Source organism: Ruditapes philippinarum, unplaced genomic scaffold, assembly GCF_026571515.1.
Source record: "Ruditapes philippinarum isolate M1 unplaced genomic scaffold, ASM2657151v2 ctg8687_1_1_1_1, whole genome shotgun sequence".
Taxonomy (NCBI): Eukaryota; Metazoa; Mollusca; class Bivalvia; order Venerida; family Veneridae; genus Ruditapes; species Ruditapes philippinarum.
In genome coordinates this window covers 1-71804 of record NW_026862450.1, presented here as the reverse complement: position 1 = coordinate 71804, position 71804 = coordinate 1, and the positions used below count along the sequence as shown (strand labels likewise).

At 33.3% G+C, this 71804-nt stretch overlaps 3 protein-coding genes and 2 long non-coding RNA genes across 5 annotated transcripts; 2 read left to right on the top strand and 3 right to left on the bottom strand.

Annotated features, from left to right (window-relative positions):
* Window positions 1–12776: 12776 nt before the first annotated feature.
* Window positions 12777–38345, bottom strand: LOC132719139 (uncharacterized). Its single transcript, XM_060702880.1, has 14 exons — window positions 38226–38345; window positions 31484–31673; window positions 30484–30572; window positions 29572–29678; window positions 26692–26888; window positions 25680–25857; window positions 24987–25112; window positions 24170–24302; window positions 19989–20116; window positions 19533–19649; window positions 18299–18410; window positions 17500–17666; window positions 16776–16877; window positions 12777–15809 (listed from the first exon to the last, which is right to left on the bottom strand). The coding sequence occupies exons 1-14, from the start codon at window positions 38281–38283 to the stop codon at window positions 15390–15392; spliced, it is 2124 nt and encodes a 707-aa protein (XP_060558863.1). The 5' UTR covers window positions 38284–38345; the 3' UTR covers window positions 12777–15389.
* On the top strand, window positions 32878–33979 carry LOC132719137 (uncharacterized). The gene is made up of 2 exons (XR_009624176.1): window positions 32878–33197; window positions 33607–33979. It is a non-coding gene; the product is annotated as an uncharacterized LOC132719137 (long non-coding RNA).
* LOC132719136 (uncharacterized) lies at window positions 35202–36730 on the bottom strand. Its single transcript, XR_009624175.1, has 3 exons — window positions 36594–36730; window positions 36127–36236; window positions 35202–35802 (listed from the first exon to the last, which is right to left on the bottom strand). It is a non-coding gene; the product is annotated as an uncharacterized LOC132719136 (long non-coding RNA).
* LOC132719135 (coiled-coil domain-containing protein R3HCC1L-like) lies at window positions 38337–52822 on the top strand. The gene is made up of 14 exons (XM_060702878.1): window positions 38337–38479; window positions 40919–41033; window positions 41418–41564; window positions 42016–42125; window positions 42997–43237; window positions 44286–44432; window positions 45900–46247; window positions 46549–46804; window positions 47320–47416; window positions 48040–48121; window positions 50059–50129; window positions 50795–50890; window positions 51769–51909; window positions 52327–52822. The coding sequence occupies exons 4-14, from the start codon at window positions 42056–42058 to the stop codon at window positions 52401–52403; spliced, it is 1626 nt and encodes a 541-aa protein (XP_060558861.1). The 5' UTR covers window positions 38337–38479; window positions 40919–41033; window positions 41418–41564; window positions 42016–42055; the 3' UTR covers window positions 52404–52822.
* Window positions 52823–57878: 5056 nt separating this feature from the next.
* On the bottom strand, window positions 57879–69998 carry LOC132719138 (histone-lysine N-methyltransferase NSD2-like; the record flags this gene model as incomplete). The annotated part of the gene is made up of 12 exons (XM_060702879.1): window positions 57879–61278; window positions 61689–61698; window positions 61928–62135; window positions 62608–62714; window positions 63510–63625; window positions 64630–64751; window positions 65230–65499; window positions 66196–66308; window positions 67119–67198; window positions 68358–68486; window positions 69129–69285; window positions 69806–69998. Coding segments are annotated over 12 exons (2022 nt in total), but the record flags the coding sequence as incomplete, so codon positions are not given.
* Between the last annotated feature and the right edge of the window lie 1806 nt (window positions 69999–71804).

Genomic DNA, 71804 nt, shown 5'->3' with positions numbered 1-71804 from the left:
GGAGTTTTAAATTGTTGCTTCGAATTAAGTAAAGTGACGTTTCAATAGCTAGAATGCAAAACTGTTAAAAGAAATATGTCACTGTGTAATGTAATTTCAAAATTACCAATAATCCTGCCGGGTTGAGAAACGGAGCGAAGAAAATGCTCTGGTTTTAATGATTGATGTCCATCCAAATCAACAAATACAAATAAGAGTATAAAAAATAATTCTACTTTTTGCCATAATTACGTTGGGACAGAGGTGACGTGTGTGTGTGTGTGTGTGTGTGTGTGTGTGCGTGCGTGCGTGCGTGCGTGCGAGTGAGTGAGTGAGTGAGTGAGTGAGTGAGTGAGTGAGTGAGTGAGTGAGTGAGTGAGTGAGTGAGTGAGTGAGTGCGTGAGTGCGTGAGTGAGTGAAGTAGGTAGGTTCCCTGGTGCTTAAGTTACTAGGAATATACAAGAGAGACTGATCCGTAGTGTCAAAATCTAATCTTGGACAAAAGAGCTTAACTTTAAAATAATTTAATTAATCAAAATCAAATAGTTCCGCTTTTATCAAATAATAATTTATTCAAACAACAATAATTATAAGCAAAGAAGCTATATCTTTTCATATTGTAAAGTACAACTACTCATAAATATTGTTTTTAAAGGCATATTCGGTTTATGTTGTGACATACTTTACAATGCTATATATGTCTCGTCCAAGGTTTATGTGATTAGAAGAATCTTACATGCCGCACAGCCTTTGGATTTTTTCACTTAATTTCAAACTCGTTTAATAAATTCAACATGTTAGATTTTATAAATAATGGTTCCAGTCCTTCCTTGACATGATAATCAATGATCATTGAAACACAACCAATAGTCGTGACTTAAAACGAAGCTGTTCTTATGGAAGCCTTGGCTTCCATATGTTTTTCATACACTGAATCTTTCCACGTTTTTCTTCATAATTGGTATGTGTGTTATCTCGTAATTCGCACTTATACATGTACATGTATTGAATATGTTTTTTGCCGTTGAATAGCTGACGAATATATTGTCCGGCATTATAATATTTTTTCTATGTAAATTCTAGTCATTATCAACATTGGATACTCAATTTCTATATGAATGACCAAACAAATGGCATAGGAACCCTATAATACTGACGGTTGCAAGAAAGGAGCAGATACTTTAAACCCATTCGTTATACCACTAGTTCAACCACCGATTGAAAAGCATAAATGGTAAGAGGATCCGAGTGGACAAAATAGGTTATTCATTTACTGTCGCTTCCCCTGACTAGCGACAGTAACCAGGTAAATATATAAGACAGCAATTCATCACTGTATATAGCATTATTGCAATTTGATTCAAAATGGCTGAATCCAATGTGGGGAAAATTGTGAAAGTGTCGGGGCGAACAACAGAATTTCTGTGCAAACCCATTACGATAAGGATAAACCAAAACGAACTACAAGCGCTTGAAAGTTGTTTAAGTTGTAAAGATCAATGTTGGATGTTCTAACGTTCACATGGAACGCCAATTCTGCCATAACACTGCAATTTTATGAAATGACATTTTGCCAATGATAAATGCGAAATCCAATTTTGCGAACATGTACATTCTCGCTAATGATTATTGCGAATGAACAAACATGCGAAATGTATTGGCTATTAGCGGCCTTCTAATTTCCTTACTCTCTCTGGGACCGGGATCTGAATAGATACCAGCACATGACGAATTTAATCTTTAATTCTTTGATAAACGGCACATAACCAATTAAACGTCTGCTGTCTCTTCATTCCATTCTACAGCTTAACCTGTTACGTCTATTAATAGCGGCACTATACATTCTAAGATTCGGCTATAATATTTATCAGTAATCCCCAACCTGGTTTGCTAAGTCAACTGTAAAGGACGTAATACATGCTAGAATCTGTCGACGATCCGACAAAGATCTTCATCACCATTACAGCACGAGTTAAGGTTCAAACAACTCTGGCCATACTAGATGAAGACAAATTAAATAGCTTTAAGGATTTGTAATTCCCTGCAGGCAAAAGATGGTTGAGCAGAAGGTTTGAATGGCTTAAAGCAACGAAAACAAACAAAAATCCCATGTTTGATCCTGCCACCTACTTTTTTAAAGTCAACTTCGCTGAGCTTTAAACTGTTCCGTTCCCCTATGGACTTCGGCTAACATAATACTAAATATCCTGCTGATGTCAAACTCTTTCTTCTTTCACTCACAATGATTGTTTACAAGATGTGCTGTAATGGATAGATCATCGAATCAACAACCGAAGATCGAATGTTTTCGGCAATATCCTGAGATAATCCCTATACAACTGCAGTGGCTATTGAGTGGTGTTTTTGCAAACAGACAATCGTTTCATATATCACTTCGCTTGCGAAATTCTGTTTCAATTCTCGCATTTCGTAACAGAAACTTCAACATCAATGCCACACCATTGGATAAGCATCGTGTGCGAAGATGAAGAAGGTAAGTATCTCTTTCTGAAATACCACACCAACGATGTACGCACAACTACTGTTAATTGTATGCGTACCTGAGCTATGCAAAGCCGCTGATCGAAGTGGAACGTTCGACATGGCTTGCAAATCAAAAACTGTAAGACGTAATCCAGCATGCTGTCCACAAAAATGTTTCCCCGACTGGCCTTCGTCATTGAACAATACAGATGGAGCACTGCAACATCTCGATAAAGCATTTACTGTTTCAAATTTTGAATCATCCGGATAGTTGATGCAAGTAGAAAAGACTTTTGCGAATACCATGTAAATAATAATCATGGTGTCTTAGTAAAATTAAAGACATAAATTATAGCTGTACATATTTAACCATATAATACTCCCGCAAAAGAAGTTGAGAAAAATTTTATTGAGTCGGTTGGCGTGGCTCGGTGGTGCGTATCATAAATACCTTATTCTTTGTGGCCACTTCTTTCACCAAATTCTTTAGGATCAATCTTCACACTTACAATAATTCATCAAATCATGAAAAGTGAAGACATCACATTTTAACAAAAGTCAGTTAGGCACATCCAGCCATTGCAGATGCCCTGAATAAGACATCAACATATTATTATTTGAACATAAAGAAATTGCTGGGCAACTGCTTCACATTTCTTAAGTGAAATTGCTCATCTTGAATTATATCATAATCATAATAATCTGAGCATTGACTGGCAATTCAGCATTGCAGAGTTATGTGCCCTTGAACTTAACATTTATATGTATAAAATGAAATAATAGTGTGTTGTGGCGGGGTTTATTATCGCATCTGGACAAATTTATGATTGACATAGTAAATTCATTAAAATTTATTATGTTATGGTTATCGAGGACATTATATGTACCGTCCATAAACAACTGCGAAGTCGCAATAATTATAAGAACTGTTACATCAAGCGACAATGCCTGAACAGTATCAAATTAATTGTATCCTCTCCAGATGTCATTCTCATGTTGAATCATGTTAGGGGTTTTTGGTCAAATAATGCAAAATACTAAACAAGTTCCAAAGAACAATAAGGCTATCCAAAAATGAGAAGAAGTTGGTCCACTGGTAGGACCTCGAATTGAATGCGATAAGTTCCAAGTTCATCCTCGACGCGGACCTATTGGTGTTTCTTCGAGAATAGAAATAGCTGTAACAAGTTTCCGTATCCAATGAATGAATTGTTGGTTCAGAAGTGCTATGTTGCCTTGCACAATTCCATCTGAACTCCTATTCTCTCTCTATCCGGTAAAACAGCGACGAACTGTACTTGTCCCTCGAGAGAGATAACAGTAATGGTAGATAAGATATCTTGAGAAAAAATCAACAAATTGTAAAAATCCATGTGTCTAATTTAGTTATGCCAAAAACAAGAACAAAAATTAAAGGAAGACGAACACAATCAGATTCACAATTCAAGTGAACAGAAACACGTTCAATTAATTCACTACAGAATTAACAAGCTGAACTTACAAATTTCTCCCCATCATCATCAACAACAGCAGCAAAGCTTCTGACCACAAGATGTGCGTATGACACAACTCTTTTCTTCTTTCTGTAAATTAAGAAACTGCAATGTTATAGATACAACAGAGATACAAAATCATCCAAAGAAGGCAAAAAGAAATACACGTTTAATCTTAAAAAACTATTAGCATATTGAAAAATTAGTATCTCCAAGCAGAGTTTTAAATTTTAATGGTAACACTATATATGAATTGGGGAAAAAATTTGCTTTAAAAATACGATATTATATCAAAAGATAAACCATTGATAAGCAAATGCTAGATTGAATATACCATATAAAATATACAGCGTAAATATAAGTTTATATTATTTAAAGAAGTTTTTTACAATTGATCTCAAACTCAAACTTAAACTGACGGGTCCTTTCGGAAACGGAATAGCTAATGTCTCGCCCTCATATATTACAGAGAGGAAAGGTTCTTAAACATGAAGCCCAATGTCACGCTTAATATTTTTTTAACAAGGGCTGCCTGTTGCAAAAGTGTCCATCTTTTCTGCGTATTTCGAATGAGGACTTATTGACATATCCTGAGATATGGCCCGACATGTAAGCTAAACTATGAAATTTAAAAGGGTAATAACTCTTACATCCTATCGAAAATAGAGTATATGGTTTTTGTGTAATTACACTCACATATATTCAATAATCTACCTACAAAAGTTTCATAAATTGATATCTATTATACTTTTTGATATAGCCCTGGACAAGGAATTTAGTATAGAAATTTACAAAGGGCAATAGCTCATAAAACTATGAAAAGAAAGAGTTATGGTTCTTTTGCACTGCACTTTTTCAAATGTGATAGTAGCTTCCTATCAAGTTTCAAGTGAATACCTCTATAGTAGAGTTGTGGAGCGGACACAAAAGTGTGCACGGACAGACAAATGGACGGACAGACAGACGGACAACGAAGTTGAACCCTGTACTTATTCGCACTCATTCAAGGGAAAACATACGTGTAGCATCATATTGTTGTTTTGGCATCACATGAACTGCACATTAGAATAAATAAAATACACAGCAAGGACTGAAATAATAATACAAGCAGAAATCAACCCACACATAAATTCTGTAAATTGTACCATAACTAATAAAGATGATAAATGTCCCATACAATACTGAAAAAAACAACTTCATTTCTTTTTCGTTTATTCAAAAGTTTCATTCATAAAAGTCAATATTCTGTCCATCAGGTTGCAAGTTCACTTTATCTAGTTTATACGATAAACGTGTAATAATTCTTACATATTTCAAAACCTGAGTAATAATAAAAGCCAGATAATCAGACAACTTCATTAATTGAAAAAAATCCAGGTACACAACAATTCATTCTAGTATAGGGAAACTCCACACCATTACCATTTCGGTACATAAAATAAGAGGTGAAGTACATACATGTACTAGTAATAGGAAGTATATATTATAAATTCTTGTTATATGAATACCCAAAAATTTAAACAATATATTTTTCGTCTAACAAAATGTCTTGAAAGAAAGGACTATGAAAGCGTTCATTTCCTTGCATATTCATTTAAATATGACACTAAACTATTCAAGCATGTATATTAAATAAAAAAGAAAACTAGATATGAAAGGGACCTTAATAGGGCAGTGCAAAACTGATTTTTCTGAAAGAAAAAAAAATAAAGCAAACTTTTGAAATAATTTCTTTTGTATTATTGACAGAATTAAAACAAGAGTTGGTCGTTTTACAACCAAAGCTCTGTATCAAAGTTGTCATTATATAAGAGATTTTGACAGAGATACAATCAAAATTTACAATACTCATATAAAAAAGTTTACAATATTTAGAAAGAAGGAAAAATGCTCCATTACTTTAATGACCATCATTTATTTAAGTCCTGGCATAACGAATTCCAGCAAGACACATCACACCTCATCTAATTACAGTAACAGACTAAATTTTTGGACGGTGTCATATAACCTGGACTGAAATTTAATAGCATCAGACGTAACGATTAGCTGAATCCTAAATATAAAATCTTAACTTTTCAAGTCCTTGAATCCTCTTGACATACAAGGCTTTTCTCCGTTTGGCGCATTTGCTGAGCCACTTTGCCCTCGATGGACCATAGCTCAAACCTAACATTTCCCGGTTGCTTTGTTTTGCTGCATTTCGCGGACACGACTTTTCCGCAGAGGTCACTGAATACATCAGGGTTTGTTTTGCTATCCCCTGTATAATCTTGTGGCTCCAACATTTATGTTGAATGTATTAAAACAGAAAAATATCTTCATCAAAAAATCCGTCCAAACCATAACTTAAAAGGATTTATAACCCCACTAACATTCATCATGAATAATAAAGATCTAACATCCAGCAGTCTGTTTCTCTCCACACAGCCTGCATAGTCACATACAGACTCTGAATAAGGGCGGCCTCAACTACTAGGAGTATCTTTTATAACGCGAGCGCATCAACTTAAGCCCACTCATCTCCTTCACCTCACAGGGTAGTCAAAAGTACTCCTCAGCCCTGCAATACGAAACAATAACAGTTAATTATTTATAGTTACTTGCTACAGGCATGCATGTTCATTAATTGAAAGGTCAATCACTATCAAATCAAAACCCATCCTCCTATCTTCATTTTTGGTTAGGTTAAAATTTCTTTTTGGGGGTTTCGGGGGGGTGATGATTTTATCTAAGAACTTACTGCTAAATTCTTACTCATCAAACAATTAGGAACGCATATTTACATGAATGGCTTTCATAAAGACTTGGTCAAAAATTAAACCTTTATCTACAATAACAGCTGCTGCTGTCATAAATAATTATTAAAAATGATCTAACTTGTGACAATGCTACTGTCTTGCCCCGCAAAACCCATAACCAAAGCTGTGAAGCTGCACGCAATTGCTGAACCAGGGGAGTACAATATCTTAATATTCTTGGAGCTGAAAATCATACCTATATTTTCTGTTTTGTTGCAAACAAACTAGATACACTTGTTGGCATCTTTCTTGATGCTTTAAGGACAGTGAGTTTCCATTTAATTCTTCTAAAAGTACGGAGCACTACCTATAAAATGTTTTGAAAAAGTATTATTATTTATATTAGCAAGCAAGCAAATAAGAAAGCAAATGTTTCCTTAAAATGGAGCGTCCTCGTGGAATTTTTAACAATATGTGACATTTTGGTCATTTGAGATGATTAAATAGTCACAAAGCACAATCTAATTACAGACATTTTCATATCAAAAGTATTTAAAACTGTAGGCTTTGGATATTATTAATTTTAATAACTATTTACACTATATACAAGCGAAATACCGGAATGACTTAAAAATTGATAAAAAAAGTTAAAAACATATATAAATGATCATTTACTGCTAATGATACTAAAGTTCTATTCAATATTAATCATACAGTAAAAGGATAAACATTTGATAAGCATTGGCACACACATTTAAAATGTCATGTTGGGTCCAAATCGTTAACAAAACCACTGGTTACATTTATGTGAATATGGTTAATAAAACTTTAATTTTCCTCAAAATATGTCATATACTTTGTATAAAATTAATATAGGAAAAACACTGCATACAAAAGGAATTTCTTATGTAATATTATTATGTAATATTATTTGTAATATCTGGTCATTCCTGGTACAGAAGTACTCCTGCTTAAGTACTTGAGCGATAGTGTAGATCTTATCCTGCACACACGCTCCTTAATTGAAGCTTAAAAACCCAACATTAAAAATATTGCTTTATTACGTTTATGCCTGTTTTAAACTTCGCAAATATCCTGTTACTAACCTACCTCCTGAAGACAGCGCCCTGAAATAATGGAGGAAATGATCGAAAATAACCTGACCAATAACATGCATTTTATCATTGGCAAATATCATTCGCATTTTGTATTTCAAATAGCAATTCGCAAATACCAAAATTGTGTGTAAACATTGTTCATATTAAAATCAAGTAATGACAAAGCATTCATGTATCCATTTTAAAGACTGGCTGTAACCATAAATCACTTTATAGACCTTCATCAACTTCGTAGAGATACTACATAAACCCAGAACAGTTCTGAGCACAATAAGCTGTATGCTGTCGTTTATAAACAGTATCAGTATTGAAACTCATGTGAATATTAGTCAACATATGAAGTTGTGTACATTTGGTTTCGTTGTGGATTTCCCGCATTTATGCCAAAGTTATTGTCCATTACTTAGTCAAAATCAGCAATTTTCAACTTTTCATACATATTGTTGTAAAAAAAACAATAAGAGCTAGGATCATGAATGTTTTTATCAATGTTCATAAGCAAACGGTATTGTGAAAAACGAGCTTATTCGAGTAAAAATACATGTGACGAATACATTGAAATTTTCATTTTTATGTGCATTTTTTTTGTAAATGGTGAGCATAGAAAAACTAAACGACCCAATACGTCACACTTGTGACAAATTCGAACCGTGTGACCTTTCAATCGATGACTTTCATTTCCAGATTTTCAGATCACTTTGTTTCCAGATTTTCATGTGCTATATTTTTTCTGGATTGAAGTAGTGTGTAAAATCTCTTACTGTTTGGCTGTATGAGTTGTCTTGACGTATTGTTGTTATAATATAAAGTAAATAGTAAAAGTTGTAAATAGCTTGTTTTTCTTCTCCCAGATGTAATAAACTTTTTTCGTTCGTCTTATGTTATTCCTGCTACATGTATAACGTACATATTCAAATCGTTAAATGTAACTGTTCAATGCACTGGACAAGTTACTATTTTGCCCAACAACTTTGAAATGCTGTGGTGTTGGCAGTTCGGAAATGCCATCTTGAAATAATTTATATAAATCCTTGATTCTTGAAAACAGTCACAATTACTTTAACACTGAAATCATTATCAACAAGAACACTAGAATTAATTAAACTAGTGAAAACTATTATCCAATCATCCTCTTCGACAATGTAATGTCTGCTATATAATAGTTGCTGGGCAGCATGGGTAGAGAGAGTAAACTTTGCAAATGACCCTACAGAGAGGTGATACCAGGTGAATTTAGACGGGGCTTATCATCTAGTGACTTATACTCTGAGCTGACTAATAGCGAGTCAATGTCTCTGTTTATTTATTGAATATTGCATGGAATCAGAATAAAATGTCCCAGAACAAAATATATTTTCTCTTTAAAGTGGAATTTAACCATTTAGAAATGATTTTGTGCATGATTCATTCACTCTTAAAATATACCAGAATTTTTGTCTTTCATACACAATCATATTTTTTCAGTCTATTTTTTGAATTCAATAAAAAAATATGTAAACAACAGGAATCAGCAATACACTTTAATATTGACAATTCATTGACTGTACTAATAAATCATAGAATACACGTATCAGTCACCTGACTACATTGAAAAGCTGGATGGCAGAAAACTAGACTCGTTTTGTAATATTCACCTGTTTTTTTTTAAATGTGTTTATTGAAACCAGCTGTGCTCAGGAGTTTTCATTGGTAACAAAACAAACAACAAAATTTAAACTCTTTTCACTGTATGTATTCAGCATGAATTAAATGCATTGAAAAGATGAAACTTGTTATCATCTTTAAAAGATATAATTTATTTTAAGCTTAAAAGATACAATTTATCTTTTAAAGATACAATTTAAAAATACAATTTGTTTTAAGTTTTAAAGATACAATTTATCTTTAATATTCCTCTTTTTTTTAGAATTAAACACAATAAACAATCACAATGCTCTTACAAACTAAATCTGAGCTGTTTATGCTTAAATAAGCTTAGTATATTAAAGGACTAAACAAATACGTATATGCTAAATCCGTACAAACATGTATTGAAAATAGCAAAGAAAACAGCTCATAGACTCTCAAGAAAATCAAATATAAAGACAGCATAATATACAGCACAGCTGTTAAAAAGTTGAAATATAAAAAAAACATCAGCAGAAATACACTTGTAATATCTAACAGCAGCAATAAAGTATTAGACAGTAGAAAAATAATTATTATATTTAACAGCAGAAATATAAGTATTATATCTAACAGCAGAAATATAGTAACAATATCAAACAGCAGAAATATAGTAACAATATCTAACAGCAGAAATATATTTATTATATCTAACAGCAGAAATATACTATTAACCCATTACTTCATGAGCATTTGGTGAAAAATGGCTGTTTTCATTGAAAAGTCTCCCGTTACAAGTTCAAATTGCTATAATACTATAAAAACTGCTTCAACACTAATCAAACTTGGCACAAATGTTGACTGGACCATTGCCCTTGCAACAACATGCTCAGGCTTAAATTTTCTGTTACCATGGCAACGAGGGGACATCTCAAAATTGCCAAAAAATCACTATTTTGCGTTGATTTTTTCCATCAAAATTGATTTCAAAGTGCTGCAACTTCTCAATGGATTGAGATAGAGTCAAATGCTTTTCAGCGTTGGTTACACGTTACCTTATGATCAATCTGAGGTCATTTATAGCCTCTCACAAGTCCAAAATTTTCTTGGCGATGAGGGCTTTATAATTCAGTCAAAATCCATGTCAAACTTTCAGTCAAGGGTAGTAACCTCAAATTATGATCCTGAAGACATGAATACATTTTCAAGTGAATATATTCACTTATTTTGAAGATTTATGTTGCATCAAGAATATCTAGTGTTAACAAAAGGACAATAATTTTGTTCAAAAACAAGCTAAAGTTATGGGCCTTATGTCAAATAATCCTATTATGATCTCAAAACAATGTGTGAAGTAAGGAGCAAATACCTTTAGTGGCTGGCAAGGTATGATGTTATGCAAAAAGTTGCACATGCAACTTTGAAGTAGGGAGTAGGACAGCCCCACTTTTCATTAAAAAGTCAAACTAAAAATATCCACGCATGATCTGTCAATCAATGTAAATGCACAGGATTTCAAATTTTGCCATATAATCAAAGGTAAACATATAAAATAAACACAAATATATATTAAAGTCTATAAGCTATACGTCTGAGGCAAACGTTACTGAATTTTAAAAAATAATACTTCCAAAATGCTGGTATAAAATAAATATGGTAGCAAATTGCCTTAAAGCGAATGGCACATAATATGAAATCATTGCAAATGTGGATAAAATATTTCTTAAAATATCGGATTAATATTTTGTTGCGGGACATTTTATTCTGTTTACATACAATTTTCATGAGTAATAATAGAAACAATCTACATGTATGTTGCAACTCTTTCAAGAATCAACCATACGATTATGGAACCAATAGAATTTTAATGTTGATTAAATTTTATAAAAAAATATGTCTTAAGATATAGCTTTATATCTTTAAATTGCCTTTAGTTTTTCTAAAAGTTAAATATGTTTTTTTTTAGATAAATTGTTTTATATGTCAAATCAAAATAATTAAAGTCGAAATGAAATATGCCAACAATAAAATACATAAATGATGCGGAAATGCCTCGATACCTCTAATCTACCAGTCCGCTTCCTGTATGTAAATTAGTAAAGTGGATGATTGGTTTCCTGATCTGCTATTTTTAGAAACAAAACATCACTGTTGCGTTATAATATAGCTCTCGGGACACTGTTTTGAATGAAGAAGGCTTAACAGTGATATGACACACCTTTCCAAGATAGAAATACTTAGTTTGAAACAACACAAAATTGTTTTTCAAACAGAAAATAAAAGCTAAAGGCCACTTTAAGATATATGATGTGATGAGAACAATGAAAATTCACAGGGAGTCCATTATGAAGCTTCTGAAGCTTAAAAATTGATGAAATTATAAGGTAAACAGAAAACAAACAAACACATCAATAAAACAAGAGGGCCATGATGGCCCTGGGGTCGCTCACCTGACATAGGCCCCCAGAGCCTGGCCAGTTTAAACCAAAGGGCTTTTATTTGAACAAACTTGGAAGACACCCATTAGAAGATATTTCATGATGTAAAGTTTTTACTATACACAAATAATGAATAACAATGACTCTTGCCCCCCCCTCCCCCTGGCAAGGCCAATTTTAACCCAAGGGCTTTTATTTGAACAAACTTGGTAGACATCCATTAGAACATGTTTCATGCTAAATATCTCAGCTCTAGCTCTTTGGGTTCTTTAATAGAAGATTTTAACTTTTTACTCTATGTATATAGGGAAAATCAATGACCCCTGGGACGGGGCCAATTTTGACTCCAGGGCTTTTATTTGAACAAATTTTGTAGACACCCATTAGAACATGTTTTATGCTAAATATCTTAGCTCTAGCTCTTTGGGTTCTTTAATAGAAGATTTTTAACTTTTTACTCTATGTATATAGGGAAAATCAATGACCCCTGGGACGGGGCCAATTTTGACCCCAGGGCTTTTATTTGAACAAATTTTGTAGACACCCATTAGAACATGTTTTATGCTAAATATCTTAGCTCTAGCTCTTTTGGTTCTTTAATAGAAGATTTTTAACTTTTTACTCTATGTATATAGGGAAAATCAATGACCCCCTGGGGCGGGGCCAATTTTGACCCCAGGGCTTTTATTTGAACAAACTTGGTAGACACTGATAAGAAGATGTTTCATGCTTAATATCTTAGCTCTAGCTCTTTGAGTTCTTTAAGAGAAGATTTTTTTAAGTTTTTACTATATGCATATAGGGAAAATCAATGACCCCCTGGGGCGGGGCCAATTTTGACCCCAGGGCTTTTATTTGAACAAACTTGGTAGACATCCATTAGAACATGTTTTACACCTAATATCTTAGCTCTAGCTCTTTGGGTTTTTTAGAAGAAGTTTTTTAAAGTTTTTACTATATGCATATAGGGAAAATCAATGACCCCCTGGGGCGGGCCAATTTTGACCCCAGGGCTTTTATTTGAACAATCTTGGTAGACACTTATTTGAAGATGTTTCATGCTTAATATCTTACGTCTAGCTCTTTGGGTTCTTTAATAGAAGATTTTTTTAAGTTTTTACTATATGCATATAGGGAAAATCAATGACCCCCTGGGGCGGGGCCAATTTTGACCCCAGGGCTTTTATTTGAACAAACTTGGTAGACATCCATTAGAAGATGTTTAATGCCAAATATCTAAGCTCTAGCTCTTTGGGTTTTTTAGAAGTAGATTTTTTAAAGTTTTTACTATATGCATATAAGGAAAATCAATGACCCCCCGGGGCGGGGCCAATTTTGACCCCAGGGCTTTTATTTGAACAATCTTGGTAGACACTTATTAGAAGATGTTTCATGCTTAATATCTTAGGTCTAGCTCTTTGGGTTCTTTAAAAGAAGATTTTTTTAAGTTTTTACTATATGCATATAGGGAAAATCAATGACCCCCTGGGGCGGGGCCAATTTTGACCCCAGGGCTTTTATTTGAACAATCTTGGTAGACACTCATTAGAAGATGTTTCATGCTTAATATCTTAGGTCTAGCTCTTTGGGTTCTTTAAAAGAAGATTTTTTTAAGTTTTTACTATATGCCTATAGGGAAAATCAATGACCCCCTGGGGCGGGGCCAATTTTGACCCCAGGGCTTTTATTTGAACAATCTTGGTAGACACTCACTAGAAGATGTTTCATGCCAAATATCTAAGCTCTAGCTCTTTGGGTTATCTAGAAGAAGATGTTTAAAGTTTTTTCTTTTGGTTGCCATGGCAACCAGAGTTCTGCATGGAATGGAATTCTTTGAACAACTTTGTTAAGGCTTCACACAAGGAACATCCCTGTGAAGTTTCATTATGATCTGCCTTATGGTTTCAGAGGAGATGTCGTTTGAAAAGTGTGAACGGACAACGGACAACGTACGACGGACAACAGACGACGGACAAAGAGTGATCCTAATAGCTCACCCTGAGCATATGCTCAGGTGAGCTAAAAACTGAAAGTGAATATTTTATACATGAAATAGTTTCTAAATTAAAACACTTAACAACTTAAATACATTATTACATAGTATAAGTGTAAAATAGCTGCCTTTTAACAATACAAACATGGCACAAAATGGAATGTTCTGTATGGAAACATTACAGTTTTATTGTTGGAGTAAGACATTGGTTGCCTCCCTATTTGTTATTCATGACATAAAGAAGCATCCAAGTTAAGAGCCACTGAGATTTCTTCAGCTATTGGGATGGAATGTTTCACAAAACAATCTTCAAACACTTGTCATGAATAACTTATTCTAAGGTCGTAAACAGTCAAGCTGACATGAGGAGGTGTGCAATGATTTCCACAAAAATGTTAGCCAGGAAAATCATTACCGAGGGGATCCAAATGCAATACCAACCTGGGTCTTTACATATCAAGACCGACAGACAAGCTGACTCCTCTGTACCCTACTTAACTTCATTTGTGGGGATAAAATAATAGTAATCCATGTGACCAATTAAAATTTCTATAAATTTAGAATGAATCGGTTACATTCATTTCTTAAAAAGAGTGGGGTAGTTTTTATAATTTACATAATTTTCATATTGTATCATACATATTTTTCATTATCAATTATTTGTCAATCACCATTATTATAGTCAATATTCAATTTTTTTTTACTAATTCAACTGACTTGATGGCAAACAAGAGCTGTCGGTAGGACAGCAACGCTCGACTATTCTTAGTGCTTGATAGTAAAAAAAATGCTTGATACAGTTACCTCCTCCTGTTTACAGGTTGGGGTCATGATGGTGAACAAGTGTGCAAAGTTTCAAAGCCATATGTCAATGGACTTTGAAAATATTTGAACTATTACAAAAACTTTAACGTAAATTCTAAGTCGAAAAAGGGGCTTAATTCTGTCAAAATGCTTGATAGAGTTACCTCCTCCTGTCTACAGGTTGGGGTCATGATGGTGAACAAGTGTGCAAAGTTTGAAAGCCATATGTCAATGGACTTTGAAAATATTTGAACTATTACAAAAACTTTAACGAAAATTCTAAGTCGAAAAAGGGGCATAATTCTGTCAAAATGCTTGATAGAGTTACCTCCTCCTGTCTACAGGTTGGGGTCATGATGGTGAACAAGTGTGCAAAGTTTCAAAGCCATATGTCAATGGACTTATTTGAACTATTACAAAAACTTTAACATAAGTGGTTACGCCGACGCCGACGCTCGGGTGACTGCAATAGCTCTACTTATTCTTATCGAATAGTCGAGCTAGAAATTGAGCATAGCATCACTTGTAGTGTCACCTTATTGTTAGTATCAGTACTAATGTATTGGAAGACTTCAGATGCTCTATCCAATGACCGTCATAGTATAATATGATATACAATACTCAAGATCAATGCAATAACAATATAAATGTAAATTTTATGGAAAATAATATGCGTTTTTCATATAGACAGTTTTATTATCTAATGTAAGCTCTGCCAAACTAGGTAATAACATACATTACAATATAATGGTCTTCATTGAGCTAAGACTGGGCCGATCATCCATTACATCATCAACATCTTCAATGGTCTCGGAGCTTGAGCTTACATCAGAACTATGTTTCACATTTTCGAGATCATAATCGTTTAAATCAAGCTTCTTTTTCGAGCTTAACGTCCCATTTTTCCTGCCAGTCCTGGAAATAGAACTCTCACTTGTGGCAAAAACAGGGTGTACCAGTTCAGACTGTGGACTAAATGTCTCTGAGCTTTGTCTTTCCAGTGTGCTTAAAATATTACCATCAACTTGTCCTGAACCATTCATTCTTGCGCGTAAATTATTTCTCATTGAGCGTGGACTGCTGGAATGTAATGTCTCGTTGATTGTCGCCTTGACTCGTCTTATCAGAATCTCCATAAAATCTTCATCACTTCTCATCTGAAATAAGGCATACACTCAATCTTTACCAAAAAAAAAATAATTTTCACATCAACACTACTAGATTTTAACTATAAGACAAGGTTCCAATAATTTTCAAGTGGAGAAAGACACCTCTGATTCATTTCCATGCATACTTTCAGACACAAGCTAACAACTACGGTAAATACATCAACCTTTAACAAACATGCTGGATACCTATAGCTTCCCTACATGAAACAATCTGGCGTTTTTGCCAAGATCTAACATAAAAGCATAGGTCACAGCACAGAATTTCAGAGTATAATTTCAATAGGTTGCAAATAAATGGAGATTATCAGGTCTTAAAAATGAAATGTATAAAGATTACATTATTTTTACAAATTGTCATTAAAAAAATTGAATTATTTCCTTTCTTTTTTAAAATTCTGTTATTTATATCGTGTTTACACACCTGATATTCATAAAAAAAACAATGCTGAAAGACATGTAGTTAAAGCAGCACACCTCCAGATTCATCCTAATTTTCATGAAAATTTTGAAAATGTATTTCAAAGTAAAATATTGTAAAGTGAACAAAGAAAGGAATTGACACATTGCAATCAGCACTTATAATCTACGTTTGTTTGTTTGTTTCATTTAAGCCTTTTCCCAACAGCATTTCAGTCATATAGGCGGGTAGTTTCCTAAACATTGTTCCTGGAGAGTTACACCAGAACTAGACTACCTTCCTCCGCGCTAAACTACCAAATCATCTCCCGGGGATCGAAATATGCAAAAATAGCCCCTACTGTATTAGTAACGCAGTAGAAATATGGTGATAAATACTGCAAAAATTGGTCATTAATTGCACACAAGATATAAATTATCACTTGAATCTTAAATACTTTTACTTTTTCTTAAAATCTTAGTACATTTTTCCCCAAGTTCAATTTTCTTGAAATATTTTGGCTCAACTGGAAGCATGCAGCTTAAAATATAGCATACCTCAAAACCATGAGACCCAACTAACATTGACATCCAGTCAGGCATCTTGAAATCTTCAAATAATATAGGTATAACATGTTTCCTGTGCTCACAGTAAAACACCTGAAATTATCAATACATATAAAATATTATAATACAAATATTTATCAACCTCTGCTAAGCAATTACATCTATACAACAGGCATTTTTTTTCCAAAGCAAGACTTCAAAATTAATCTAACCTCTTCAGAGCAACATCTCTCTGCAAGAACTAAATGGCGTTATTTATTGAAAATTCTTTTAAGCAATAACATCTTTATTACAGGCATTTCTTTCCAAAGCTAGACTTCATGATTAATGTAACTTTTTTTCGAGCAATGTTTTTCTGCAAGATCTAAGGGGGGTTGCTCTGCAGGGCTTTCACTATGTATTATTATATTGTTCATGGTTCCAAGTTGACACTTATATAGTTATGCTACAATGCTTCTGATCTACACATAATCTGTCCATCAGTACCCGTATATTATTACAGGCACAAAAGAACACCAGGGTAGAGCAACAAAACTTTAGCATGCCAATTTGACATATTTATCTTACGGTAAATTTATAAAAAGACTGTATAGCAATTATCAAAATTTTCTAAAATCAAATTAGAGCACAGAAGGTATAAAAAAAATCTAAGTGAGATAAGGTGATCAATGTAAATAAATAAATTCAGCAGAGAAAATAGAAAATAAAACATCACCTGTTGTTGACAGACTCTAGACATGGAGAAATCATTAGATAGTACAAACAGTACTAAACTGGCATCATCAGCCTTTTCTTGGAAGAGCTCAATATTTCTAGCTATACTGTCACCTGGACAACCTGCAAACTTATCATTGCCTTTGTTTAACACTGAATATGTTATGTCTGAAAAGAAAAGAAAATATTTTGTTATAAAAGAAAAGAAAAACAACAACCATGCTCAAGTCATTGCACCAATTTTTATTATTAATACAAAAAACTTTAACAAAATATGAAAATATCACAATCTTCTAACTTGAACAGGACTTTAAACCCATTATTTGTTACTTTTCACAACTAAGTAATATTTTATCATTGACTTAAGCTGTAAACAAATTGTTATTTCTTTCTCAGTAAGAAAATAAGTGTGCAATGCAAATGACAAACACAGTTTAACAAATTTAAGCAGAACTAAAATATTTTACTTCACAGTATGTCCCCATTAAAGCCCACTTTAGCCTATTTGTTGAAACTAAATTACAAATTGTGAACATTCAAAAAATGTTTATGATATTTTTTTCAAAGGATTAAACCAACGATGCTATGGTCAATTTGAGACTTTCCATATACAATGGTTTAGGAAGACCTCTGTTAGGGGATTCTTTAGAACACACAAGAGTAGAACCCCCTAACTAACAAATGCCTGTGAGAAAGATTCATAACATACAATACAACAGACCTACAGAGTTTGCAAGCAAAAGATTTGTACCAAATTCAAAATAATCATATGGTATCACAGTAAAGGGCTATTTCATTACCATCCTGACTGCTGGCTAAACCATCTATATGGTTCACATGCTCCCTGTCTAGTTCAGTAGTACACCACACCTCAAACCCTTCCTCTTCTAGCAGTGTCTTCAATTCACCACCCTGTCAATCATATAGTTCATTTTTTTATTTAAATATTGTATTGTATTTAAGATATCTTTATCCCTATGGTGATCACTTCAAACAGTTAACGATTCAAGCAGTTGCCTTCAAACAGTTAACGATTCAAGCAGTTGCCTTCAAACAGTTAACGATTCAAGCAGTTGCCTTCAAACAGTTAACGATTCAAGCAGTTGCCTTCAAACAGTTAACGATTCAACCAGTTGCCTTCAAACAGCTAACTATGCAACTGGTTGACTTCAAACAGCTAACTTTGCAACTGGTTCACTTTGACACAGATAATTATGCAACTGGTTCACTTTGACACAGATAATTATGCAACTGGATCACTTCAAACAGCTAACTAACATTTAACTAAACAATTGGTTCACTTTCACACATATAACTATGCAGCTGTATCACTTCAAACATTTAAAACACATAACAATGCAATTTGTTCACTTCAAACAGACAACTATTGAACTCAGGTTCACTATAAACTGCTAACTTTGCAACTGGTTCACTTTCACACAGATAACTATGCAAATAGTTACTTTAAACAGCTAACTAAGCAATTATCAAACTGAGTCATCTATTGCCTTTTGATACAATTTGTGAAGTTTTGTTCAAACATATTCAAGATAATACAAATTCTCACTTAAATTCTTCAATTTCAATATAAACTGAACCAAGAAAGAAACTTTCGCAAAGTATGTGCCAGTTGTTCAAGGGTACCACTTAGAAGTACACACTTATATACATGTAGTAGCTTGTAAAACTCGTTTTGTTTGCAAAATCGGTCAGCTAATCCCCGTATAAAAGCCTGATATGTTTATTCAACGTAAAAATCGAGTTTCAAAAGGATTGAAAAACTGTACTAACATATCTACATTCAAACTTGGAGAAAGTTTCTTTTTTGTTTCAGTATATCTCACAGTCCCAAATTTGAAAAATAATTTAAAAATTTATTCTTTGAGCTTCAGGTATGGAGTTGCCTGACAGGAATTCCACAGACAAATGTATTGGTCCACAGTTATAAAATACATGTGATATACACCAAAGATCCAATATTCTGATCAAGACATCATGGCTGTATCATTCTTTGCCCTATGGTGCAACACTTACATAAACTTCTTGTGTGTAATGTACACAGATCATGATAAGTGGTTTTCCCTCCCTGCCGGATGTTATAGCCATCATATTGTCTTCAGTCACACATGCGCAACTCTTTACTATTGTTGCCTACAGAAAATAAATACAACATACATACATAACTTTGATAAATAGTATTCCTTATCAAATTTTTTTTCTATCTTCTAAAACCTTTATTAAGATTTTTTTTTACAAAACTGATTTAATATGTTTTTATATCTTAAGAAAAAAAAAATTCTTTCTTTTTTTATTTCCAAGCTTACAGTCGTAGTATATAAACATATGTTTCATAAATATTTAGAAAATGTACTCGTAGAGACAACCCCTCAGCCACAAGGGGAAAAATATTAAGCTCAACTTGACAATGAAAAACTGTGCATAATGTTTCTTTAACAAGTCATATTATGTATATAACAGTAACACCCTTACCCTCTTCACAAGAGATGGTACAGATCTCAAATTAAGTCCTCTAACCCTATCAACAATCTTCTGAGATACTACTTTAATATCATCTAATGTCCAGTCAACTTTACCACCACCTTCCCTCTCAGTTCTATCTGTAAATGAACAATTAGAAATATGATCTCATATGATTTAACCTTTTAACCACACTAGATATCTTAAAAGGACTCGTCCATCAGTCAGATTGGACAGAACCATTCATCATTTTAGGGAACATTTCCAAAATGATTGAACAGCACACAGTGCAAACAATGATCGGATAGCATGGTGTCCCCAACAGGCTCAGGCTTTTATTGAACTAATAAATTTTCCTCGACTTCTGGATAGAGAAAAGACAATTGTTATACACCAATCTAACTGAAAGAAAAATATGATGTGTCCTGTGCTGCTGAAAATAACGCTTGCCGATAGAATCGGTGTTAGATTCCAAATAGATGTACATCGTGCCACATAATTTCAAAATTCATGACGGAAAAGACAAGATCATAACTTACATATTAATCATAGTTTGGAAAGAAATAATGCAAATTAATATCTTTATTCAGCACATTTTTTCTTATAGTAGTGTATGCATTTGCAAGTTGATAACAACTAAACAACTTCATTATACGCACTTTAATCATTCATAAAGGCAGTTGAATGTCATCATTTTTAAGCCATGGGAAAATTTTCTAGCACCAAAGTAAACACTAGATTGTCCAGTCTGATATCATTTTTTTAGGTAATTATGCATACAATTAAAACTTGGTAAAACAAGCAATTATCATAGTATTGCAAGCAATCCATAAGTCCCCTACCGGTTAGAACCTCATCAACATTCTGAAGGGCCATTGGCCATTCACTATGTTTCAATTTTTCTCTATTTTAAGTAAATTTGTTGGAAAAGTTCTTTAAAAGTGATCACAGGAAACAGTTTTTATGAACAGACAGACGGACTGAAGGACACTCTAAAGTTAATATTTGAAACATCCCTGTTACCAAAATATAACATTTTAAAAGCAAAATTCTTAAAGAGGAGATAACTCTTGAATTAAAGATGCAATTTCATAAACATTTCAGCTCTTTTTGACTAATCACAAATATTGTTCTATTTGCCATGTTTTAAGCCTATTTGTTGCCAAGGCAACAGATATTTTTTCAAAATAGGTAGAACATATAAGACATGCATAATGTCAAGACTGCTATCTACCCATACATGTATGTCAAGTTTCATAAAAATATTTCCAGTACCTTTTGAGTTATCACTGGATTCAGTTTATGTGTAAAATTTGCCATATTTTCAGTCTATGTGTTGCAATAGCAACCAGAATTTTCAACATAGGAAGAAAAGAACTAGAAATGTGTCATCATGCCACGGATGCCCCCGCATGCAGCCAAAATTTCAAATGTTATAATATTTAGTTCCAAATTTGTTTGCACAAATTATTTTTATCATTCTAAGTTCAAAGCCCTTAAAACTTTTCAATGTTAACACAAACCATTTTTATACAATGTTCAAGGCACTGAAATTATTCAGTCTTAACCTTTTAAAAATAGCATATTGCATATTTGTAGCCAACATAATGGCTATATACATTTCCACAAAAGTATGAGTGCTGAAAGTGAAAGTTCAAAATTTTTCCAACATTCAGGAAAGATAAGTTTGTCTAAAATCATTGAACCACGACCAAATTCAAACTTAAACTGCTTATTCCTAATATGTATCTATATTATTTTCAAAGTGAAAGGGACATAGCTCTGCCAAAAAAATCATCGAACCATGACCAAATTCCAACTTGACCTGCGCATTCCTTTGACATATCCATATGTCAATTTTGAGTTGAATATGTAACACTGTTGGGTTGATAATGAACAGAAACTGTAAATTTCATATCATTTTCAAAGTGAAAGGGGCATTACTCTGCCAAAAATCATTGAACCATGACCAGATTCGAACTTGGTCTGCGCATTCCAAAAACATATCCATATGTCAAATTTGAGTTGAATGTGTAATATTGTTGGGGAGATAATAAATGGAAACTGAAAATTTCATACATGTATTATTTTTAAAGTGAAAGGGGCATAACTCTGCCAAAAATCATCGAACCATGACCAAATTTGAAATTGACCTGCGCATTCCTTTGATGTATCAATATGTCAAATTTGAGTTGAATGTTTAATACTGTTGGGGAGATAATAAACAGAAACTGAAAATTTCATATTATTTTCAAAGTAAAAGGGGAATAACTCTGCCAAAAATCATCGAACCATGACCAAATTTGAACTTGACCTGCGCATTCCTTTGACGTATCGATATGTCAAGTTTGAGCTAAATGTGTTGTACGATTGGGGAGATAATGAATGGAAACTGAAAATTTCATATTATTTTCAAAGTGAAAGGGGCATAACTCTGCCAAAAATCATTCAACCAGGACCAAATTTGAACTTGACCTGCGCATTCCTTTGACGTATCCATATGTCAAGTTTGAGTTGAATGTGTTTTACCATTGGGGAGTTAATGAATGGAAACTGAAAATTTCATATTATTTTCAAAGTAAAAGGGGCATAACTCTGCCAAAAATCATCGAACCATGACCAAATTTGAACTTGACCTGTATTTTCTCATGACATATCAATATGTCAAGTTTGAGTTGAATGTGTTGTACCGTTGGGGAGATAATGAACGGAAACTGAAAATTTCATATTATTTTCAAAGTAAAAGGGGCATAACTCTGCCAAAAATCATCGAACCATGACCAATTTCGAACTTGACCTGTATTTTCTCATGACATATCCATATGTCAATTTTGAATTGAATGTTTTGAACCGTTTGGGAGATAATGAACGGAAACTGAAAATTTCATATTATTTTCAATGTAAAAGGGGCATAACTCTGCCAAAAATCATCGAACCATGACCAAATTTGAACTTGACCTGTATTTTCTCATGACATATCAATATGTCAAGTTTGAGTTGAATGTGTTGTACCGTTGGGGAGATAATGAACGGAAACTGAAAATTTCATATTATTTTCAAAGTAAAAGGGGCATAACTCTGCCAAAAATCATCGAACCATGACCAATTTCGAACTTGACCTGTATTTTCTCATGACATATCCATATGTCAATTTTGAATTGAATGTTTTGAACCGTTTGGGAGATAATGAACGGAAACTGAAAATTTCATATTATTTTCAATGTAAAAGGGGCATAACTCTGCCAAAAATCATCGAACCATGACCAATTTTAAACTTGACCTGTATTTTCTCATGACATATCCATATGTCAAATTTGAGTTCAATATGTGCAAGGGTTATTAAGATAATGAACGGAAACTGATGATGACGGAAGGACGGAAGGACGGAATGACAGAATGACGGAATGACGGAATGACGGAACAGGGTAACACTATATGCCCCTGCCATTATATGGCGGGGGCATAAAAAGACGTGCATAATCTCAAGACTGCCATCTACCCATATGTCAAGTTTCATAAAAATATTTCCAGTACTTTTTGTGTTATCACTGGATCCAGTTTATCTATAAAATTTGACATGTTTTCAGCCTATTTGTTGCCATAGCAACCAGAATTTTCAACATAGGAAGAAAATAAAAAGACGTGCATAATCTCCATACTGCCATCTATCCATATACCAAGTTTCATAAAAATATTTTCATTACTTTTCAAGTTATCGCGGGATCCAGTTTTGTGGACGGTCGGACTGACGGACTGACAGACGGACGTACTTAGCAGACGTGTTTGTGGGGTTATTCCTTTGATCTCTTAACCCCACAAGAGCAATTTTTTTTAACCCCATAAGAGCATTTTTAACCACATAATACATGTCTCTACGGAATGAACCCCATACAGAGTGCCTGTACATAAACCTAAACCTCATAATGTAGCTCTTGTCTGCTCGGACTGACAGACAGATGGACGGACAGACGGACGGAGGGTAAACCTAAAGTCCCCTCCGGTAAACCGGTAGGGGACTAAAAACCAATCAAATGTCAAAACTCATGTATGAAAGATGTGAAAAATAAGGAATTTTACATATGGTCAAATTTTTTTTCTGACACAAAATGCAAGTTTGCCTATGTATATGTCAAAAAAGTTTTTCAAAGTCTAAATATATGTACAAATGTTGTTGCAACAACTATATACATTACCTGTGAGTTGTGTGGGAGGTATCCAGGGTATAAATTGTGTTGTCGCAAACTGTATCGCCAAACATCTCGGAGGCCAGTCAGGTAAGAAATTTACAGGTAATATATATTTCCCTAACACATCAGCTAACTTCACCTGAAAATAATTACAGCCCAATGATCAGTTGCTTTTAAATATATGGAACAAATTTATACAAATTAAAGAAGCCTTAATTAAAAATATTTATACTTTAAAAGTCCACTGAGGTCTGAAAGCCTTAAACCATAAAATTTGACATTCTTACATAGATCAGCTGGGGTACCCTAAACAGACCAAAAAATTATACCTTTCTTGAAAATTGACTTTTTGTGTTTTTTGCAGATTGAGTAAAAACTGTTTAAATGCTTTTCCTTCTTGGGTCAGTTTGCACAATGAAGTCATTTGACTTTCACTGCTGTTTTAGATATTATGTGGGATAAATAGTCAGTCATACAGGGTGACATGGGTAATTACTGTTAAGTTATCCAGGAAAACCAGGATATGTGCCAAAACGAACTTAAAACCAGAAAAAAGAACAAACAGCTCAACACAATCTATGATATAAGTGAGGAAACTTTTGAAGCTGGTTACCTGGCAATGAATGACAATTTTATGTACTACTAGTATTTTCTACATCTATGGTTAGATGCAATCAAGAAAGTACACCGCACAATATCTATGGGACTACCTTCCTATTTCTGATTTTTGTTTTCCACCATCATGCTAAATATCTAAGCATTCAGGACAATACAGCCTGTAATATGGTGTTCCTTGTTGGTAAACAATTAAAACTTTTCCTACCTCCCTATTAGTCCACTGCGTTTCCCCATATTTCTGTGTTACCAATGGTACAAACACTTCACAACCACTGACAGCAAAGTTGAGAGAATCCTGCCAATCGACACCAGTCTGAATTTCATGTACATCCTGTAATGGTGGTCAGTTAAATGTTCATTACAATCAAATACAATTTTAGAATTTGTTTCTACTATCAGAAAAATACTATTTAAAATTTGCATATCTAATTTATCTTATTAATACAAATTAACTTTTGAAGCTGGAAATAAAAAAAATGTTACAATGTTTTTTTGTTTTCTTTTTTGTCTATAATAAGATTGCCATGATTTTACTTTCACATTCTAGTATAATTGCACCAGTAACTGTTTCCTTTCAAATTAGGCTAGGAGTAGGTAGATCATTACTTTTGCACACAGGAATATTGGGAAATATAATAAAGTAATCTAATAGAAAACAACAATGCAGTTTTCATGAAATGGTTAAACATTGTACAAGAAGGTATTTTCTAAGTTAAGAAAGGGAGACAAATTCAGTAAAACTCAATGCTAGAGTTTTAGGTGTTGGTCAATAACCTGAACTTATGATCCGTAGACATGTGTTTAATTCAAGAAAATACAATAATCTACACTAATGACCCTGAAGACATGACTTGTGTGTATTCTTTGAATAATCCAGTGGCAAAAATTCCAATATTACCAAGTACACGGAAAGACCAAGTGTTGTAAGTTGTTGTTTCAGCCTCAGGGCATGATCCGCAGCCTCTGATCTTACATAACTGATAAGAACTTGTTTATATGTAGAACCAGCTTCGTTTGTGTCGGAGCTGAGTTGTCGAAAAACATCTTTCCCTGAACGAAATGACAACTCATTTATGCTGAAATAACAACATTACTTATTAAATTTTGACATCTAAAATACTTAAAGCCCCCCCCCCTTCCCCATATTCTCTTGTTTCCATTTGTCAAAAGATTTAAATTTATTGTTTGATGTTCTTTCACATTTTCCTTAATTAACCATATCAATGAAATTCTTTTGCTTTTTGGCCAATTTGCCTATACAAAAAGTTATAGAAAATATAGTATTTTGTATGGGAGACAAAGAACAACTTTGTCTTTGTTTTACTACTTTTAGAACAAACTGTGCCTTTTAACAAAATTATGATAAAGAAATATATAAGAAACAGATGTAGACTAGAGGTAAACACAGTTTGACCACAAATTACAGATTATTAACTCCAATGCCAGAAATTTGAAGTTAAATGTTATATGAAGTTAGTGTTTTGTACATGATCAAGATGTTTTGTAATGTTAACACAAACTGCTATGGTTCATCTTAAAAGTGAATATTGACCACTAGTTGCTCTTGTAAATAAATATACATATATGTTATGTGTATACTGTAAAATTTTAATTTTCATATGAGAGATCAGATCAATTTCACATATCACAAACAAGAGATGCAAGGAATGAAATTACAATTTTACCCCCTGAACACTAGCAGATAAAATAAAAATCCCAAAATATCAGAACTCAACCAGGCTAGCCTGCATATCCACATAGCCTGGTATGGCTCTATACCATTAGCTTCTTGGTAAATTGTATTAAAACCCCTTCAAATAATAATGGACAGTTCCAAAATCAAAGCTGGGCCAGTTCATTAAGGAAATTTAGCAGTGAGAAAGAAAAAACACAAGCCTGCATAAAATCACCTTTTAAATTTTTTCAAAGGAGGCTCTTTCGGTGGTGGAGAATAGGCTTTTGATTTGTTGTTGCTATTAATATCTGTGAAGACACATTGACCAATGAGAATGTCATATACAGTCATGTGTTGCTCTTGTAGAATACTGATTGGCCAAGAATTCCCGTCTAAGAATTGAAATATATTTGAAATGTCTTGATTTAGTACCTGAAAGAAATAAGAGATTTTTTTAAAACTTTTTTTGCTTTAATTTTGTTTTTCTCAAGAAATCATCAATCATTTACAAATGATATAAAGATTGATACATCATTGATTTTTTTTAAATTACATTTATATGGAGACATAAAATTGCAACAAGTTTTTATGAGCAAAATTAAAAAAAAACACAAAGAAACCTTTATTTCCAATTTCATTTGTATTCATACTATAATCCAAAATTAGTCCATGTACAATTTACATTAACCTATAGCTCTTCAGCGCTTCTTATGTAAAATTCTTCCAAGTATAATTTCCAATAACCGTAAATTATACCATACCCAGACTATGGTATAATTTTCAGTTTTGAAGATCGAAGGAGTAAGTGTTTCTGGGCGGAGCTATAGGTTAAAACAGATGCACCATTGGTGCGTTGACGATTTCTGGGTTTGCGTAAATTATACCATAATCACGTGACCTTTCTTATGCCTTAACCTCACGAGACAAAGTCGAGTGAGATTGCATAAGAAAGGTCACGTGATTATGGTATAATTTACGCAAACCCAGAAATCGTCAACGCACCAATGGTATATCTATTACTTATTTACAAAAGAATTAATACAAAGCAATATAAAATTTCGCCCGTTTCTGTCTCCATGTGAACATTTTTTATTCTATAAATTGCAAGCAAACATGCAAAAACATTATTGCTCCAATGCATGTTATGGTAAGAGAAGTTTTTCCTACAATACAGAATGTTAATGTGTTTATCTCAGGCACACAATACAGTTCTAATTTTAGACTGCAGATATCAAATTTCAATTATAACATTCTTTTCTACCAGAAAGAAAAAAACAAAACAAGAGGGCCATGATGGCCCTGAGGTCGCTCACCTGTATATAGCCCCATCCCCCCGGGCCAATTTTTACCCAAGGGCTTTTATTTGAACAGACTTGGTAGACACCCATAAGAAGATGTTTCATGCTAAACATTTAAGTTCTAGCTCATTGGGTTTTTTAAAAGAAGATTTTTTAAGTTTTTACTATACACATATAGTTAAAAACAATGACACCCCTGGGGCAGGGAAGTTTAGACCCCCAGGCTTTTATTTGAACAAACTTTGTAGATTTTTACTTAAAGATGTTTCATGTATAATATCTAAACTCAAGCTATTTGGGTTTTTTCAAAGAAGGTTTTTAAGTTTTTGCTATACACATATAAGGAAAATCAATGACCCCCGGGGCGGGGCCAGTTTTGACCCCAGGGCTTTTATTTGAACATACTTGGTAGACACCCATTAGAACATGTTTCATGCTAAATATCTTAGCTCTAGCTCTTTGAGTTCTTTAAAAGAAGATTTTTTAAGTTTTTACTATATGCATATAGGAGAATCAATGACCCCCTGGGGCGGGGCCAATTTTGACCCCAGGGCTTTTATTTGAACAATCTTGGTAGACACTCATTAGAAGATGTTTCATGCTGAATATCTTAGCTCTAGCTCTTTGGGTTCTTTAAAAGAAGATTTTTTTAAGTTTTTACTATATGCATGTATGGAAAATCTATGACCCCCTGGGACGGGGCCAATTTTGACCCCAGGGCTTTTATTTGAACAAACTTGGTAGACATTCACTAGAAGATGTTTCATGCCAAATATCTAAGCTCTAGCTCTTACGGTTCTTTAAAAGAAGATTTTTTAAGTTTTTACTATATATGCATATAGGGAAAATCAATGACACCCTGGGCGGGGCCAATTTTGACCCCCAGGCTTTTATTTGAACAAACTTGGTAGACACTCACTAGAAGATATTTCATGTCAAATATCTTAGCTCTAGCTCTTTGGGTTCTTTAAAAGAAGATTTTTTAAGTTTTTACTATATGCATATAGGGAAAATCAATGACCCCCTGGGGCGGGCCAATTTTGACCCCAGGGCTTTTATTTGAACAAAACTTGGTAGACACTCATTAGAAGATGTTTCATGACAAATATCTAAGCTCTAGCTTTTACAGTTCTTTAAAAGAAGATTTTTTAAGTTTTTACTATATGCATATAGGGAAAATCAATGACCCCCCGGGCCGGGGCCAATTTTGACCCCAGGGCTCTTATTTGAACAAACTTGGTAGACACTCACTAGAAGATGTTTCATGCCAAATATCTTAGCTCTAGCTCTTTGGGTTCTTTAAAAGAAGATTTTTTAAGTTTTTACTGTATGCATATAGGGAAAATCAATGACCCCCTGGGGCGGGGCCAATTTTGACCCTAGGGCTTTTATTTGAACAAACTTGTTAGACACTCATTAGAAGATGTTTCATGCCAAATATCTAAGCTCAAGCTCTTTGGGTTCTTTAAAAGAAGATATTTAAAGATTTTTCTTTCGATTGCCATGGCAACCAGAGTTCTGCATGAAATGGAATTCTTTGAACAATCTTGATAGAGCTTCATACAAAGAGTATTCCTGCCAAGTTTCATTAACATTGGCCTTGCGGTATCAAAGAAGACGTCCTTAGAATATTTAAAATGTGGACAGACGACTGACGACGGACGCCATTTGGTTGGCCATACTAAAAGCTCACCTGCACTTTGTGCAAGGTGAGCTAAAAAACAAACAAAGGATAATTTACAAATTTTCAATTTTTTTTTTTTAATTCAAGCTAATGTCTTGTTTTGAAAACAAAACCTGTTTCCATAGTAACGTACCTGAGATTGTATAAGATTTTTCATGTCTGTAAGGGAAGCTGAATAGTTGACATGAACAAATCCTATCATGTTGCCTTGCTTGTCCTTTACCCCACATTTTGGTTTGTCTACAAAATAAAAAGTGCATGACTTTTGTGTATATAGTTACGAAAAACTGTGTTAGAACCATGATAAAAACATAATGACAATAATGAAGCTGAATTCAGGTGAATGACTTTTGTGTCTGAAGTTACAAAACAATGAAAGAATAATTTAACATGATGAAAACCATCATGAATCATGATTAAAACTTTAGACAATCTTAAAAGCTGAATTCAGACCACCCAAGGTGGAAATATCAGATTTCAGCTTTCACATTATTTTCATTCTTTCTCAAACCATTTAAAGGAGTGTAAAAATGGGTGAGGTTTCAATGACAATATTCCATAAGATCATGTTTTTAATGACTTTTTTTTATAAAATTTGTAAATGATACAATTTTCTTGTAACAAAGAATGTCTCTGTAATTCAACACACATGAATATTGTATATAAACAGAATAAACTATTCTAGAACAAATTATTATGTTGCTATTTTATGTAGGGTTTTAACTCTTCAGCTATGATATCCTGTAAGTCTATTAGCTCTGAAGGAAATACACAAACATTTTTCATTCATATCTATAGGTTCGGAATAATCCTTTTTTTTTTCAAAGTTCAAACATAAACTTTGTATAATATAGGTAGCAGATATACCAGTATAGCTTTTTACACTTAAATTTTTCAGTCAGTATTCAAGATTTTGAAAGTACTTGTTGGCAAAAATAAGAAAAATTTGTCAGACAATACTAGAAACAAGGCATCAATAAATACTATGAAATAGCCATAAAGATCAATAACATTTGACTATGTTATAAAGAACAAACAGGCTTACCATGCTTGATTTTTATAAGAACCTCTTGTTTATCATTTATAATTTGATTAACGAGTATATCTGTCTCCTGTTTGCCAGTGAGAGGCCATCTGTAAGATAAAGTAAGAGCACTGCATGTGGTGTTAATGCTGGTCTGTTAAAAATTCTGTGGTGTTAACGCTGGTCTGTTAAAAATTCTGTGGTGTTAACGCTGGTCTGTTAAAAATTCTGTGGTGTTAATGCTGTCTGTTAAAAATTATATGGTGTTAACGCTGGTCTGTTAAAAATTCTGTGGTGTTAACGCTGGTCTGTTAAAAATTCTGTGGTGTTAATGCTGGTCTGTTAAAAATTATATGGTGTTAACGCTGGTCTGTTAAAAATTCTGTGGTGTTAACGCTGGTCTGTTAAAAATTCTGTGGTGTTAATGCTGGTCTGTTAAAAATTATATGGTGTTAACGCTGGTCTGTTAAGAATTCTGTGGTGTTGACGCTGGTCTGTTAAAAATTATGTGGTGTTAATGCTGGTCTGTTAAAAATTCATTGGTGTTAACGCTGGTCTGTTAATAATTCTGTCGTGTTAACCCTGGTCTGTTAAAAATTCTGTTGTGCTAAGGCTGGTTTGTATACATTCTAAAAAAGGGGCATAATTAAAAAATATGGCTTTCAGGATTATGTCCCTTGCTAAACAACTGCATCTCAGTATTATAAGGCTGTTTCTTATTTTAAAGGTTTTTATCACTGTATCTATAAAAAGCTTTACAGCTAAAAATCTTGAGATCTTGCTTAATATCTGAAATGGATTTGGCCATTTTTATCTAGACAAAACCATTAATCATGTTATAAGGGAAAATTTCAAAATTGGCACTGATCAAATAGCAAACAGAGAAGACCATGATCAAAATGGCACAGGTAGATACAGTCCTTGCCAGCAAGATAATGGTTATACATCAAATAATGATCAACTGAAAATATCTACAATAATAGTCAGTTGCAAATAATAGACAAAATATGAACATGATTACCCTTGTTTTGTGCAAATCAGGAAATTGGACGGACAAGCCAATACTTCTTTCTTGATCACATCTCTCAACTCTGAAACCTTGCAGGAAATCAGCTGCTCTTTTGATATCAAACATACTCCAATATTAGTTGAACTTCGACCTTCACAATCACTTATAAGGCTCACACCAATGATATCTTTGTTACTACCATCTGAAGTCGATGAAAAATATTAGTTTAAGTCATTTCAATCTTTAATTTTGAGCAGTCCAACAGTCATCAAATTTAGCCCATGGCCAGTAAAAATTAGTTTGGTCCAGTGTAAATTAAATTTGAGCAGTCCACTGTTTTAGTCATTTCAAAATGTTATTATGAGCTATCCACTAGCTGTTTTATGTCATGTCAAATGCTAAAGGTGTGGTCAGACTGCCCTTATGACATAACATAATGAATAAATGGCCAAATATTAAAATAGTCTGAAGTGGACATCTTTGATAGTTTGAGGAAATTGATCTTCATTTAAGGTTATGAATGTTAAGTAATAACAACAACCAGTAGTCATTAAATTTAAGCACCAATTTTTTTTCTTCACTGAAAAAAACTTTTTTGCCTGCAGTTTGGATATTTGTTATTATTATATTGTCTGTATCTACATTTGTAAATCTGGTACAAACTTACAACAGTCTGCATTATACGGAGCCAAAAACCAGTCCAGAATAATTCAAAAGGATTACTACTTTTTGAAATGATAATAATTTAGGGTGTTTTTAAAACCTTAACTACATGTAATAAATCAATTACACAATAACATTTTTTTTACAAAGTAGGACAAGTATCAGTCTGCAATCAGGTCTTAATTATTTGCAAAGAAAAATTAAATGTTTAACTTTGACTTTGATGTATGCAGAGAAATACAAGTATAACATAGAGCCCAATTATATATGAAGCCAGCAGTGACAGAAATTGGACTGACTTGTCAAGTAGTCCAACTAATTGTACTGTGCGACAAGATATTGTGCTATAGGGTATGTAAGTCTCGTCATGTGACTTGCGAGATTTCATGATATTTTGCACTTCCGGGTACAAACAAATATCAACAACATTGCTTATCTATATTGGGTAATACTTGTATGCCGGTGGGAAAGTAAAACTTACATGGAAAAGCAAATGATATGTGGAAATTGGCAGAGTTTTTGTTTATTGTAACGAAATGCAAATGGTCTCATCTTGTGAACAAGTATCAATGAAAGACAACTTCGTATAATCTTCAGGTGGGTGTGTCATTTTCAAATTCAGTTTATCCCAATAAATGTTGTAATTTTTCATTTCCATGTAAATCTAAATAAATTTGTTTTTTGATACAACATCATTCGCGTCTGACACCAGACTGGTGAATTTGATTTTATCAATATTCTGTAGCGCTACCTGATTATCTCTCAGAAGTATATAATGTTTAGAAATTTCGGACAGCGCATATTTCGGATAAACATTTCAATATGATTATCAGTGTGTTTTAGTTGAATATATTTTCTTCCAACTGAAAATATCATTTATTTATAATTATTATCTTTATAAAGCACAAACAGTCAAGCTGTATAGAACCAATTTAAATTGTCATAAAATTCAATGAAATATTTTGCTCCTGTAGAATTTAGACTGAGGAAAGTGGTGAGATGAAAGACGTCAACTGGTATCCGATGTAAATACACATGCATGTTCTGCTGTAAAATCGTTTTGGTAAAAAATTATATACTTAAAGCTACTTAAACTACATTAATGAAAAATAAATATTATTGTATAACATATAATGTTCTCGTTTTTGTAAATAATTACAGTGTAGCTAAATAAACAAACAGTATGGCATATGTAGTTCATTCATGTTAAATACTGTTTAAAGTATTTTTCTCAAGTAAGTGGATCATATTTTTAGTTAAATCATGTTCAGTTAAAATGTTAAAAGCACTTAGTCACTATCACATTTTTTAAAGATGAGTTGTCAAAGCAAATCTACAAAAACTAGGACACCAAGAAGTGTTTCTTCCTTTTCAACATTATTTTCTATTGATGACAATATGAAAATGATTGAAATTTATAGCTGACCAATTATTATTGCTTTCAACTCATGATAAATTTTCTTTATATGCAGGTATGTGATTTCATGGTTGGATCTTGAGTACTTGTCATGGCTCTTGATTTATTTTGGAGTGTTCACCATCAGATTAGAAATCAAATAGTGATACGTACCACCAGGCATAGTTGAAAGGAAATGTCCATACACAGTCTTGGAGTACATAGTGGTAGAGACATGGCAGTCCATTACAGATTTTAACTGAATTAAAGCTTCTTAAAGCTCCATGTCTTGTGTAAACTGTCTGACTGAATGTTTGTATTCTAATAAAAACTAAAGTTGAAGACACTTCAAAGATATATGTCAGTGTAAAAATGTTAAACAAAATATCTGTCTTTGTAAGAAATAAATAACCTGTCTTTGTTAGAAATAAATAACCTGTCATTTGTAACTTTGTATTAACTTAATTATTCAAAGATAATTTATCTTCTGCAAATGGCTGCCCAAAACAGTTTCAACCAGGCATCATGTAGTTTTTCAAAACAATTAAGATAAATTTGTTATAAATAGAACTTGTAAAGTAACAGGAATGGTAAAAAAGATTAATGTTCAGCATTAAAATGTTTCTATCTTGATTGAGTTTCATTTCATATTATCACCACGATCACTGCAATTGTAAAGTAATGTAATCTTTAACCATTATTTTAATATCATAAAAATCATCTCAAAGAAAAACTTGTTTCTGAGACGAGATGTGTGTAAAATTTCTTCCAGTTATAGCCTTTCACTGCTCTTAGAAAAGCCATGATTTGCATTGTACATGGCAGGTAGTAATACCAGAGTAAACAATATTAATGCAATTCATCTGTGTTGAGTATTCTGTAGCAAAACACTAGCTTGCTAGCCTTTGTAAGCCCAAGTCTCTCTCTTAATTGGAGAAGACTTGCAATGCTGCATTCCTTGAAGATTTTAGTATCAGAGGGTAGTTATTACATACCATATACTTCTTTGGATTTCAAATTACCTGTTTTATAATGTATTGAACCTGTTGACATTTTACCAAAAGTGAATTATCTATACAATAACATGCAAAACTTAGGGTTTGCACTTGATACAAAACAATTACATCACTGATACATTAATATACCCATTGGAACTGTTTCAACATTGTCAATGTTTCAAAAAAAACAAAACAAAAAAAACCACCACACAATGCTTTTAACTTCTGTCCATTGTAACATATGTAGTCATTGAAGAGCTGTCAAGAACTTTTCATCAATATTATTTAGATAGTGTCTGTTTCGATTTCAGGACAGACAAAATTCAAATGACATGCATAGTATTTAATATAGTCAATGCTTGCATATTCAAGCAATCTAGCCTTGCTGTTAGAGAATTAAAGTACACAGTGACACTTATTTTGCAGATGAACTTTTATGATTAAGCACTGCTATAAATATATGCCAAATAGTAGAAACAAAAAAAACAGTTCATAAGTTTAATAAACTTTTATTTTTACACAATTTATAGTGCACTGCTTAGCATAATTATATATCACACTGATTTTCCAGTGAAGAAAAACTTCAGGAAAGCACTTGGAATTATTATTAGTTATTTGGACAATGTAAATTTACACTGTGAATGTCTACTGATACAAAATAAGAATATTTCCTTTACAAATGTAAAGACTTTGAAAATTAACATGAACAAATTATCATAGAGTTATAAATCATATTCTAATTGAAAAATGTTCAGCTTGATATCAAAGCTTTGAATGCAAATTTGTGAGCTTATCAATGATTACCTCACAATATTAGTACTTAGTAGTAGATGATATATAATATTTTTGCTAATCTTTACTTCATAGTCATTTTATGTCCATAATGTCATATGACTATACTGTGATTCCATGAAAAAACCTTATCTCTGGTGTGTTATCAGCTTTGGTATATATAGAGTATCTAGTTTTAATACTTAAAAACTGCAATTAAATGTGGATATTTTACTCTGTTTCTATCATTGTGACATTAACATGTTAACAAGATCATAGTGTCAAACACCATAAAATCATACTCTTTATACATTAATATTTTTGTGCTGGATGTCATTCATCTTCTTCAGGAAAGTACATTTGACTATTCTCAGTGGCTTATATTAAACTAATATTTCACTGTAACTTTGTTCTCTGATATCATTCTCAAATTAAGGAACTGGAAGATGGTAGTTGCAATAAAGGTCTTCATGACAAATCCTCCTCATCTTTTCCCTTTTTATCTGCAGAATGAAAAATCAATAAATATGTTGTTACACGTGTAAGACACTAGAAATGATATTTACATTACATTTAATAAGCTGGTCATGATTGACAGAAAAATTTCATATTTGAAGTAAAATAAACATTACAGATAAACAACAACACATAATATATAAACAGTAAAAAATATTGATCTTCTTGAATGTGAAACATGACTATTTTTAATGTTTTATTTACTTATCAATTATCATGCAGTGAAATCCAAAAGTTATTAATATATTTTGGTAATTGTTTATCTTTCCGATCTCAAATAAAAATTAATCAATTATTTTACATGTATTTACCTTTGATGTATAGATATTTCAGGATCATAGGCAATGCAAACAGTTGATTAATGGTCCATATTGAACAACTGTATATTCTATACTTGTCATATACCTCCTTGTCTATACATCTGAAATGGTTTAATCAAATATTATATTTTTTTAATTCAATCATAATTTGATAGGTACCATATTAACATGTATATATAAATTGAAAAAAGAACAAGAATAAAATGGAAGGGAAAAATATATTACTGTGCACTGTCCGAATTTTGTAATAACTTTAATATACACTAAAATTAAAGTGTCTCTCCATTGTTTATTTCAATAAGTTAAAATGGTTTGAATAATTTCTCACATCAGTAGTTTAAAAACAATACTAAAAGCTAAAACAACTAGAATTCACTACCTTGACAAAACATCCGAAAATAAACTAGTTTTATTAAACTCTATAAATCCTTCGTTTTTCCGTCAGATAATTGACCTACCTGCATTTTTTGACCCGTGCTATCCATTCCTTCAAATCTGAAGAGGACCGAAACAAATTTAACTTTTATATCCCTCGAGTTCTTCGGGTTACCTATATGCGTAACGGTAAATAAGTCTGCCGATGTACCCGGAAGAGTGGTAAATCGAAAGTGAAAGTAAACGAGACTTACGGGCCCTATTTTCGTGTCTGGGCAATATCTTGCCTCTAGATTCTGCCCCAGAACGAAAAACATCTCAGAATCAGCTTTGGCACGTCAATATGTTTTGACTAACTTGTCGAGAAATTAAACTCATATGTAATTTGTACACTCAATTGGGGATATTCTGTGTTTTGTGTTAGAACGTTTCTTTGTAATATAACTCAAGCAAGACTTGTTCCAAGAACAACAAGAGCTGTCACAGGAGCAGCGATCAAGCTCGACTAATAAAATACTGGACGCAGTAAGGACAAAAACTACGAAAGAAAAATCAATTATATATAATTATGAATTAAGTTATAGTAAAAACAATAATATTTGTTAACATAAATTCCAAGATCAAGGGATAATTTTAGAAATAGTCATATGCTAAGAAGGTTAGGACCTTGTCACACAACATTTGTGTAATGATAAGAAATATATATTTTTGAAGTTTGAAGTAGATACCTTAAAAAGTAAAGAAGTTATATATTTCTTAAAAAAAATCCTAAGTTCAAAGAGAGATAAATGTGTAAATATTGCTTCAAGAGTTATGAACATTGTCACATAAAATGTAATTGATGATAAGGAATAAGTATTTGAAGTTTAGTAATACCTTTAAAAATAAAAAAGTTATCATAAAAAATAACATTTTTCAAGAAAAAAAAACTAAGTTTATGGGGAGATAATTCTTGCAATATTGGTGCTAGATTATGAACCTTGTCACATAAGATGGGATGATGATAAAACGTAAATATATTTTGAAGTATGAGGTTGATCCCTTAAGAAATAAAGAAGAAACAGTAAGAAATAGTACTTTTTTGAGGACATTCTAAGTTCAAGGGGAGATAAATCTGAAAATATATTGGTGCTAGAGTTATGAAACCTTGTCACATAAGATGTGGATGATGATAAGGAACATATATTTGAAGTTTGAAGTTGATACCTTAAGAAATGACAAAGTTATAGTGAAAAATATTTTACTGCGCGGACGCCGACGCCTGGGCGAGACATAGGACAGCTCTCCATATACTTTGTATAGTCGAGCTAAAAATAAAACAGAATCTGCTTAATAAGACATTGTGACAAGCCTCACTAAAGATACTTGTGTACTGTGGTTGAACAGTGTTGAAGTTGTACTGAACAGTAGCCTAATTAATTTGGCGTGAACAGTTCGACCCATTTTACAGACTTTTTTTTTCTTACTGTCAAACCGTTGGAAAAAGACAGCGCCCGTCCAAAATTATCTCGGTGTCTCTTTGACAAGTCTAATTAGTTGGACTAACTGAACAGCTGAATAGTACAAGGAATCACTTTGAATGTTACTTAAAATAAATTGACAGCAGTTCCTAGCCAATTACTTTCTAACGAACACTTATGTTAAACATTAATGCAACTGTTAAACATCGATTAAATTCTTCGTTTATGCTCTACAAAAGATTGTATTAAGTTTACCTGGTTCATGTTTCCCACCTGTCTGCATCTTTATTATCACAATTTCTGATGACGTCATGGAAAATTGTGTATTCTAATCTTGTTACCGAAGCGCTTTGGATTTTCTATTCAACATGAAACAAGATACTTCTAAACGTCTATTCACCTTGATGTAAACTAGGATGACGTTGTACACATGCTAGAAATGAAAGCAGCAGGAAAAATGTCAAAAAATTGGAAAATATCGAAAATCCTGTGTATTTAGCAAATATATGGTAATGGCAACATCATATTTTTTATTTGTTTTGCAATTACCAAAACCATAGATTATTCAATTGAACAACTTTAAGTTAATGGTTCAAAGAACTAAAATTTTGATTAAAAATATTCACAAATTATTTCTGGACCTGGTAATAGACTCAGGGCTAGCACTGGCAGATTTTTTCTTTGAGCCAATTTTTCGCGGCAAAAATTGCGTGCCTGTATGTTATTTTTAAGAAGGCAATGGTACTGTCAAATAACCAGAATTCAGTTGTCAGACTAATTTATAGCATTAGTTCATATATGGAACACCTTAAAAAGGCATGAGATATTTAGAGAAAAAAAAACATAAACTACATGTATATCCAACTTTATTTTGGTAGCTACATTTTAATCACTTTAAAACTGATCATAAAAGCTTGCAGCTCAGTAGCTATAAGAATAACATTTTCCAGGCTAATTTGGTCAGCAATGTTTCATAAAATCTAATGTTAGTGGCATGACAGTGACATCAGAACCACATTCCAATGTGCTGCTTCAGCTTGCTTGGTTAATGCCAAAGATTTGGTTTGAGGACTATCTGTTATTGAAATTATAAAAACAGAAACATTTGACAGTAAGAAGAATAATTATTAATGAAGAAAAGAATATTGAAAAGTTTTAAACTAAACATAATTCAGGGGAAAAAAAAGCCAAATATTCATTATAAGAGTAAAGTAATTAGCATAAGTTTTCTAAAAATATGTTGTATGCTTCTTGAATTTTCCATAAACATTTCACAGCCATGTATGCCATTTGTAAATGAATGCTCCAGATAGAGGTTATGTACAAAGTAAGGTCATTTTTTTTTTCAGAAATACAAATTGTCAAATATACTCTTTGTCAAATTTATGCATTTTTGGAGCCATTATTAGGTCAGATTTAATTTGCAATTTTAAAAAAAAAAACTTCTATTCTATAACTCATAATTCCTTTGATCTTTTTATCAACAACAATAAAATTATATGATTGCAAACTTACCGTTAAGTCGTCCATTTCATAACCAAGCTGTTGATATGATTGGCGATAATCTTAAGATGCTGCTAGTTATTGTTTCATATCGAATATAAAGACCAATTATCCAGTGCACATTCAACAATTCACACCAATTAGTGTCATATTTACCAGATGATAAACATGTAAACATACCATGAGGTCAGTGTATTAGACTGTGTTACTGTTTATAACGATATTTTACTTGGAAGGGAAGTAACAAATATAGACCAGTCAATGACCCCACAAAAAGTAGACTGTGTCGCAGTGTTTTTTGATAAGAAGCGGTAAAGCGGAAGTTGTAAATGGAAAACCAAATGTGTACTTTTCCATTCTTAAAATAGCAAATGCTAAATTTAGACTGGATATTCCAAAAGTTATACTTTTCGCAAGTTGGAGCCAATCATGATTTTCTTGAGCCAATTTAATAATTTAGGAGCCAATTTGCTCATTGGCTTAGCCAGCGCGAGCCCTGTAGACTGGTCTGATGGCAACAAACATGCTAAACATTTTTTATAAGTACATTGAGTGAGTAACTGACAATTGATTTAAACTCGGATCATCCCTCCGCACTTTCCCCACCAGTTCTTGAATCCATTGCCATAATTTGTTCATTTTGGTGAGATTCTGTCAGAGACATATAAATACTTGTATTTTAACATCTATGATTCTGTGTAGATTTTCATAATCCTTACTGGTGCAAGTGTACTGGTTATGTTATCCAGGAAGTAGTCAACTGGCGAGACTTAAAGCGCATGTGTAGGTCCCCAAAATGAAGTTTGACCATACAAGCCATGTCCCCCATCTGAGGGAACAAATAAAATAAAATAGAGAAATACAGAATCCCTAAAGAAAGCCCAACATGACAAAATTGTAAAATGTTGCAGGCTCGGTTTGATTGATTGAGCCTGTTCATGGACAGTACTGGAAAGTGCAAGTTACCGTCCACGCCCCCTAGCACCAGCTTAAGCAGAATTCATCATTTAACACTAAAATGGTAAAATTTTGAATTTAGAAACATCCGCAGATGTGTTCATACGGCGGTTATCATGGAACCTTCAATGTGACACAGTAGTGCCATTCCATGAAAAGCGGCGTATGGTCCCCAAGTAAAAGAATGCTTGTGCCCTAAACGAGAAAACAATGGGCGGAACTAAATAAAATGGAATTTAGAAAGGGGATCTGAGGTTATGAAGCCTGCATATCAGGGATAAGACGTCAAAAGACAAATTTAAAAAGCAGGCAACATATCCTAAGGGTGATTCATAATACAGTATTCAAGTTGGAATACTGGAACCATTTAAGTTGAAAAAGGCCAAATAGAAGAAACTAAAAGTACCACATGACATGTATACTCAACAAGTTCATCTGTAGTTCATCTATTTATCAATCCTGATTTTAAATGCTGTTTTTTCTTTCAGCTATCAAGCTGGCTTTCTGCATAGACAGTAGATATTTATCCAGTGAAGATTCTCACTTTGTTGATCTTGTTACAGAAGATTTGGTAGACTTTAAGACACATTCCTTATATAAAGTGTAAGAATCATTTCTGCAAATTTAAAGACCCAATAAGCCTTGCAAATGCTAATTAATATTTTTTATTTCTCAAAAGCTTTTTATTTTGGGTGTTCTAGATTCTATTATAGTTTCCAAAAAAATATTCATTGAACATCAAGCTGTACAATCTTTCAGTTCTTTGCTTGTGCTACTTTTTTCGCAATTAGTACAGTTACATATATAGTGATTAATTATTTTGTATAGAATATACATGTACAGTATAACTTTGTTTATATTTTTAATCAAAACTTGTTTTTGAATCTGATTCAAGCTTGACTCAAAAGATAATTAATTCAAACCACTGTTTGTTTGTTTTTGTGACACATACTCCTTTCAGTTTCTTTGTTTATACATGTATTTCAGGGTTTTGCTGTTTCCACCAGTTAATAATTACTTGCGATTGCTGATCCATAAGACTGTAGAAGATTTTCCAGATCTACATAGTTTCTCTGTAGGAGAAGGGAACCAGAGGCAGACAGTTGTCTGCTGGACTCAAGCTTTAATTGATAGGTACCTGTCTGTCTATTTTCAAAAAGTAGTAATTACGATAATGTAACTTACTTTGTAAAATAACAATTAAAGAAGGGAATTGTGATTAATCAGAGATTTCATAATTTTTTAAAAAGTTGAATCGTTTTTTTTTAAGTAGGGTTAAATGGTTTATAAGACATAATAAGTTTCAGCCAGACTGGAGTATATATAAGAAGAATGATAAAAATTCAATGGATTACTCCAAGCATGTTGCAAGGGATTAACTCGGGTCTTAGTTAAACTCCTGATTAACTGGAAAAAAATAACATAAGAAGTTAAACTCTCGGTTATACTGAAAAAAAAATAACATAACAAGCAATCTTTGTTGATGACTGAAATCTGATAATCTTTAATATATGTTATTGGAACTACCTTGTTACATATTTATTAACTTGAATGAATTTTAAGTTTTTATTCTATTTATCATTAGGGACAAGGCAGTAGAGTTTGATTACCTCCGACCCCCAGGGATGAGGGGTCGGGGAAGAGCTAGGTTCAAGGGTAACAACAGTCCCAGCCCAGGTCCAGGAAACAGAAATGGTATACTCTTTTAGTTTAATATTTTCATTAACCTTTAGCCTTCTGGCAACAGACATGATATGCCTTTGCCACCAGTTTAGAACAAGGTCAGCCTGCACATTTGACTGCTAGCTTAATTTTTGTATTTAGATACTGAAATCACGTTAATTTTGTATAGACCAGTCAATGAATTTAAAATATTGAATTTACTAGCCGGAATTCCAATTTTGAATTTATTCTACTATATATTTTACTAAATTTCTTAAAATTTTCCCAGACTCGTCTCGAACTAATTTTCACTGGCTATGGGTCACCGGGCCAGTGCTAAATTTGATGAATGTAGACTGTAACATATTCAAAACAAGGCAGATCAGTTACACAAATTCAGTAACTACTTAAGAATTAAATATGCGCTTCTTTTTTATGATGAAGATTATTATTTGGTTTGGTTCTCTTTCTTTTATTGTTATGTATACACTTGCATTAAAGTAAATCAGTATCATGTGAAAATGACAGGTGGTATAATTATATATATTCAAATTAAATTTATATTGTCTTATAGAGTATTTTTTCCTGTAGAAACATGAAGTTGACCATAGCATTTTCTCACTATATGTCTGTTTGCATCTGAAATATTAGTTAAGTTATAATTGATTATGATTTTAGTTCATCAGAACCAAATGTTCAATGTGAACTATTGAGATGGGTGGATGGAAGCTCCAGTGTCCATGGTCCATCTTCAACAATCATAAACATTCTGAAATAACTTCGGATTTGTTGTCATTCTATCTGTCATTCCTCTTTTCTACAATAGGGATTTGATTGTAGTAATTGGCTATAAGAATTAATAAACCTATGAAAACATCATAGTCCTCTTGTATATTTTATGCAGGTTCTGGAGATAATGGAGACAGATGGAGTCATGACAGATATAGTCCTGAGCTAGGTACCAGACAGACTCCTACCTATAATGATAGACAGACTAGACCGGGAGCCATTATCAGTTCAAGGTCACCATGCCAACAGAATGATGACAGAAGTAGTCCAGTTGGTAGGCCAGTGAGAACTGAAGAACAAAGAACACCTGTAGCAGGAAATGATGCTTCCTCATCAAGTGTTAAAAAGTCTGAGAGGTAATCACAACAAACTACCAATGATTATGATGAATTCTTGGATTTAGATAAAATTTTACACAGCAACAGAAGGTTATATTAATATTTGTTCATTAGTTTATTTATGTAAAGATTTTGTTCTGCCTTGACTTAGTGATAATTTACCAGTATTTTATTTAATTAAAGGCTCATTATACCACTGAAATGATTTTATTGTTGTTTCTCAAAAACTTTTTGTATTTGATGTCCTGTTATAGTTTCCAGAAAATGACTCCTTGGCAAATAAGCATTGAAACATGCTCTAAAACCATTATTTAAACATTATATTACTCACGTTTGCCCTTTCTAATGAAGGAAAAAAATATTAGTGTCTGAGGCACAAATTTGCCTCTAAAAAGGTCACGGTGTTTTTAGCTTGATTATTTGAAGAATAGGGAGAGCTATTGTTTTCACTCATGTGTTGGTGTCTGTGTTGTCATCATACTTCCGTTAAGTTTTTGCTTGCAGATTGGTATTTCCAAAATTATTAAAAGGAATAGGTTGATACTTCATACCCTTATTTAAGAGCATAATAGGAGGTCTTTGTCTAAGTCCCTTAACTGTCACATTGATTTTGACAGAATTATGGCCCTTTCTGAACTTACAAAAATTTCACATTTTCCAGGCGCTTGTTTTACTATCAAGCACTATGAATAGTTGGGCATGCTGTCCCACTGACAGCTCTTGTTATATATTTTATATTTAATCACATTCACTAGATAAGTCTTAATTTTAAATGTTGATCATGATAAACTATCCATTTGAGCCGCGTCATGACAAAACCAACATAATGGGTTTGCGACCAGCATGGATCCACTCAGTCTGATCAGGATCCATGCTGTTCACTATCAGTGTCTCTACTTGTAATAGAGTTGGTAACAGCATGGATCCTGATCAGACTGCGCAGATGCGCAGGCTGGTCTGGATCCATGCTGGTCGCAAAACCATTATGTTGGTTTTGTCATGACACGGCTCATTAGTTCTTTGAATTATGTCATTTGTTTTATCATGGGTCCAATTTTTGTTGTAGACCCAGAAATCGTCGTCCTGATGTTCAGGTGTACGTTCCACGGGCCAGACGTCAGCAGCCTGGTCAGAATGGCCATGAGAACCAAGCTAGCCCGGATCATTCAGAAGTTATGCCGAGAGTTACTCCTGTCAGACAGGTGATTCATAAGTTGATCTTGTTTATGATTGATATTTAGAAACACACACTGATTTCATCTGCGATTTCTCCATTTATCAAACATAATCTTCTAACAGTAGTAAGATGTTTTATATACAGCTATGTGTAGCTTGTTTATATTTTATAAATGGTATTTATTAGTATATGTACATGGCTTTTTGTTAACTTGATAAATATACAGCTTTAGATAAGTGATCTGTTATTTTTAGCCAGACTATTAGATTTTAAAAGTCACACAGGCATTGCTGTCACACTTTGGTTCAATTTTTGCATGCAAGTTGGTATCTCCAAAACTACAAAAGGGAATAGGTTGAAACTTTGCACACTTATTTTAGAGCATTAGAAAGTAATTTTCCAAGGCCTATAACTCTACCATGTATTTTGACAGAATTATTGCCCTTTTGAACCTATAAAATTTCATATTATCCAGGTTCCTATTTTACTATCAAACACTGAGAATAGTTGAGCATGTCTCCTAGCAATAGCTCATGTTATATCTACTGTTTATCTTCAGTGTAGAAATTTAGCACATGTTTTTTTGTTCTAAAAAAACACTGATTGGGTTTTCCTTCCCTTAAAAATTTAAAAAATAACTTAATTTGCAGTCCCTTTAAATGTAAATTGTTTTTATTTTTTATTCTTTTTTTATGAAGAAAAAAAAGAGAGGGAACGTATTTCCCAGGGGTCGGTTAGAAAGCGAAAAAAAAGCAGCCCTGTTTATCTTTTAAAAGTCACCCCCTTTTCAGAGATACTATGTTAACAGGAAAGTTTGGGAAATAGGGGAAATGTTAAGAAAATAGGTAAAATAAAAGGGGGTCAAAAAAATTTTCCCGGCGAATATCAGAAAAGGATTTTGAACAAGTACAGCAATATGAAAGCAATATAATGAAAAAGAGCCTCTGTATAAAAAGGGGTTTTTGATTAAAAAGGGGAGGGGGTGTTTAAAGGGCCAGAAGTAAATAAAGATTATAATGCAGTGGTAGATTAAAAAAAAATCCTCAAATATAAAGATGTTTCGGGGGAAATACATGCTGTGCTAAAAAACTTTATTGCTTGCCCAGAGAAAATGATAATTTTCCTGGGGAAAAAGATAAAGGCTTAATGATAAAACGGTCTATAAAGGGGTTTTCCAATATCTCATTTAATTATTAAAATCCATCACCCCAGTTTTTTTAGCCATTCTAGCTCAGACACTAAAAAAAACTGCAAAAATCTCAGGACAATTATGCACTGCTTACTGAGTTAATAAAGAAAGGGAAAGTTTTAAAAGAAAATCGAGAGTGAAACATTGGGGGGTTTTAACAAAAAAAACATGGTGAAATCTCTTTTGTTGCTCCGATAAAAATTATAATGATAAAAAAAAAGGAATAAAGTAAAAAAAATTTTGGCTGATGAAGTTTGACTAAATTGAAAATGGGGAAGAATATATTTGCTCTCAAGAAACGCTTTCCAAACCAGTCATATTAAAGGATATGAAAAAAAGAAGGATTCTGAAGAAGATGGTGATGATATAAAAAGTGCTATATTAAGAAATTCAGTAGATGATGGTGAAAACTTTCCAAAGTCTGACAGTCACAGGAATACTAATATTGAATCATATGTAGGTGATGAAACTGAAAACCTACCTGATGATAACATTGATAGTGATGAAGTGATGAAAGATGGGGCCAACACTGAGGATATTCATCAAATTAAAGATTGTGAAATTCCTGATGAAAATTTAACAGAGGAAAACAATACTAAAGAAAATACTGTGGAAATAAACAATGAAAATTCTGCTGAAGCAATGGACTGTACTCTGTCCTGGTGAGTACATTTAATAATTATTAAGTTAGATATTATCTTTATTCTTAAGGTAGTACATGATCAAAATTCAAACACATTAATAGATTTAAATGTTTGTTAGTTTTCAATGTAAAATAACTGGCAAGTTAGTGAGTTGTGATTCAAATCAAAAAGTTTCTGATCAGGTATATATATAGTATACAAGTATATTTTATGTTTTTATTAATTTTATGAATAAGAAGTTGTATTTCGGCATATTTATATTTTGACAGCTGTGCATTAATATTATCATTTTATTATTATTCTTCTTTTATTTTTGTAGTGGTGAATCTTTGATGAGGAAACAGGAAATTGATAAAGAAGACATTGAAATGTCTGGAAACTTAGAAGAACAGCCAGATGATGATGAGAAAGAGTTTGAGGATGGAAACAAATCAAAAGGTGTGAGTAATGTTGACCAATCAGACGCTGTTACTGATAATAGCAGCCAATCAAAAGAGGAGGAAGTAGATGAAGACTCCTGGGATGCTATGTTTGATGATGATGGTGAATGTTTGGATCCGACAGCAATGGAAGAGGTATAAAAATAGATTGTTTGCTTGAGATTAGAAATTTGTCAACCTATGTGTTGGATAAGAAATATACTAACCGGCTACATGTAAGTAATAGGAGCAAACTGCTGAGGTCTGTTTGATGTTTGTGGCTCAATAGTCAGTCAAAAAACCTACATTATATATTGTGAACAAATTGCCCTTTTTAGCTCATCTGTACACATAAATACTGGTTGGTTTGAAGTTGAATATTTTTATTAGTTTTTTTTTTCTATCTTTTTAACAAGACTATATTCAGCTAAAACAATTAAAAACTGCATGTAGCTGGTCTTTTGTTTAATTTATTATCAAATGTAAAATACTGGGTACAAAAATTTGATCTGATAAGTGCAATAGGTACAAAACCTGTAATCAAGACACCATCGATGCCCTTGTTTCATTTGCCAGTCATTCATTTATTGTACGAAAATTTGTCTCTGACCATAATTTGACCATTCTGTACTATTTATATTGTACAATTTACACATAATTTTCTGTTACAGTTAACAAAGACTGTTGGTAAAGTGAAGATCCAGAAGTCAAAGAAGATCAACTATCTAGACTATCAGCCAAAAGATAAATCTAATTTTGATTTTACTCGTAAGCAGATATTTCTGATTTTAGTTGAATGAGTTGTTCTGTTTGAAAATTTTGAGCAATCCAATAATCCAATGTGATGTACAAGAAATGATGACTGATTTACTTTTTTATGTATTTGCAAAATATTATTTATGTATTCCTGAAACTGATACACTTGACACCCCTAAATCATTTAAGATACATGTTTGTCTCTATATAACATTGGCTTACCTTAAAAGAGTCCCAGACAGTTATAGATGTGCAGGCAGGGAACTTTCCTTGACCAGTTCAAGATACTAGGGAGAGGTATTGTCTGCCCTGATAAAATAAAATTGTCTGAAATTTGATTTTGATTGTGCGAAAAAAACAAAAACAACAATTGAATGGTAATTGTTTGTCCTGTAAAATTGATAGGAGTGGAATTGTCTGGTCTGGGTTGTCAATTGGAGGGGGAATTTTTCAGGAAGGGAATTATGCTATCTTATTTCAGTCAATGTATTCTGTTAACTAAGCCAACAGGGATTTTTAATGTTAAATATATATAATTGAACATGCTTGCAACAATATCTTGTTTAAATACTTTGCTATCTCTAAATATAGCAAGTAATGTTTTTGTATGTTTGATTATTTTTTTTCTTTTCCAGAATATGAACATATTATAGAGATATATGACTTCCCCGTAGATTTTGTTACAAGAGACCTAATTATAGCATTCCAGGCCTTTATGTAAGTAAAATCAACACACATTGTCTTTGTTTCAGTTTTATCACCAGTTTATTAACCCATTACCAGATATATATACTCCTTTCTACACCTTTTTCACCCCCCCCCCCCTTTGTGTTGCCTCAAATGGTGAAAAAATGCCTTATTTAAGCTCCCAACACTTGCTTTTGTTTGAGAAATGTTGTTTAAATAGGGACCATTTTTCGGCACCGCCCCCTATCCAAAAGATACATTAGGGGGTTGCCAGAAGGGGGATGTGCCCCTTTCTGTTAGGGGGTTTGAAGGGGGGTGCCAGCCCTCCTCATCGCCAAGAAAATTTTGAACTTGTGAGCGGCTGAAAATGACCCCATGTCGATCATAAGGTAACGTGTAACCAACGCTGAAAAGCCTTTGACTCTTATCTCAAACCATTGAGAAGTTGCAGCACTTTGACATCAATTTTGATGGAAAAAATCAACGCAAAATAGTGATTTTTGGCAATTTTGATATGTCCCCTTGTTGCCATGGTAACAGGAAATTTAAGACTGAGCATGTTGTTACAAAGGCAATGGTCCAGTCAACATTTATGCCAAGTTTGATTAGTATTGAAGCAGTTTTTATAGTTTTTTAGCAATTGAACTTGTAACAGGAGACTTTTCAATGAAAACAGCCATTTTTCACAAAATGCTCATGCGGTAATGGGTTAATACATCAGTAACCTACAGGCACACAATTACCTTGCAAGATTTCCTCAAAACTACACCAGTACTATCCTGTTTTTGCTGCCTTCTTGTCACTGCATAAATCAGTACAACGGTCAAGAACCCAACTTTGGTCTTTGTATATAAATTGTCAAAAATTCAAATTCCCAAATAGCAGTTCTTTGCTGATGAGATTAATTCCTTCTTGAATCCCTTAACCTAATGGAACAGAACGTGATTGGGCCTTGGCTATATGTAAATCTGGGCAACCTGATCAATGATGAATCTATATTGTTTGTAGCTCTCCATTTATGTATTTTCGTAATTTTGATATTGAAATACTATTAATTTTGAATAAACTGTTCCAGATTCAAAGATGGACAAATCCATAGCATATAATCTGAAGGTTTAGGGTTAAAGGAACTCAACTGGGGTCCAAAAACCTAAAAACATAGAATATGAATTCCTTACAAAGAGCAACTTGGGTACCTAAAACAGAAAGATGTGCAAAAGATATTAATAAGAAATATATTCATAGTAGATTGAAAATAATATTTTGTCCTGTTTTAGCCTGATTTGAGTGGAAAAGTGTTGCAACACTTTACAATTTTGGATCATATTTCACAATTTGAATAATTGTTCTGGAAAAACAGAATTAGCGGATTATCTGAAATTTTGCACACTAATTATTGGTGTTGACCTATAACATTAATCTCGGAAAAAATATTTCCAGTCTTGTCATGTCAAAAAAACTCAATATATAGAGGATATTGAATGAGTGTAGGTTTAATACTAAATTTATTGGGTGAGTTGAATAAAATCATATGCGAGCCTCTGGCGAGAATATTATTGTTTTATTCAAAGAGTTCAATAAATTTAGTATTGAATCTACACGAATATAGTATTCTATTTATCACATATCTAAAATAAGAATGGTTAACTGTTAAAAGAATCATTTTTTATTGACGCGCCTATAGTGCAACATTAGTGAGCTTTTACACAAATGTATGTATATAATGCAAATGATGTCATGTCAAAGAGTTGTTACACTAGTGTAATACATTATATCAATTTTATTAAATGGCTTTATTACACTCATGTGCCGCGGTTTATGTGTTAATTGTTATTATAATACATGAACACTATTTTAAAGAGAAATATTTACATACATGTATTAGTCAAACGTATGTTTTATGAATCAATATATTTTATATATAGTATGTAGTTATGATTGTATAAGCTTAGATTCTATACTTTCAGGTCTCGGGGGTTTGATCTCAAATGGGTAGATGATACACATGCCCTTGGAATATTTAGTAGTGCAATAGCAGGTACTATTTCTGATAATGCTTATATAAGCTCTACTCAAATGTTGGTGAATAAAATAACTTAACCTGCTGAATTTCTTAAATGGACTCATCAAGATTCCACTTTTGGAACTGCCCATTATCAATTTTTGGGGATATCAAGATGAAAATTTGAAGTTGGATGTTCAAACTGGCCTAATTGTATATTGGTGGCAAAGGCTTATCACTTTTGGTGCCTGCAGGGGAACTTAATACTTAACTTTATTTGACTCATGACTCAATCTTTGTACAATGGATGCCTTTATAGAATAGATCATTACCTGAATATATCGGGGGTCACCTTTACTCCACATATCCTTGCTGTAGTTTTGTAAATGGTTAATGTAAACAGAACTTATCAAATACATTTTATTTCTGTTCAAAATGTCAATGACAAATTCTTTAACACATACCTTTAAGTTATAAGGAATGTGTGTATGTGGGTTAACATTTTGAGGGCATGTCATTTTAGTAGAATTCAAAAGTTTCTTTTTTTAACTGAATACCATTAGATGTCACTTATCTGGAAATCCCAGTGATTATTAGTTTCTGTATTCTTTTTATTGAGACAAATACTTTGAGATTGTCAGTTTGTTTTAAATGCAGTACATAGAAAAATGAAATAAATATCTGTCTTTTCCTCCCTACAGCTCAAGATGCATTACAGTTGGTACATCCTTTGTTGAAGGTACGTCCACTATCACAGGCCTCTAAACAGTCACAGAATAAAGCCAAGAGATGTACTGGTAAGTGGTATACAGTCAGCATTGTCCAAAATATTTCACCCTGTCTTTAACAGATAAGATTTGAAGCTGTCTATAGGGTCTTAGTTGTGAGTTGTTTGGAACGTCTGCCTTGTAAAGCTTGAAAGTTACCATATGACCTTGACAGGTTCAGAGGGACTTGAAACCGAACCAAAATAAAAAGATTATAAATCAAACTGTCAACTGTTCTGTTTGTTTGGCATCATGCAATCAGGCTAGTGGAAAATGTTATAGAGTCTGGTTTTACTGTACAGCTGTGCAAGTTTTCCTGGCTCCATACTTGTGGAAAATAATTGCTACAAAAGAATAAATATTTTGGAAGCATTACTCAGATGCTGTGTCTGTCATGTTTATAGATGAAATGTTTAAATGTTAAGGTCATATTGTAAATAATTGTAAACTTTCAGAATGGTAGAGAAATACCTTATATGCCTAAGATTCCATTACTTATAGATCAAAATTTGGATCTAGCTACTGATTAGAACTAGATTTTCTGTATTGTTGCCAAATATCTCCCTCTCGTGTGAAGAAATACATCTCTAACCTGTCACGGGAAAACATGTTAATAGCATTTCAGTCAACTTTCACCTCTTGGCCCAGCATTATCTCACAGCTTATTTTGTAATTTCCTTAAATACCAGTAACCAGGGTCTGAGGTTATAAAGAAAATCTTTAAATTCAAACTCAAATCTAAAGTATTTGATCTGTTAAAAAATGCCAACGAATGTACACTGACTAATGAAAATCCTGAGATTTGAGATAGCTTGTATCATTGAGACCTGTACTTCTTGTTTAATATACATGTATGATCCATTTATAGCATAATATACAATGTAAATTACCGGTAAATGTAATTTTAGAATTTTTACAACCATATAAACCTCGGCCTGAGACTTCAGCAATGGCAGCAAGACGTCTAGTAGCAGGTGCTCTCGGCCTAGCAACAGGAGTATCCAAGGAGAAGCGTGAAATGGAGAGAAAGCAACTTAAAGAAGCCAAAGGTTTGTTAAATACTCTCATGTGTTTTTGAATATTCATTAAACGTGGAATATGAAATTGGAAACAAATTTTAGCAAAATGAAAACTTATTTTGACTTTTACCTTATTTACACTTAGGTTATACAATTTTTTTTTAGTTTGATTGTGTTGGAAGCTATATGCTTATTGAAACACTCTCGAATCTTTCCTTGAACCAACCACTACTAAGCAATTTATGTCAAGTTTCTTGCTCAAGGAAACAACAACTTGACCCTGACAGGGTTTGAACCCATGCGTACAGTAATCTCCTTAGATTACAACCACTCGACCACACTGCCACTATTGGATAGGCATAGTGTCACTTTAACATTGAAATAAAACTTTTATGATATTGGTAGAGAAGAAATGATTATTTATTGAGACTATTTGTTTAATTTCAGCCAAGAAACGTCAGGAGAGGCAAAATAGAGAAAATATCTGGGAGTACGGGAATTGTGCAATGGATGAAGAGCCATAGAAATATAATGAATAATTGTGTTTCAGTATTATATTGAAAGAACAAAGGTAACTTGTGGACTTATGTATGCATTGAGGAATAAAATATGCAAGAAGAAAAATCCCGAGTATCAAGCTCATGATAGACATTCAGTAAATATGTTTGTTTACCAAGTTCTTACTGATGACACGAAGAACAAAATACGCAAGGAAGAATAAGTTTGAGCTTCAAGCTGTAAGAGGATATAGAAAGAGTATGTTGCAGAATGATTCAAGCGCTTAAAAGACTCTGAGCTAAAATATTGAAGAATATTTTTAAGCTTTTAGAGGAAACTGAGCTGTTATGTTGAAGAATGTTTCAAGCTGTCAGGAAACACTGAGCTGAAACGTTGAATTTCAACCACTTAGAAGACACTGAGCAAAAAAACCTTGAATGACTTAAAGACACGGTGCTTATTTGTTGTGTCGCCTCTACGGAGTAGTGGCGACATATAGGGATCACTTCTCCGTCGTCTGTCTGTCCGTCTGTCTGTCTGTCTGTCCGTCCGTCCGTCTGTCCGTCCGTCACAAAACTTGTCCGGACTACTGCTCATAAACTACTGGTGCAATTTCATCCAAACTTTACAGGAATGATCAGTACCAAGTCTAGTTGTGCATATTGTCAGCATTTTCAGGTTCAGTGATTTTTGTCAGAGTTATGGCCCTTTAATAATTTTTATTTTTAAAGTTTGTCCGGACTACTTCTCTTATACCACTAATGCAATTTCAATGAAACTATACAGGATTGATCTGTAGCTCAAGTCCTTGCGCATATTGCACGGGTTTTCCGGTTGAATGATTTTTGGCCGAGTTATGGCCCTTTGACAAAAAGGTGTTTTTTTCTGTGTGTTGCCAGATACACAAAAGCTTGTCCGGACTACTCCTCATGAACTACAGGTGCAATTTCATGCAAACTTTACAGGAATGATCAGTACCAAGTCTAGTTGTGCATATTGTCAGCATTTTCTGGTTCAATGATTTTTGTCAGAGTTATGGCCCTTTAATAATTTTTAATTTTAAAGTTTGTCCGGACTACTTCTCTTATACCACTAATGCAATTTCAATGAAACTTTACAGGATTGATCTGTAGCTCAAGTCCTTGCGCATATTGCACGGGTTTTCCGGTTGAATGATTTTTGGCCGAGTTATGGCCCTTTGATAAAAAGGTCTTTTTTTCTGTGTGTTGCCAGATACGCAAAAGCTTGTCCGGACTACTCCTCATAAACTACTGGTGCAATTTTATCCAAACTTTACAGGAATGATCAGTACCAAGTCTAGTTGTGCACTGTCCGTCTGTCTGTCTGTCTGTCTGTCACAAAATTTGTCCCAACATGAAATTGGCCATCATGAGGCGACACATGTGATTACTGATCGCTCTTGTTGAGTGTTTCAAACTTTTAAAAGACACTTAGCTAATATTTTGAATATTTCAACCACCTAGAAAACACTGAGCTAATTTTTTGAATGATTCAAACTCTAAAAGTCAATGACTGATTGAGCTTATATGTTGAATATTTCAAGCTCTCAGAAGTCACTGGCTTAAATGTTTAATGTTTGAAGTGGTCAAAAGACACAGAGCGGAATGTTTCAAACTTTTAAAAGAGGTTAAAATTGACAAAAATAGCCTTGATTATGTTGGTCACACAGTAGAAATATGGTGATAAATATTGCAAAAGCAGTTATAAACGCACATAATATGTAACAAGTTTGATTTTCTTGAAATATTTTGGCTCATCTGGAGACCTGCAACTGTAACAATTGAATGATATTATAGATGAATTTAGACTTTATAAACCAGTGTACATGTATCATCAGTGTACATGTATGTGCTTCTATTAAGAAGACAGTTCTTAAACAAGACTGGTTTCTCTTTTAAGTCTTTAAGAAATAGAAAATTTTGTTATTGATTCAAAGTATTGGTAAATATTTGTAGTTACTTATGTTACAGAGATAAATCAGCTATAGATATGGTAACAGTTAGCTGGATTAGTTGAATTTATAGAGTGGAATTTGGAATAGATACAGATTTATTTTTATTCAGAAATAAAGAGTTCAGGTGGTAAAGTGTTTAAAAGGGGAAGGTCATTTTTGTTTGATGGTCTTATTTTGATTAAATTCATTTATGTTTTGCATTCTAAATACAGAATTTCAATATTGTTGAATTAGATATAGACTCTTTGCTGTTAAAAGCAAGAAGTTTTGTGTTGGTGTAGGTTTTTTTTTTTTTTTTTTTTTTTTTCTTTTTCATTTGATATCATGTGATATGACAACACACATTAATATCAATAACATGTATTTCACAGATAAGCCATTTGTCTTTCAAACACATTTTTGTCTTGGGCTTTTTTCACTAGTTAATGTAGCACAGAAATTCGTATAACCAGTCTTCTCTTTCAGTTTGTCTAATACTTGCAGTCTTTTACCTGCTGGAACAAAAAGTGACTTACGTTTGCTGCTGGTTTTGGGCTATGTCAGCATGCAGCTCTGTGCATTATGACCAGGCTTTCTTACTTTGGGTAACGCCTCCGTGGTCGAGGGGTAAGAGTCGATGACTTCTAATTCAGTTTCCTCTCTGGCATGGCTTTGATCCCCGGGAGATGCTTTGGTAGTTTAGCACGAAGGAAGGTAGTCTAGTACTGGTGTATCTCTCCAGGAACGATGGTTAGAAAACTAACCGCCTATATGACTGAAATACTGTAGGGAAAAGGCGTAAAATGAAACAAACAAACACACTTACTTTGGGGAGGTCATTTCTTGTAACATATTGAAATCATGTAAACTTTGAATGGACTATTCCAAATTCTAATCAATTTGAATGTTTTACAAAAATTCAGCTGGTGAAGCGTGAATTTCTTTGGTTTCTTTTGAAGATGCGACAGTGAAGGTCAAGGTTGTTTCATTATGTCAAAAATGAAGTTATCATATCTCTGGTGTACATGTCTAGCAGCTTTAATGGCCGCCATTTTTAAAATAAAAATAACTAATAATTGTACTTAAGTCGTTGTAGAGTTACGACACAAGTTTACAACATACTTGCTGTGACCATTTTGATAAAACACGATGTGGACGTAAGATCAGTGGTTCAACTAAGTCTTTGGTACGAGTGTAATGACCATTGCTAAAACATGATAAAACAGTACCCATTGGACGTGACCAATGATACACGGCTCCCAGAAGTATATTGTGACCATCTATGAAGGCTATAGCAAGAAAAATTTTAGAAGTTATGGTCAAGGTTAAAGTTGTCTGCAGAAGGGCAGACATGCAAACAATAATTATGCCACCTGATCAATTGATTTTTTGGGGGTGTGCATTTAAACTACATGTATTTAAAATATAAAAAGAAATTTTGATGATATCACTTTGATGAATTTACAATTAAATTGGATTTTTCTTTCTTTCTAGCTAAATCCATATACTTGTATTTATTTTCCTTTATTTATTCATAAAAATATGTTACCCTTTTTGTTTCATGTAAAACTGAAAATTCTGTGATTTAAATTTGTAATGTAATGTTTTTTATTTGTATATAAATAACTAATTGTCTGCCCTGTGCTAATTGTTTTTTTCTTTTTAGTACATATATATGGTTCATTTATGAAAGCCCAGACTATGCTCAGTATTTTGTTATAGTTAAAATTATAATCCAACAATTAAAATTTCTACAAAAAGAATTTACATGAAGTAGTGTTGCAACACATTACATGTCCTTGGTCTTTTGTAGTTTTAAGTGGCAAGTTGTTTATGTTAAAGGAGCTCCACTGAGGTCAAAAAGTCTAAAAATTAAAATTTTGAAATTCTTGCATAGCTCAAGAGAAGCCCTTAAAATGGAAATATCTTCAAAAGATGGTAAAGAAATAGACTTAGAAATAAATTCTATATCATTTTTTTTGTGTGATTCTTAGCAAAACGTTGCAAAGCTTTTCATTTACGAGTGAATTTACGACACAATAAAAAAGATTATTCTGGAGAAACCAGATGTGGGAATGATCGGAAAACTTTGCACACACAATATTGGTTCTGATCTACATGAAATTGTATCCATATCTTGAAAATATATTTCATGTTTGATCAAGTTAAAAAACCTGAGTGGAGTCTCTTTAACTTTCAAGGTAAAGTTTTACTGATCTTGAATTAGTGTATGTATTTTGTATTATTATGTTTGAGCTGGTGAAGATTTGTCATTTATTTCGAGTGATAGAATTAAGAATGAAATGTGCTACATTTGTATCAAGTAAATGAATTACAGAATTAAAATTGATACTTTTTAATCCTGACTTTCTATTTTGATTTCATACCATTTACAGTAGGACATGAGCAATATTACACACTTTAAGAGATAGAACTTATCTTTGCAGTTTGACCAGACTCGATACTGTTGGCTGACCAACTTCAAATTTTTATATCTCCAAGGGGCATGATTAATATCAGTTTTATGCAACATGCTAAATGTTTTAGCTCTTGACATTGTAGTTTCACACAATAAATATTTGGGTTTTTTTCCCATATAGGTCTGTATAATTTAACTTAGTACAAGGTGCATGATTAAGAATTATCAGTTTTGTGTAGGCCCATACATGCCAAATATCTATGTTCTGGGCATTGTAGTTTCACAGTTTCACACAATAAGACTAAAAAAATTCCTATTATAGGCTATACAAGTCTATATATGCGACCCCTGGGGGTTTGGCCAATATTGACCCCAGGGAAATGTTTTACATCAATTTTGTAGGTCAGCAAGGCAATCCTACATTACAAATATTTAAACTCTTGGCATTACATTTAAGACTGTATCATCTAAGTGACCCCAAGGGTCAAACTAATACTGGCGAATGGGGAATTATAAATACCAGTCGTCCTGTGATGTTACATGCCAAATGTACAAGCTCCGAGCATTGTAGTTTCACACAGTAAGTCTCCGATGTGTTTTTCCTATGCAAGTATATATATATATCAAGTGACCCCTGGGGAAAGGCTAATATTGACCCAAGGGGCATGAGTCATACCAGTTTTGTAAGACTTTATGAAGGTTTGTTAGAACTGAACCCTGTAGATTATGATACGACTCAACCTGCACTGCTGTCGACATGTTGTATTTCTTCATTTCTATAGTCTTTTTAAAGGTCATTTAGTTGGTACATGCTAAACATTATTGTAGTTTCCATAATAATCAAGATATCCCTGGGACAAGGCAAATTTTTATCACAGGAAGCCCATACCAGTGTTCTGCACATCATCTCATTATCGGTAATTATTTCATATTAAAAGTTCTGATCATTTTGTGCACTGTTCTGTACATATTCTTAAACTTTTCCCTAAAGATGATGAATGGTTTTGCCTGGATTGAAAGACAGACAAGTCCATTTAAGATATATATAGGGTGGTAAGGGTTAAATAACTCGCACCAATGATCACCTGCTATACAGTATAAATTGAAAAGAAAAAGAACAAGTTTCAATAATGTTTTTTTTTTATTCTGTACAATCAAATATTTTCCAATCTACATAGTAACAATGTTCATGCCCGTAAAATTGTGCAAGTTTAAAAACATATCCCATGAATATGCAAATGATATGAGAAAATATGTCCAACATTGAATGAACACTTACTATCATGATTTCTCAAAATTTCCTCCTTTATATACAATTAAAAATTTAAAACTTTTTTTTTCCAGACAGAAAATAATTTACATGCAAAATACTGTTACATTGAAAAAGGAATAATGAATAAAACATACAGAAAATGAATTTAACATTAAGAGATGAATTTTGGTGACGAATATATGACTAATTTAGAATCAATTATATTGATCTATGAAATGTCAACATTGATGTAGATTTATGAAAAATTAACATTTATGTTTATGAGAAATAATTTCAAGATCTTTAAAAATTATGCAGAGAGCCCAATAAATAACAATTAAGCAAACTTCATATTGACAATTGAAAAACTCCATCCCAAATAATCATCAGTTGTAAAGAAATATTTGTTCTTGGTAGCTAGTAAGGAAAAAAGATTTTCACACTCGAAATTCTTTCATTATTTGCAGACTATAAGCCATTATTTCAAGCGCTTCAGTCTCATCCTCCCTTTTCAATTCTTCTTTATTTTTTAAATGTTTATTTAAATAAATGAAAAATTAGCACATGTATATCTGGGCAGAAAAGGTATTGCCTTTTTTCCCCTATCTTTATCAAAACCTTAAAATTATTGAACTTTAGAAAAAGTTTATTTCAATAAGGTATCCAATAGGAAAAATAATAAATTATTCCAATGCACTTATATGCCAAGGTTAAATACGTCACTAATGCATTTCAATTTCAAGAATAAGTTACGACAATGTTGCAACAATGCCTTCGTAATCTAAAAAAAACATTTTTCTAATATTTGTAAACATTTCTCAGTAGATTTGACTATTTTTGAAACACTGCAGTACATCATTTTCACTATTCTAAAAACTCCAAAGTACATTATTCCACCATTTTTGAAAACTTATCATTTGACCATTTTGAATAGCAAAATACATTAATTTGCTATTATCGATATTTTTAAATAAATCATTTTACCTTTTTTAAAAACCCTGCTATATATCATTTTTTACAATTTTTATGAAATTTCCACAATTCATCATTTACGATGTTTCGACCATTTACAGAACATGTCAATTAACAATACTTCATTGTCATAACTTACTCTTTTCTTCTACTGCATCATTCAGTGCGATAAAAATATGGTGTTTAATTTACATAAAAAAAGTAAAAATATTTATAATGACATTGGTTTAATTAATTTCTTCACATTAGTGCAGTAACGGTTTAACTCCTATTGAATTATATTAAGGAGTTAAGTCGTTGCTGCACTAAGGTGACAATCATATCTTACATATACATGTATACACATTTATTCTTTTCTATAATATTGGTGAGTTATACACATAAATACCATTATAAATAATAGCTGCATTAAATACTGGACTTTAAATACATGTCTTTACAAAACAAAGTAAAAAATTGGTGTAAGTTTTGAACTGTAAAAATCTCTCAGTATATATTATAAAACTATTTCATACATGATTTTCAAGATAAGATCCCCTGCCCCGGTGTGCCGGTGATGTGCACAAATAGGGAAAAAAATCATTTGGAAACATTTTTAGGGGGGTAATTAAACCAACAAAAACATTATGAATTTAACCATCCCTACTTCATTGAAAAATTGTAAATTGAACATGCATAAAAATAAATGCTCGGTGTGACACCATTCGAGGATTAAAAATTTTATGCAAACATAAAAAAACTTACTAAACTGACTAATAGGAACTCTAATTCTGTAAGATAAAAAACAAAACACCCCAAGAACACCACATGCAGTGTTGACGCTCATCTATTAAAGGCAAAGACTATCAATTACCAATTTTGACAAAAATTTCCATGTTAAAATGGGGCATAACTCCAAAAATACAGTAGTATTATACCCCTTTTCTATCAACTGCACATTGTCATGATAAGCAAGTATGCCAATTTTCACGTTTATAAATTCTGAAATATTTAAAAAATGAGCGACATTAAAGTTTTTTGCGTAACGACAACAACGTTGTGATCATAATAACCTGATTTTTTCTTCCAAAGAGACGTGCTAAAAATGCATAACCCATGTTTGCCAATAAGCACAATTTAAGAATTTCAAAAAAATGCAGATGAACTCTTCCCAATTCTCTTAAAACCTAAGAGAACTCGGGTCAACATATGAACACTTCCCACCGTCTTACCCCAAATAAACTTGGGCCATCTCTCACAGACCCAGGATGAACTCTACACTTCTCATACCTCATCTCTCACACCTTAATGAACTTTTCTTATTACTCTCATCCACCAAATAAACATTGGCCATCTCCAAAATCCCAATGAACCAATAAACTCCCTGCTCCTAAAAAGAACATCTCTAGCCAAAACTGAACTATGGCTGTTCTCACGTCAAATGAACATTGCAATCTTTTTAACCACCAATGAACTTAGACTATTATCCCATGACCTTAAATGAACTAAGCATATCTCTAAATACTTGACAAACTTAGCCCAATTCTTCCACTCCATCTAAAACACTTCTCTGTCATTATCTAACAATTTTATGTCAATGAATTCATTCTTTCAACCAGAAAATAAATTTCTATACAAGTTTAATGAATAATTGTGTAGCAAACATTCAATATTCCAACATCTAAACAAATAAAATATGAGAAAAAAAAGCAACATTAAAAATACCCCCCAATGAATAAATGAATTTTAATGTAAATAATCAAACGAGACATGACAACTTAAAATAATGGAAACTTGATCATTGTGCATCAAAAGTTCGGAATATCAATAACAAGTCCGAATTCTTCCTCCTCATCATCATCAAACATTGGCGCAACAGCTAATGGATCGTCCGAGACGGATCCCTTTGTTCCTGGTTCCCCTTTCACCGAACTTTTCCTTCCACGCGAAACTTTTGCTGCTGTTCCATTGGTTGGTTTGTCTGTGGTTTCTGACTGAGGTTTTGGTCCACGTTTCTTCGGTGGCAATGTCTCGTCTTTACTCTTCCCTTTTACTGTCGCATCGTTATCTTTTCCATTTGTTACCTTTTCAGTTGCATCCGCGTCACCGGCAGGCTCACCATTGTCATCTGATGCGGCAGAAGTTTGTGACTGAGATTCCTCGAGAGTGTCGAGGAGATCTTCATGCTCTATACAGTAGACTTTATTATCAAAAAATCGCACCTTCGTATCATCAGCATGAGTGCTACAGAACGAGTTAGGGCACTCGACGCATTTCTTGGTAGCCGGTTTACCGCATTCATCACAATGGTGCCATGGACAGTCCCTTTTTCCCGAAAAAGGGTTTTAAATTTCCCAAAAATTCGTCTTTTTAAAAAGGTTTTTTATAGTGATGAGAATTTCCCATCTCTGCAACTTTTAAATTTTTTTGGGGAAAATCCAAAACATCAAGAGTAAAAAATATTTCTTTTACAAAAAGCATTTTGGGTAGATAATTTCCTTTCTATTTTTAAAAAGAAAAGAAATAAACCCTTTTTTTTTTTAAAAAAGAAACCCCCCCCAGAATGTTCTTTTCCCTTTCGCCCAAAAATGCTCATTGTTCTTTAGTACTTTTAATGGTATGTACTTTTAAAATTTTTAAACAGGGGAAGGTTTAAAATTTGGGTTTTAAAAGTTATACACACTCATTTTAACAAAATATCTGGTCAAAAACTTGTGTCAATTTCCCCAATTTACCAAAACTTTCCTGTATAACTTTTACTAGTAACTACCAATTTCTCTGCAAGTGACCGCCTACTTATCCCCCATGATTTTTTTTTTTTCGGTAGTGAAAGACAAAGAACCATTGGACTTTAGGTCCCAGATCAATTTTTACAGCGGAAAATTCCCCTTCCCCTATATATGGGCCAGGTCAAACACCAGAACTACAGGGAATCTCTCTGAATATATAGGTTTACAAGAAAACATTCACTAACCATGTGGAGGTTTGCAGAGGTTGAGACATCTGAGATGATAGCTCTTAGGGCAGCTAGTTCTGTCACACAGTACCAATTCCCCGCCCTCGCCACACCGGAAACAATCGTCATCATGTTTCCTTTTAACCACCGGTTTCTTCTTTTTCTTCTGCTTATCTCCCTTCTTAGTCTCCTTTCTCTTCAATTCAGCCATGGCAGCATGTTGAGACTGTAGAAAATAAAGGATCGTTACCTAATTCCTCAAACTTACTGTCTATCCCTTTAAATAACTGTCTATCTCTGAATCCTTAATCAATATTCTTTGAATATCTCTGAACGATTATAGTGCTGAAAATGAACCTTTAAAGGTATTCACCACCAGTATAGAGACAAGGCAGCCTGCCCATCCATGTAGTTTAACCAGACTCTATACTACTGGCTAACCCACTTCAAAATTTTCATACACTATGGACTGTAAAAAACAAAAGTCCATTCAGTTTATTCAGTAAGGCAAAGTATGAAAAGATTAACATATCATACTGAATTAACCAAACTATCTCTTACTTCTTCAGTCTAAAAAGACCAGAGATTCTTCCACAACTGCTATTTAGTAAATAAAATATTCTTGCCAGTATCCGGTCTCTGGAGATGCACACTTTTTCAAGGGTTAAGATTTACAAATAGAATGTGTTTCGACTTACTTTAGGTCTGACACCAAGATAGCCACTGCAGTTTTCTGAGCCACACCCACACTTAGTCTGTTCGTTACCAAGGCAATCAAAGTTGTAATTGAAAGTCAACTCATCACCTGTAGTATAATAATCAATATCAATACATTTTATCATATGAATATCATACAAGAACTTTTTTCGTTTATGTAGAATTTTTTTAGTTTTTGTAGTAAGCTTATAGACACACTCTCGAATCGGTTCCTGGAACCAACCAGAATGGAGCAACAAGTGGAAAATCTACACTATTACCTGGGCATATATAGTGTTGTGGTTCAAGCCGTCATATCTGGGTTGTTAGTTGATCCGACCAGCTTTTCTGGATAACTTATAATAACCATTTCCTCAACAAATTACAGACTACTTATGCCATATGATTTCTGAATCAGCGATGAGAGACAAATGACTATTTGACTAAATAATCGAGATCAATCATCTTGGTGAAATATGAGCCGCGTCATGACAAAACCAACATAATGGGTTTGCGACCAGCATGGATCCAGACCAGCCTGCGCATCTGCGCAGTCTGATCAGGATCCATGCTGTTCGCTATCAGTTTATTTACTTGTTATAGAGTCTGTAAGCGAACAGCATGGATCCCGATCAGAGTGCGCGGTCGCGCAGGCTGGTCTGGATCCATGATTGTCGCAAATCCATTATGTTGGTTTTGTCATGACACGGCTCATATGTCTCGCAAAGGAATCAAACGAGCAACTCCTGGATCACAAATCCAATGCTCTCCATATTTACTTACGCGGATGATAAATTTCCCCTAATTTTTTTTTAAATTCAAAAAAAACCGATAATTTCGGGCCAAAAAATTTAAAACTTTTTTATTTAACCCGGGTTTGATTTTCCTTTAGGCAAAAAAAGACCGACTCTAAATCCCCCGTTAACCCTTCCAAATTCCCGGGGGTCCAAGGTTAGGATCGGGAACTGTGGGTTCATAAAACCCTTTACAGTTACCCCCTTTGGGCCCGCATCAATTATCCTGAAAATAACAAAAACATGTTCAATTGGAATCCCAGAAAAAAAAAAAAATGATTGCAACATACACAATAATGAATAAACTCTTCCTTAGTCAAAATTTCACATATACAGTTGGAAATTTTTGCTGAATTCTATCACTTTCCATAAATATAACTTTCTTTGGGTAGTTTAACAAATAAAATGTATCGATTCCCAAATTCCATATAGTGAAGTCACAAAATTCTTTTCATAAACTGTAGAAATCAATATTTATATCCCAGTAAATTGCCTATTTTTTGCGGATATGCATGTACACGTATATAAAAATATCTTTAAAATGCTCTTACAATGTAATCACTTAACATATTACAGTACAATTATCATTATAATACCGCTCCAGTAATTATCATCAAACAAGATTACAAAACCACTTGTACAACACAATCACATTTTTTACTTAAGAATTAGTCAAAAAATAAGATACTAATACAAAGGAAACCTGTAACTTTGCTCTACACAACCACTTTGTGCAATTTTTTCTACACCAGATGTTTTTAACAATTTATGTTGAAAGCTGATGAAGATAATTTACTCACAAAGAATAATAAAATCAATTCAAGTCACAGCTGTTATGAATATCTTTAAATATGTTTCATCCATTACATATGAACTATCTTACATGAAACATACAAACAGAAGTTAAGCAAAAACAAGGAAAGGACACAAAAAACACATCCTGATAGGAGACAACAACCTTGTATTTCCAGTGAAGTGTCCAAGACATTATTTTGCCATACAGAAAAGTGATATATATAAATTGCTTTATGAAACCAATGTAGATATTTATTGCTCTAGTAACAGCATTTGAATCATTTTCACAATTGCTGTTAAATTATTCAAGTTTATGCGAAACTATTGTTCATTAATTTGACCATATATGAATTTCAACACCATGCATTTGGAAAATATGCACAATTTGAACCAAATGACACTGAATTTTTAATTAGATTTCAATCAACAATATACCTGTCCATATCAAGTGTCATCATGTAGAAATTGTGAATATCATCCTCATGAGCCTTTTCTAAACGTCTCTTACATTCTTCCTCATCAATCAGGTCGCCAACATACTCGTTCACAAACTGACCCTGTAATAGATATTATATAAAGTATAATATCAGCATTACGAAAAACAATTTTCACATGAACATTGCTAATTGTTTAATGTCATTAAGCAATTTTCTTACACTACCTGGGACAGCCCATCTGAGAATCTCAGGCCCACATCTCACCATTATTTCAGGCACAACCAAGGAAAATAAAGAACCAGCTTTACTTGTGGTCGCTAAATAGCTTCTTTACATGAAAACTTCAATCTCTGTGACATTAGACAGACTCATAACCATTGTAACATGGCCAAGTGATATACTGTCAGTAACCTTCACCACTTGGCGATGGTATCTCAATGCTAGACAAAGTTACCTCAAGTTTGCTGTTCACTGTTCCATTTAAAAGTAACATTCTAAAATTTAAAGACAGAAAATGTGAGTTTGCAAAACATTACTAGCAGGTAAGATCGACTAACCAAGAGATATAACAAAAATGTTTGAAAGTAAATAAACACACTTTTTTTATATCAACAGTCGCCTTTAATCCCCATCCACGGCCCTCTGTCTTGTACGGCTGCTGTGATGGATATAACCGCTTTGTGAAGAACTGGTTCTGACAGTTATCACCGGCAGGACACAGTGCTGGATGACACTCGTACATCATCATGGCGTTGAGGCACTCGGAATCACGCCCACATGGATTTTCTTGGTCAGCTTTACAATCACACCTTGGTAACTCGGAGAGATCAGCTTTCTTGATGACGACACTTCCCAATGGCACATTTGTCTAAAAGTTATAAACAATTTCATAAACAAGAATTTTTCAAAACTTGACTAGCAAAATAGTCACTAAGGTCAGTTCATAATTGCACAAGATGTTTATACAGAATTTATTTTACATTCATTGCGTTGGCTGCTGTAAGCTGACAGACACACTCAAATCCATTCCTGGAATCAACTGGTACTAAGCAATGAGTGTAAAATTTGATGCTCAATGAATCAACAGCTTGTCCCCAACTGATCTGAACCGTAACAAGAAAACTTTTAGTTATTACTAGTGTGACACATTTACCAATTGGCCACACTGAAATGTTGCCAAACTAAATCATGACTAATAGCCATCAATTAGATGTGTAAAATTAAATATATCTGCTAGTTGAACAGTGCTTTGTTGATTCTCAGAGCTTAATAGTAAAACAATGCAGGTATTATTAACTTTAATTAAGAGGAATTAATTCATAGATAATCAATGGAAGGTCTTCAGTAGTTACCTACAATAATAACTACATGAAAACATTTAAGTTTCAAGAAAATATCTAGAGTGGTTTACAAGATATAAAGTTACATGCACAACCTACACAAAGTTAAAGGCAAATGCCTAAGCACAATAACCTCACTTTTCTTTGAAAATATCGAGCTACATATCTTTGCATTAAATTTTAAACAAAAGCTTTTCATATATTTTACAATAGACATTTCTTACCTTAACCATTTTAAATGGGGCAGGTTTTTTGCTCTCCTTGGCAAGTTCTAGCTGCTCTTTATTCTCCCTGAATTCTTTCCATACTTTAAATGCTTCTGCAGCCTCCTTTAAACCTAATATAGGATAAGATGTAAACACATTTTACCTCTGAGATTTTAATTTTACATATTTTTTTAAGGTTTGAACAGACTTTAACAAATGTTTTTTTATTTTATGAATGCAAGAAGCATATAAAGTCAACTAAACTCAACTCATTTATTTGTGATATAGGCCACTGGCCCTTGACACATAAATGTACGACACATAAATGTACAATACAAAAACATTTGGTGAGTACACAATAATTACATTAAATTTAAGATAAGTAAATATATGTTGTTCACATATTACATGTAAAATGTTAAACAGAAAACATCAGTAGGATGTCAAGAATATATTGTTATTTAAATTCTATCTATAATATACAAAGTCAATAATGACAAAGTGTTGGTTTCAATTGTGAATGTTTCAGAAATGACACTCTGTTCGCCTACAAGGATATAACAACAAACATTACTAGCTCAAAAAGTAGTGTCTTCTGTGTACAGACAACCCCTGCAAGACATTGGTGTGGCACATATTTTTTCACTGGGAGCCATTCAATAACAAAGAGCTAAATGCAATTCATCCTAAGTGATTAAGCAAGTGAAATTATTAAAAAATCATCCACACAATACAGGAAAAGCTGGTCAAGTTGTTTCCATGCTTTAAACCTTGTTATGTGTACCAACAAATATCTTAATCATGAAATCAAACACAGCTCCCAACATAGAGCAGCAAGTGGCAAATGAGTCTCTTTCAGAGACCTATGAATATTTGGCCAAAAATATTCAGCGTGAAACTAAAAATAAAAGTGATAATTTAACTATCTTTTCCAGACATACCTTTTGCAAAATGTTTAGCTAGACCTTTATTAGACGATGATCCACCATTGCCTTTATCACCATCTTGGAATGAAAACACTCTGTAAATATAAACAAAATATATCATCTATTACTGGATACACAAGTTACATTAAGTCAAATTTTTGCATCACAAAGTCTTATATTTTCATTCAGAAAATAATGTCTGGTATCATTTAACATTGAACCACAATTACATGCCAAAAAGCTCTCAATGACCGTAGTTCTTAAAATTTTGTTTGAAAAGTACAAACATTTGCACAAAAAGTATTCTTAAACATATAAAAATCAACCAATCAGAAGTTTGTTTGTTTTGGGTTTTACGACACATCAACACAGTATAGGTCATATCGCGACGTTCCAGCTTTACTGGTGGAGGAAGACCTCAGGTGCCCTTCCGTGCATTATTTCAGGCACGAACGGGCACCTGAGTAGAACCACCGACGTTCCGTAAGCTAGCTGGATAGCTTCCTCACATGAAAGAATCCTAAGTCCCTGTCGGGATTCGAACCCACAGCGGTGAGGGGCAAGTGGTTTGAAGTCAACTACCTTAACCACACGGCCACGGACGCCCCACCAATCAGAAGACTCTACTGCAGGCATTATATGGCAATAGTTTGATAGACAAGAAAGAGTTGCCCTTAGAAGAAATTATTTACACCTAGTTGCCTCATCTAAACAGAGATTTACATTGGAAATATTCTGTTAACAAGTCCTACTTTTCATGCATCAGAGAATTAGTCTGCACAAACATTTTCCTAGAATAGACATTGTTATTTACAGAGACACACCTAAACACGAATTCTTCAAGTTACCCATAGGTAACATTTTCTTAAACATAATAGAAGTACTTTTTTCTCCAAAGGTTTTATAGACACACTGACATTGTGTAGGGCATAAGGCTACTTTCCAGCTTCACCCATTCAGGAAGACCTCAAGTGCATCATGAGGATTACCTTCAGGCAACAGTTGGACCTGCATAAAACCACTAACCAACGCTCATATGCTAGCTGAGAAACTAGTTCACATGAAAGAATTCTATGTCCCTGATGACATTCAAAACCCCTATAAGTGAGGTCAATGTGCTTTGAATTCAGCCACTTTAACTTCATCACTACGGCCATAAAATAAATGTATGCAAAAAAATTTTTCATCACTAATTAATTGTTCAGAAGATATATATTACAATATTAAGTTCTATCACCTAGAAATCAGCCTTACCTTCCCTGATGTAACCAGAAAAATTCATGAGATCCTAGAAAATGTACGGGGAATTCCCCGACCTGGTGAGCTTTCTCCTGTATGTTTAGAGGTACATTACGTGGATGACACACCTCTCCCGGCCACCATCTGTATATAGAAATAATATAAGCTCCATAGATTCACATATTAACCTTGATTTTCCTTAACACTAAGTCATTTATCAAGTTCTTAACACTATGTCGAAGATTTATTTTTTTGCAAGAGATACTTTTTTATTGTTTCCCAGAGTGATTTCTAATACAATTAAAATATCTTAAATAAATGTTTTTCTTTTTTCTCATACAAAACAAAAACAAAAGATGATTAATATAAATTTCATATATTTAACACTGTACAGAAGATGAGTATCACTTTTTAAAATATTTTCTTTATTCTGATCTGAAAATTGATCTAAATTGGACTATAACTTCTAAAACTAGCTAAAGTTGATAAACCATCTAAAATTGTACCCAGACAAGAAATAAACTAAACTATCTATTTGACATATAAACATTCACATATACATAAATGTACCATTATTTCAGGCACGATTAGGCACCTGTGTAGAACAAGCTAGCTGGATAGCTTTTTCACATGTAAAAATCCAAAGTCCCTGTCATGGTTCCAACCCACAGAGCTGAGGGGGCAAGTGGTTTGAAGTTGACAACCATAACCACTCTGGCACACAGACAATCCTGGCTGCTTGCAAAACTTGAAAAGATATACATGCAGCAGCAACAATGAACATACCTGTAATTGCCGAGCTTGACCCATATAATTTCTCCATACAGGGGACGCTTCCCTTTCACACAATCCTGGCAGTACCAGCTCCCTGTTGGGAAATCTATATTGAGACATTCTGCATGATACGCTGCTGGACAACTCTCACAACACAGCAATGTGCCACCTACAAACAATCAAGAAGAACTCGTACCAATAGTCCAGTATAATACAAAGGAAGATGCACATGAAATATAAGAAAGATAATTTTGTTACAACATTCACAATGAATGTTCAAATAAAGCCCATAATAAATTGCTTCCTAGTTTTTACCCTGAATTTAAAACACATTTTTTGTTTACATCTCGACAGTCACTAAATTAGCTTTCCTAGATAACTACCTAATTATTATCAGTTTCTCTGCAAGTGATGTTCTACTCATTGCAATATGATTTCTGAATCAAATGTAAGAAACAAATGACCTAATGGTCTACATCATTGAGATTTAAATTATTTGTATGTCTCAAGATTATAAATTCCCATTTCCACACAGAGCCAGATATTTCTGATACATATGCATGTTTTTTCTTACATCAGGCTACAGTAACCAGTTACAACAAACCACTTACCATTGTTATATTCAAAAGTGAAGTCTGTAAGACTATATGAAATTTTTTCATATCAAAAATGGATACAAACTTCCTTACCTTTATTACAGCTAAAACACCAACTAACGTTGACATGTGAGTGATGCTTCATTGAGGGTATAGGTTGAAAATGTTTAGCACACACTATGTTAAATCCAGTCAAATTAATACTCCCCGCAGATATACAAAAGTCGCCGACATGGAACGCTGTCGGGCATCTGACACACCGTAACAAACGACCTGAAATGAGAAACTGACAAAGTTAATTGAAGTCATCCTTTAAAGGTTGCTTACAATCTTAAGACAAATCGTAAAACACAAATGGCCTAACATCATCAGTGAGTGTGATATTATTCATACGTCACTAGTCATAATACACTGTTGACCTAATATAACATGTTGAAACCTTGGATATCAGTCTCAAGGCTAAAAACAAAAGGCAATTTAAGCAGACGGATAAAACCATGAAAATGTGACACAGTCACATATCATCATTCAACCCTATCAGGCTGAAGGAAGCTTCCAGATGTCACTTTTTACACTATTTAAACCGAAAGCCCCCTTGATCATAGAGCCGTCCAGATAGCTCAATAGGTACAGTGTTGGACTGTGAATCGGGCGATCCAGGTTTGATTCCTGGACGGCACAGGTCACATTCATTGTAATTGATCAAGAAATATTTTCTACGGTGATTTGCTCAGCCATGTACAGAAGTTTCAGTTCCTTGCCAGGGCTCGCGCTGGCAGGAGCCAATGAGCAAATTGGCTCCAAAATAATTAAATTGGCCCAAGAAAATCACGATTGGCTCAAACTTACGAAAAGTATGACTTTTGGAATCTCCAGTCTAAATTTAGCATTTTCTATTTTAAGAATGGAAAAGTTCACATCTACAACTTCCGTTTTATCACTTCTTATCTCAAAACAGAGCGACACGGTCTACTTTTTGTGGGTCATTGACTGGTTTATATTTGTAACTTCCGTTCAAAACGAAATATTGATATGAACAGTAACACAGTCTAATACACTGACCTCAGGCTCAGGGTATGTTTACATGTTTATCAGCTGATAAATACGACACTAATTGGTCTGAAAAATACCTGTGGCAGATTGTTGAATATGCACTGGATAATTGGCCTTAATATTCAATATGAAACAATAACTAGCGGCATCTCAAGATTATCGCTAATCAAATCAGCATTTTGGGTATGAAATGGCGACAAATTATGTTCTGCAGTTGGCAACTTGACCAGTAAATTTTATCGTTGTTGATGAATTACGAGTTGATAATGTTATTGTTGTTGATTTTTTTTTTTGGTGGTGGTGGGAGGGGGTGTTATTGCCAATAAAATCCAGGGCCAAAACACCATTTTTGAGGAAGGGGTTTCGGCCTTTTTCTAATGGGGGAAAAAAGGGGTCTCAAATTTAACAAAAACTTTTAACAAGTTCTTCAAAATAAAAAAAGCAAAAAGCAGTGGGAATGTTCTTCAAAATAGGACAGCAAAAAGCAGTGGAAAATACTAATGAGGCAGTAAAAGACCTCATTTAATTTTGTTCTAAATTCTATGGGAAATTTCAAGACTTTGGGAATTTTGAGGACCAAACTTGGGGAAAAAAAAGGGGCTAGTTTGGTTGGGGAAGCAGCCTTTATTGGGCCACTACAAAAACAAGAGGGCCATGATGGCCCAAAGTCGCTCACCTGTATATAGGCCCCTGGAGCGGGGCCAGTTTAAACCCAAGGGCTTTTATTTTAACAAACTTGGTTGTATATATTGTAAACGTATGTCAGGATGGAGAAAATAAATACAATTCTTTTAAAGTTTTCTAAGTTTATAACAAGTATTTCGGCAACAACAGTGTCTAGTGAGTTAATAATACTGGATATAAATACATACCAACTTACAAGTTTGGATAACAATGTCGTTTGTAAGATGTTTACTGTATTTGAACTTTGGCGGTTTTTAAAACTTTATTTGCATTACTTGGAGGTCAAGACCGAAGTGACAACATTGGTTGGATTCCGACTTTTATAAGGTTCGATGTTTGAAATCCACCAATGAAA

Bases quoted from the DNA above. Each gene is read 5' to 3' on its own strand.
- LOC132719139 (XM_060702880.1), bottom strand. From the start codon at position 38,283: ATGACGTCATCAGAAATTGTGATAATAAAGATGCAGACAGGTGGGAAA. The intron at 20,117-24,169 runs GTAATGTATATA...GTTCATTTACAG, and splicing joins ACCTCCCACACAACTCACAG to ATAGAACTGAGAGGGAAGGT. The intron at 18,411-19,532 runs GTAAGTGTTGCA...TATGATTGACAG, and splicing joins ATTACACACAAGAAGTTTAT to GGTGGTGAATTGAAGACACT.
- LOC132719135 (XM_060702878.1), top strand. From the start codon at position 42,056: ATGAGGGGTCGGGGAAGAGCTAGGTTCAAGGGTAACAACAGTCCCAGC. The intron at 43,238-44,285 runs GTAATCACAACA...TTTTTGTTGTAG, and splicing joins AGTGTTAAAAAGTCTGAGAG to ACCCAGAAATCGTCGTCCTG. The intron at 46,805-47,319 runs GTATAAAAATAG...TTTCTGTTACAG, and splicing joins ATCCGACAGCAATGGAAGAG to TTAACAAAGACTGTTGGTAA.